This window comes from Parambassis ranga, chromosome 14, assembly GCF_900634625.1.
Source record: "Parambassis ranga chromosome 14, fParRan2.1, whole genome shotgun sequence".
NCBI lineage: Eukaryota > Metazoa > Chordata > Actinopteri > Ambassidae > Parambassis > Parambassis ranga.
Window position 1 is genome coordinate 6967849 of NC_041034.1, and position 72089 is coordinate 7039937.

The following is a 72089-nucleotide window of genomic DNA, read 5'->3' on the forward strand; positions in this document are numbered from 1 at the left end:
TCAATGCATTTATGAATGATATTAATAATAGAAGAGCTGTGTTGCAGTTGTGAAGGAGCATACTGCAGAGCTACTTCCAGCATGCAAAGGAGGCTGCGGCACCCCCTACTGACATGACATAGCTGAGGCCTCAGGAATGAAGACTGTTAGGGCCCTGGTAAAATGTGGTTTAAGTATTATCACTTTACCACTTCTGAAAAGAGACTCTCCAAAGACAAATAACAAAAAAAATACTTCAACAACAGAATTGGTGCCAAATGTGGGCCATCAAAATTGATACAAAAACAAATCCCAACATCTTGCCCATTGACAGCCAAAGAGGCACTGTAGTACAGGACAAAGCCGGTTCATACAGAATGTTATACCAAACATAAAACAATATGCCTACAGTACACATGCAGTGGGCTTTTTGTATTATGTCTTCAGATCCTAAAATCCCTGCTAATGCAAAGAAATTGTGGATCTGTTCACCCACACATTCATTTGTGTTTGGTACAGTTTTTTGTTCTCCAGAAACCCCTCCAAATGAAACCAATCAGAGACACACAGTGCCTAACTTACTGAAACACATTCTGGGTGAGGATTTTATAAATGCATCTGTTGTCTTCAGAAGATTAGGGACGAACAAGAATGTGTGCATGTGTAATGTGTATATTTGTAGATGATCTCATTTAAGCTAAACTTGTTCCTTTTATTTCAAGACGGATACACGAAATATTAATTTAGAACTACAGTTTAGTGAAGACATTCAGCTGTTAAAAGTTACAAAATTATTCTCTTGTCTTACTAACTAATGTCCCTTTTTATTCTGTTAATGTGGTTTAAATGAGAATGCCTGTGCTTTTAACTGGAAGTGGAGCTATTTCGGTCATCTTGAGCCATGTAATTTTGCCCTAATGTGGCTAATGTGCCGTTTTCTTGGCTTTGACAGACAGACTCCAGTCTGTTAGGTTCAGCTTCTTCCTCCACTTGTCTTTCCTTTCCGATCCACACAGGCAAATTAACACGTAATTATACAACATTTGTGCACAGCTAGGGCACCCTGTGGGATCCACCTGGCATGAGCAGCCCCTGGTGTGGGTTTCACAGCACTTCTCTTCCTCCACACATGCTACTTACAGGAAGTGCAGGCCGTGTCAAATGATGACCTCATCCTCTTTGGGCTTTTTTACTGTATACTGTAAACAATAATATCACTGATGTCTATTTTAGAAAGAAAAGCTAGAGGGGGGTTTGGAAGGTAATATGCAATTTTCCATCTGTGCTGTTTAGGTCACTTCTAGATATTTGCCCAGCAGCATTTAGTGAACGCCATCAGTGTCTGTAATAAATGCGCTTTATATGACATATGGGTGTGATACACCACAACCAGACGATGTAAGCACTCATTACTGTCTGTCCTAAATTGCCCTAAAATTTCAGGGCATGAAAAAACAGAAGATACAATCATGATAATCATAACATTGTGTTGACTTTATTTGTGTTGTAGGCACTCTAACCACTCATTTACCTCAAATAGAGATGTATGAACACTCTACACATGGAGTAAAAGTCAATTTGCTGCCATCTTATTTCTGAATAGATCTTGCAACCTCTACGACAAGCTTGACATTCCATTAAAATGACTGTCAAATAATCAAAATCTCATTCCTTCATATCTAGTGGAAAGCAGGTAACTTTAGTTGTTGGTGTAAAGAGTTAACCTAGCACATCATTTCTCAGCAAGTGACAGAGTATCTCCAGTTTTTAGATCTTATACTTCTTTATTGCCTCATATTGCCTGATCGTTCCACAAATGAAGTTACAATGCAGAAAACAATCAAATCTAACTACACAGAGTCTAATCTGTGCTTTCATGCTTAAAAGTCTATAAATTCTAAAACAGAAGCACATGATCACCTACATCACCAGAAGCAGCAGATGGTTTGTTATACAGAACCATCTGGGAGGTCACCCCAGGAAACAGTTTGGAAGGGAAAGGCAGGTAATTGGATGAACCATCTGTCAATCTACCAAGAGCTAACTTCAAACAATCAAATCAACAAATAGATGCCAAATATCGTAAGTAACAAGAAATGTTTTTAAAAACAAACAGTTGCATCTTCTCATCGTCCCCACAGGCCATTGTCCAGGCCAATTCAAAACTAACTACCAATCTTCTTGTCCATTTTTACCACAAAAATATAACAGTAGGTCGATATATTAGTCCTTTACTAGAACATATGTGAGCATCTATATGTTCATGGGGGATGGGAACCCGTCAGGATGGTAGCTACAAATGTCGACTGCAGATGGGAACGGTTTCATAACATTCATTTGATCAGTATACTTCATTAATGAATGTTCAGACAGTAGAAGGTAGTTCTAGCAGATTTTCTCCTTGCTAGAATTATTTTATTATAATCATTAGCTAACACAGTGTTTGTGCTCGTAGTGTACACAGATGGGATTAGGAAAAGAAGGATTTAGATTGCCTGGTCCTTAAAATTCAAGACAGTAGCTCAAACCTGGGGATGATAATTCCCTTTTTCTTCCTCTAATTAGCCCTGCTTGGTTCCTTGACCCTGAAAATGTAGGTTTAGCCTGAGGAATAATTAGTGCAGACCATATAGAACGTGAGACTTGAATTGAATTGAAAGAATTTCCACAAAACTCACTGAACATAACTGATATCTCTGTTTTGCACATCAGGTTGGTAAAATGTTCCTCTCCTGCTTTCTTTGCTTCATCAAGAATGACCTTTTTTTAATGTGAGCAACAATCTCTCTCATGCATGGGCAGCACCACATGTATAAACTAAGCATGCTGCTACTGTATGCTTGTTCTATAAATGTTTAACATCAAAGGGCAAGTGATTAATATGCATGACCAAGGCAGCAAAGGTGGGGCAGTTTTTATGGAAACAGGGGAAAAAGCTGAACTGGAAAGGCCATCATGTGTGTTTATGTGAATGCCAAGTGTGTGTTTTTGCTCTCTAGTTATTATAGGTCTTCATTGACAAATAAGTAGTTGGTCAGTTGTATCCATTCATTAGAGAGTATAATATATAGGTACATGTAGCATGTAAAAAACGGTGTGTTGCCTGGATTTTAATAAGGTTGTGTCGTTATACCAAATTACCCTCATTGAAATTCATATTGGTATTAAGGTCCATAAGAAAGATTTTTTCCCCTATGAGGATTCTTTTGTCATTTGTAAGTGAAAAGTCCTTCTTTCTCAACAAAGAGGATGAGTGACATGACTATGAGCAGAGGATTTCAAATGGCTGTGACAGCCACCTGGTGACAGACAAGGTGGGATTAAACAGAAAGAACCTATTATTGGATAACTTAAAGAACTGGATGTGCGTGTGTACAGACGGTGTATAATGATTAGGGAGTGGACAGTTGCTCCCTTATGGAAAATCTCTCTGGGAGATTATGCTCCGTGTGTAAAATGGGTTTCCTTTTCTGATGGCTTAGGGTTCTGCTAACAAAGGGACATTTCTGCATTTTTTTGACCCCTTTTGTTTTTGAGTCACAGCACAATAGAGATGTGTCAGTGACCATATCACAGTGCAGTGCAGGAGTACTGTTTTTAATCACACTGATTTCAATGCAATAATATTCAATTACTTATCGTTAACACTAACAGCAGGAAGTATTGTCAGCTGCCACTTATTGAGCTCTGCTGCACTCCAAATGATCTAGGATGTAAAAAAAAAATCTAATTTATCAAACCTACTGTTTAAGAAACAAAGAGTCAGGTTGGATTCCTCCCAAAATTGGAAGAAAAAAATATTTAATTTATCTGCTTTTGCCAATATAAACAAAAATCCTTAAACTTACAATAAATGTCATTTTGATTAATGATCTGCATTTCTTTAAAAAAAAAAAAAATCTTATTATGGTGAAAAAAATGAAATAATACCTTCCCAGAAGGCAATGTTTTCATAATTTATGGGAATAAACTTCTTTAATATACTAACAATGATTGTTTGGCTTTTGGCCCACAATATCTCAGGAGTTTCATCAGAGGCTGTGCTCAATCCAGGGCCACGGCAATGCATTAAGCAAATGTGTTTTCTCCTCCCAGGCTAAACAAATTTGAGGTGTTTTGTCTTCCCTCATTGTAATTCTGCACCTCATGAAGACATCAACGATTAAGGTGGATCCACAGTAAATCTTTTGTGTTGTCTTTATTTTCTATTTTTCACCAAAAGATTAAAACGCTCTTGTGACTAATAGCAGCTCCACCAGCCGACAGTGTATTGTTGTACAGTGTCACTGGTCCAGTATTGATTACAAAAATCTGCACTACTGCCAGATGTTCAGCAATGTGCTACTTTTAAGTAGAAAAAACACAAATATAAATGCAAAATTTGTCTTACATGTCACTGGTTATAAAACAGGTGTTAAACTGCTGATTAAAACAAATAGGCCATAAACACACTTATCAAGGCACCACTACACAAGCACACACACACAAAGACGTTCTGTGAAAAATATTCCATAAATACTGACTGTCACACAGCTGTACAAAAACCAGCGCTTTCACACAAGCCATAGGCACACATTTCTTCACAATTACAACTGATGCTAAGGTTACCAACACCTTAGACATTAAGGAGTGGGCCTCATGGATATTTAAAGGTGCTGCTGTAACAATCAGCTATTTCTAATACCTGTGTTAAACACACAAGGAGTTCTCTGTCTTAGTATTTCACTGAACCCTATAAAAAGGACACGCACTAACCAGGAAGTATATGAAAGCATATATTTGAGTGAGCCTCAGAAATTAATAACACAACACACAGCTAAATTCCCTGATCCTTTATAGTCCAAAATTAAATTATTAATAGTCCATACAAAAGTAAACTAAACCAAGTCCGCATCCGGTGGCGAAAAGTCCATGAATTCTGTTCAAAAACTTTATGAGTTGTAACAGGTGGTCGCGTTAAGCGGGCTCCAAACCAAATAGAATATATAACCACAGCAAAGGCAAAAAGGCGCTGGCTTTTTGCTGGCATACCAATAAAAACAAAGTACAAAAAAAGATATTTCTTACTTGAATCTGACGAAGGTTGAGGGTGAGATGTGTAAATCCATACAACACGTCCTCTGGACGGCAACGTACTCCCGGTAGTTTACATATATCCCCAGTTCAGACTGTGCTTTTCCAACAGTTTGTGTGACCCGCTGGTCCATAACCAAACACGAACAAAGGAGTTTTCTTTTGACAATGACAGTTTCAAACTGGCGCCACACTATTCAAAAGTTTAGCGACTACCGTCTCCCTCCTCCTCCTCCTCCTTCCACTTCCCGGGAATCACGTAAACAAACCAGGCTGTGCAGTGGGAGCGACCGTGTCAGCCAGCCGTCCCATTACCTGCCGCGGCACAGTGGACAATTAAAATACGTTTCCGAAATCACACACTCCATACTTACTCCCTTATCCCTGTATGGGGAGTTCAATAGAGAGCACAATATAGTGAAATTATCGAGAAAACACTTCATTTCAACATTCATCCATTTTGGACATTAACGCCACAATTGTCTGTCGCCGAGAATTACGTCATTACTGTCGCATAAATAGCACGTCATGCTCTCTGTCGGCTAAACAAGCTACATCGCTAGCAACAACTTTGTTGCTAGCGATGTAGCTTGTGTTTTGTTAGTTCTAATAAAACGCACTTAACATGTCATGTTGCATTAGTTAAACAATGTGTAATGGATGACTGTACATAATGCAAATATAGTGACCATTGTATTGTGGGATATATTGATTATAAAGGTTCTAAAAAAATTCTCACCACACATTTGGACAGCATTACAAAATGGCAAAGACACTAGGCCTATATAAGGCCCCTATATATTGAGTAAGGAGTGACAGCTATAGATACATAGCTATACATAATATTATGTTATATTGTCATATGCTGTATGTATGAAATATGTGTTGTTGTCTTTGTGAAATGACATGAAACAAGGTGTCAACATTGCTACATGTGAGGGTTTAACATTCTTTTTTAAATACTGCAGCATGCACATATAAGCTTCTAATGCAAACACAGAGACAGCCTCAGCCATTTGATTAAAAAAAAAAAATACATCCTGTCTGACAAACATAAATCTCAGTCAATGAATTCTGTTCACACAGTTACATTTTCCTTCCTGTTTTACTGTCTATTATTCCTTCTCAGTGAAGCTCAGTCCAAACAAATTGGCTTTAAGTAAAGTCAAATTAATCTTATCCTTGCAATTCATCCCTTTAATGCACACATGAACGCTCACATCAGTCATGGTTTGCATACTGTATGAGTGATGATACATCCTGTAGTGTCACTCGTTCCTACATTTTACAAATGCTGTATTCTTTGCTGCATCTTAGCTATGATTGGATAGAGAAGAAAGGGATCTTACACAGGAGAAGAATTTGAGTTTTAAAAGTCTTGGTCATAATCACTGCAGTAAGATGTTGACACTCAACTTGTTTTGAAATGTCACTACTGAATTTGTGTTCAATGATTATGTTTGCAGGATAATTTGACATGCATGTAGCCAGATGCCAAATAAATTGTGTCTGCTCTCTGGGTCTACTGTAATTGGTTTCTCAAGGCAAAAATAGCAGCGCCAAGCTTTACATTCCTGCAAGGGATTATGCCAAGCTTAGCTGCTTCTATATAACACTTGTGTGGTTATAACTCAGAATTTGTTAGCAGCATGGCTTGGTGGGAGAAAGTGTTGTTGTGTTTTACCACCAGGAAGCACTACAACTTAGGCATGGGTTGAAATTTTGTTTAGTCCTCTGATGTTAGGTTGGCACTTTTGACATTCAATCCTGTCAGCTTAAGATGAATTGCAATATAATTTGGTGGACATTTTGCACCCAAAGCAGTGATCAATGTGTTTTAAATGATTGGAAACTGCAAGTCAGCTTTGTCTGGGAGCACATTGTGGTTATGGCTGGCATCCAGTATGTGGATTTTCCAACAATCAAACTATTCACCTGAATTGGCACCATCAGACTGCACTCTTACCAAGGTGACTATTTACTTTGGAGTAAATGAACCCTGTCACTTAATAGAATAAAGCCTTCAAATCTGAATGAGTCTAGAAAGATTCTGAAGCGAGTATACACCTTAAAACAAGCAAAAGTACTACTAGTATCTCAGCTATAGCTATATACCTTTCTGTTTAATTAACCAGTGTTAGCTTGTAACCATCCTCAGACAGTAAACATGCCAAGCCTTATATCAGAATACCTCTGGCATGTTTGCATATAGTCACTGCAAGCATGCATAGCATGTTGAGATTTGTTTTTCTTACCCTTGATTTCAAGGCTGTACTTTGAAAAACAGCTTTAAATTTACATTATGCTGTTGTTCTGTTTAGAAAACAGAGCACAATGTTCAAATTGACACCCTGCATGAGAAAGTGGGAAAAACCCACAGACATATCACAAACAATAAGGAGAAACAGAAACACACACACAAAGAGAGAGAGAGAGAGAGAGAGAGAGACAGGCACACAAGCACACACAGAGAATCACACAAAATAACCCATTATTAAATAGATCACTATGTTCCTGACTTAAATTCAGCCTGTGGTCTTCTGCAAGCCCAAATCAGGAGTTTGGTTACTACCTCCTACTCAACAAATCCAACACCACACTCTCTGCCAGTATAAAGATAATCAAACTTGATGTTGTTATGGTGATAATTCACCATCGGTGCAAAAGAATCAGCTGTATTTTATAACCAGAGAACAAAAAAAACAGATACAGCACATTGTGTAATCTGTTCATCCAGTGCATGTTAGAGCTGGGGTGATTTCCTCGACAAGTGAGCCAGCGGCAAGATGCACAAGCACACACTATCACGCGGGTACACACATCGGGACTGGCTGACAGTATCTTCACTCTAATCAGAATCTTAATTAGTCTGCTAGCAGCGTCCCATTAACATATATTCCTCCTAATTAACTAGGGACACACACATACAGAGGAAGAGAGGCAGAGACAGAGAAATTAAAGATGTTTCTTGAAGTTTCATAAGATGAGAGAATAAATTAGCAAAGCAGAATAACAAAAGTAAAAGCTTTAATCCATCAACCTCGTTCTGCCTTTGCTGACAGAAACAGCTCAGCACTGTTGATTTGGTGGGAAAAGACTTTGCAGGAAGTTTCAGCATTAAAAGCATAATGTTTCTGACCTCATCAGGACAGTCTTGTCTGTGCCTGGATCATTACATCTGTATAAGAGCCACTTTCTTGTGTCATCATTTGATCAGTCTAATGCCCGGTTCACACTGTGTGATTTTGGGCTGTCGCAGACGAAAGACGAGTATCGTAGGAGAATCGTGGAGGTATCTTTGGTCGTGGCTCTAAATCGGTGGTCTTACGTCGCACTGTGAGACAGGTTCCACGGCGGCCGTTGTCAGCGACGACAAGCTAAGATGAAATAGCAGGGTCAGAAAACAGTGTGACAGCTGCTACGACCTGTCACCCCGCATCCACGTCTTCCTCCTCCTCGCATGTTGACGTATGTCATAACCTGTGATCGCCTGCGATTCAGTGAATGGTCATCATACAATCTGCACGCATCAAACTTGACGTCATACCAAAGTTTAATAGATTCACGTTGTGTAGTGTGTCATGCAATGGTCTTATAAGATCGCTAAAAATCGCACAGTGTAGAAAGCCCATAACAGACGACCACTTAGTTCCCTCTTTTGTCTTGTGTCTGCCAGTGTAATGGTGCCACATCATCCACATCCCTGGATGGTGGCCATGTGTGGTAACAGTACAGTGAATCTTTCATACCACCAACTTTCTTCTGAATCATTCAAAGAGATTCCATACAAAAAAACAATCATGACTGATACTCTCTAAAGCTATTGATTCTGCTGTTCTTTTACATAAAATCAATACACTGAAAAATCCCTCCTTTCTCTGTATTGAGTGATACTGATAAAGTTTATTGTGTTACAATATTGGAGACAAAAACACACTGACATAAGGGCATCTGCTGGTGTTGTGAATGCTGAAAGTCTGCAGTTGATGACTGAATAATATAATAAATGGATCGCAGTTAGTTCTAATATATCTGTGGATGCTATCATTCATCCAGGTCATAGTCATTTCCAAGAGTTTAAATCGAGGCAACTGGACTCAAGGATTGTTTTTTGAAGATGTTTCGCCACTCCCCCGGTGGCTTCTTCAGTTCTGCTACTATTCTGGTTGGGAATCTGAGCTTTATGGTTTCTAATCTATCTAGTTAGTTGTAATCTATCTGAGAATACTAGAACAGAGACTGTTGCTCTGTGGCTATAGGGAGCACCTTGTCTCTGACTCTTTATCAGACATTCTGTTAGATTAACCCACTAATTGTGTTACTGTGTTAGGGTCCTCGAAAGCTAGTCATGGCTTAGACCGCATTTGAAGATTTGATCAGTCAGAGGGCTGTTAAGCAGCATTTACACGAGTTGGCAACCATATATACTACATATGGGCGCACTTCCGGTTCTTCATCTTCTTAAAGTGCCTCGGATGCAAATTATAACAAAGTCATGTTTTTATATGACAGACATTCTCCAACAATGAGTCACCCTTGACAATAATGCTGGTATGATATCTTGGCTGAACAAACACTGCTTCCCTTTGTCAGTTTGATCTGACACTGAAGACTGTGGGTGATGACCAGAAAAAGGCTGTAGTGGGTGAAAGATAAAAAGGAACATTTTACGTTAGACTCTAATTTCTTTGTTGCCATGCCAGGCCTGCCTACAGTTCTGTGTCATGACTCATGTCCTCCTATGCAGAGCCACCGGAGCTCTGTATCTAACGCTGCTGTGGCTCCGGTTCAAATCTCAGCACCACACCGGGCTTGCATGAGAAAGGCAATGCAAATTTAAAAAGATCTTTGTTGCCATGGTGTGCAGAGTCTTTTGATTTATGTGCCTTACACAACACACCACCATGTGACAAAAATAAACATATCCTATGGAAATTTTTGGCTTTTTTAAAGCATTTGATCCTTTCTGCAAAGAAGCAAGGATGGTAGGCTTAAACAGCACATTGACACAAATATCACAACACATGCAACATTCTTTTGTGGAGCATCTACCCTTGGTTTTTACAGAAATAACTTCTGGTAGGTGTTTTGAATAATTGTCCAGCATTCTCTGACATCAGCTTGCTGACATAATTGGGTGAATTTCTCACAATTTTGAGATGTTTAAGTGTTTCTTGCATGTACTGTATGTTTCAAATCCACCCACAAGTACCTATCTATGAAGCCAGGTGTCATTGTGTGTCTGTCTTCCTCTCATGTTTGTGGACAAACTTTACTCCAATCAACTTTGCACTCAGCAGGTAGTATATTGTTGGGGACCCAAGTAATTAAAGAGCTGGGGCAGAAGCATTGACTAAATACAAAGATACAAAGACAGCTCCCCAAAAGAGAGGCCAAAATGTCTCAACTGTCCCCTGTAAGTCTATAGTATAGATTAGATATCCCCACAGACCCGAATAAAAACTAAAAGAACTACAAAGTAAAACCCATAAACTATCCTAATGAGGATTTATGGTAAGTAAGCTAGATCTTACCATGCTGTTCGAATGCTTTTTTAGTACACAGTCAGCAGCCAATGGAGGAGCCAAGCTATACAAAAAGTTAAGGGAATGGTGTGGTCAATGAGGATGAGTTGTGTTCAGGTGGAACGCAACACCGATGTGGCTTCGCCTCTTGATCTCTGCTGCACAGACTATGGTTCCAAGATGGCAGGATTTTCCAGCAGGTTTAGTTATTTTGGCTTCACTTTTGTACGATGGTTGGAGGCAGAGCCACGGTGTCCATTTTTATATACAGTTTATGGACAGATTATTTGAAAAAAAAAAGCTGTATTTTGGCTAAAGTGGTTCTCTGTTAAGCTTTCAAAGCAGCAATTTCTGTCTCCAGTGAGATGGGGAGCAGGTGCCATTCACATCAACCTCACAGCAGTCAAGCGAAGCAAACAGACATGCTATTACGAGCACTGTAACTACTCTATTACACAGAACACTGTGTGTTCCTACACAATAGAGACTAAATGTGTCTGTCTGTTCTACACTTGTCTTGACAGGTATGTGTCCAACAGACTTCACACTTGGCGTGTAAATGAACGAAAGAAGGTGCAGTGCCGAGGATTAAGTTGTTCGATTGAGCAGTTGTCACTGACCACAGCTTAGGGTAAGCAATCAATGATGTGTAAACCAACAAAGCAGATAGACAGATTTAGAACTGTATACAATATTTATTGACAATGTATTAATTTCCATTGGTTTTTCATAATAAAGACATACACCGACGTCTACAGGGCTCATCTTTGAGAAGGGTACAGCTCTGGGTTTCTGGGAATGTTCTTGTGAGTGGCACATACAAGGATTTTTTCAAGGTGGAGGGTGTAGAGAGGGTAAGAAGGATTGATGCTGCTTGGACTGAAGTCCAGGTCAGCAGGAGGCTAAGGCTTCTTCTGTGAGTGTGTGCAAACATACACCGTTACCAGGATGTGTCATTTAGGCTTTTAGGATGTCAGTCTGTCCTTACTCTCCAGAGAAGAAGACTCTGCTGTCTGATGAAAACCTTGCTTTTCCAAAAAACCTTCCAGGAATTAACAAAACAATTCTCAAACCTTTTACAACCATGTATTTGTTATTTAAATTGTACACAAGCATACATATCATTAAGTTTTCAGCATCCCTAGAGGACAATGTAATCATTCTGTATAGTATAAATATGAAAATTGCGAAAATTGGATTTACAAGGTGTTGCCAAACAACAGTGTTTGTATATTTGTTGTTTGTTTTTTTTTACACCGTTATATATAAGTATAAAAATATATGAAAGAAAAATGCGCTGTGAAGTACAAACACATACCCAGAGTGTCTGAAGCAAAACTTGTCCAGTTGCCATTGTGCTTTGGAAACACATTACTATCTGGCCAACATACACCCACTCTCACACTCAGTTACACCATGTCATACCACATACTGTTGTATTCCGAAGATTAAGAATAATATATTTTATCTGGGTGGCTTCAGACATGTCTATGGCTGAGGTGGATTTAGCATTTAATGACCTTAAGGTGTTCTGATTCTGAAGTATTGTTAGTACTGGGTAGAGTATTATTAACAACATAGACAATATCCTCAGCTTAAACAAGCTTACTATGCTGCTTTTCCTTAAGTACAATTACTGGGTTTGAAGTTTTGTGGTTGTTGTGTAAAATGTGCTGACCTGAGATGGTTGTATTTTTTGGCCTGATACAAAGGCATCACTAGCCTCTTTATCATTTGATCCATTGTGTGTGTGTGTGTCTGTGTGCATGTGTGTGTGTGTGTGTCTTTGAAAAGTGGTCGTACATTAGGCTGTGTTTAGCTAATCATTGGTACAAGAAATGGTTATACTGTACTTTTGCTGACATTGCAGCAAATACGTGCTGCAACAGAATATCAACTACATTCATGAATACATGTTTACATTTTGGCAAAAAGAAATTAGGACATGTGCTTTTATGATCAAAATAAAACAAACAAAAACTTGAGAAAGTCTATGTACAGGAAAAACATGTTCCAATTGATTATTAATAATACTTTAGATAGATATATACATTTTTAAATAGATAAATTTGGGTTCAGCTCATCTTCATATATAGGTAAATGTACAATGCCAATAATCAGTGTTCAAAGAGATAACATTGCTTTAGAAACATCTAAATCCCTTTAAACAAAATCAGAGAATATTAAAAACAATTAAGAAGAATTTTGTTGACATAATCACCAGAACTCTTAAAATATACAACAATCCACTCACTATGTGCAGTTTTCAATAACTACAAACACACTGTGAAATTTTCATAAATAACAGTGAGGTCGAAGTCCACAGTTCGAACAGAACTGGACTGTATTGTTGGAGTTGGAAGTGTGCTCAATGTTTAACTGGGCAGTGCTTGTGATAATGCGTCATTATGTCACTGTCAAAACAGTCATAACTGTAGAAAAATGTTTTGTCACAATCAAGGTTTGCAAACATCAGACATACTTTTTGTTGTTGTGATTGTAAATCGATATTTACACACACATACTCATTTGTGAGGTGAAGTAAACACAAAGAGCACAATTCTAATGAAACAACTGAGCGAGAAAGGTGATTAAAAACAGAATATCAAGGAGCTACCACGGTACACAGCATGCAGTGAGTTAACTGTATGTGGCTACAATTAAGCGTTACAATATGTCTGAATATTCACTCACACCCAAAATTAATGACTGGAGGTGAAGGCTCCAGTACTACTTCTGTGTTCTTTTTTTTCCTTTTTTTTGTTTTTTGAACTACTTTATTTTAGCTCCTCAAACATAAATACACTTCTTTCTCTGATGACTGTATTGGTACTGTATATAATATGTGCAAGAGGCCATGATTCCACAGTTCATTCATACTGACAGATCTATAGGGAGTGGGAAATGACACTCTGGTGTATTGCAGCCCTAAGTTTACATTTTAAACCTTATTGTAACTGAAACATAAACAGAGATATTAATAGATGTTCCTCTTAAGACAACCCTCATAAGCACCAGGTATTAGAAGAACTATGATACAGCCTCTATGGCTTTTAAGAACTTGTGTGCAAAACCACTTATAAAATTTTACTCTGTGACCGTACAGTCAAAAGCACAGCATCCTTAGCAATATAAGCTGTAATTATCTGGATTTTTGGATCGGATGTTTTTTTTTTTAAAGTGATTATCAACCTATCTTTCAATGTGGAAACATGACAGGAGGTTTTAAACCTATAAGAATTAAACATAGTAGAGTCAAAAGGAAAAAAAAGCTTCTTCACAGACAATACATGATGTCAGTGTCTGATATTTAAGGTGTTTTGTGCTTTCATGCATCTGGCATGTAGAACAGAGGAGTTTCTGCTTCACCATCTTTGTTTCTGTCTTTCTGTAGTCATACAAGTATGAATATCACGGCACCTGTGTGCCATATATGCACATTTTTAGTCAGTTTTTAACCATAAAATGCCCAGAAAAAGTACCACTAACCTGCAGCATGACTTGCTGTGATACTTATAAATGACACCAGGCTGTTTTTTTTCTCTTGAACCATGGAAGAATCATCATAAAGTGCCTTTTTTAGGAATTGTGAACTTTTTCTTAAAAGAGTTATCCAAGAAAGTGACATTAGATAGCTGAAAAGAGAATTCTGTATATCATATTATCGCTATAATAAATGCTATACAGGTGATATTTACATAATTGCTTCAAGACTAAACTACTTTCTTATATAATAGACACAGTTCCCAAAAGCAACCATACCTTGTGTGTTTTGGGGTTAAAATCAAACATTTAGAATAACACATAAATAAAGCCATTTTGGCCAGTGACATATATGATAACCTTTTATATGATAGTTTATTTTGTACATATTTCTCCCATATTTCTTTTTTTTTTAATTATTATTTTTTAAACTCTCTTTCAGCTTTTTATAGTAGACAATAATGACAGTTCAAATTGGTGGTATTCACTTTATGCTTCTTTTTTCTCAATCTTGAAGAGATGTTTTTGGAAAGATCTAATGACTTAATGTCACTATATTAAAATGGCTGGCAAACTGAGGAAACACTTAAAAATAAACTATACAGTGACCCAGTAAAGTAGAAAGACACAGACATTTCTTTCACATTTGTAAATTGTGAATATCAGGCCCTTATATTATGTTTTTTTATATTATCAGCATAAAATAATTATAGTAAGAAGAGATTCAGTTTCTTTGATATAATTAATCTTAGAAAACCCTGTTGACCTGAATTTTGCCTTTAGCACTTTTATGTCAAAGTAAATGGCCATTTAAAAATATGTCAACTTCTAATTTATATATGATATTTTGGCAATGAATCCAACATAATAAAAACATAAAAACAATCAAACCAATGTTAAAAAAGATAGAGATAAAGATATACAGTTCACAGACTACATAAAATGTTCGACAATTACTGAGGAACAGGCACCTTATATGTTTGTAATCTCTCTTTTATAAGGTTTTCATGTGTTAGCCAGCAAATGTGGTGTTCCAAAATATGATGAATCCAGTCCTGAATACAGTAGTTCAGTCTAGTATTTTAAGATCACATAAATATGAAACAAACTAGATACAAAGAAGACATGAGCAACATATGTTGTTTGTTCTTGCCCTCACTAATGTCCTTGTTTTTTGTTTTTTGTGTGTTTTTAATTGACATAATAAAGCCAGTAAATAATGTTGAAGAAGGAAAAAACTGTTGGAAAGATCATCCTCGACCATTTGTCGATAGAGTTTACGTCAGTCAAGTCTGGGATGGTGATTTTTAGCTGTGAAGCGCGCCTCCTTAGTCTGCTCTTCTTTTGAGTCATGTGGCGCTCCAGTGCATTTCTGCCAAAGTTGTGCCTGGCCAGCCCCGCTTTGCGGTACTGTAGGGTTGAGCTGTCGTATGTCAGCATGGTGTTTCGTGGATCATTGAGACCCAGAGCCAGCTCTGAAACGCCCATGTCGTTCTTGATATCCAGGGTGCCAAGCAGAATGTTTTCATGTGGGTCCATCTGCCCAAGGAAAAGAGTCAAGATTGTCTAGTGTATACGATTTGATATATATTTTATCTCTAAAATAAATAATAAATATTCTTCAGAAAACAGCCCACTCTCACCAGGAAAACACCACATCAAGTCAATATTTCAGTCCTTAGTAATGTAACATGTGAACGTATTTCTCCAGCTGCATCTTGACATGTTCGTGGGGCTGAGGAATTGTCCTGATGGCAGCCAAAAATTGCTACCTTGTGAAATGTTTGTGTTAAATTTGTGCTTTAAGATGAGCTTTACCTTACTCCTTATCCTATTTTCAATAACTAATGTTTAAAAAAAAAGTTAACCATAGGCAAAAACAAAACAGCTTGTGGTGTCAGGGGGATGCGAAACCTCAGACTTCTAACTTAAAGTCCGTTGCATTGCATGTGCACTTGTCACCCTATGACCTTACACTTATAGACTTTTGCAGCTGTATTGTTTCCATGCTGAGATGACGCTGGACAATACGATCATATGTTCCATTAGCACAAACAGAAATCTGAAGTATGATCTGGAGTATATATGTATTATCAACCAAATGTGGCTTTCTTTTCCTGTAAACATGATGTGCTATTAGAGCATAAAATGAGTCAAATAAGGATTACTGTTTGGTGTCCCGCAGCATGCAATAAGCTTCTTTGTCATTCGTTTGGCTACCATGGTGACAAGCCATGCAGTTATTCACACATCCACAGGAGGGCGGCATAGCAATGTAAACACTGGGTTGCTGGAATCACCCAAAGATTTTTACAACTACTGCAGTTTTTTTAGTGATCACGGGATATAAATATATATTTTCTACAATTGAGAGAAAGGTATATTTTTACAGTACCTTGTTCTTTTGATCGCCAAGTCCAATTGCTGCATCGTCTACAAAGATTGGTTCCCACATTGAGTCGTGGCCATCAAGATCCCTCTGTTTCATTCTTGCATAAAGAGTATCATCTCTTCCAACGACATTCCCCACCAACCACTGCAAGAAAAAGAGAGCAAAAATGTATCCGAATGTACTTGTGGTAATGAAAGAGTCTAGAGTATTTCATCATGTATTATACGCTCAGTAAAGCATTTTTTAAAAGTTAAGAGTCTGGTTTTATTTCCCTCATCTTCCTTTATTTGATTTGCAAGACATTAATGCATCCATTTGCCTTTAATGCAACTTTTTCTTTGAAATCAAGACAAAGCCATAGCTCAGAGAGCCTCTTTTAGCGTCTGAGGTGGCTACATGTCACATTTGGCTTTCAAACAGGGATACTACAAGCTTATTAGGCTGGCTTTACTGAAAGCCAATGGAAGACAGGAAACATTAGGTCAAACCTCCATTTGAAGTGGTGACATGTCTTTTCTTTGCTAGTAATTATTCTAAGCTCCTTAGACAGCTTTATGAATAATTAAATTAAGATTCCACTGCAAAGTAAAGAAAACTCATGATTCCATAAATCTGGAACAAAGAACACTTCTATAGTTAGACTTTTTCTGCATATGATTCAAAGGCATTTTTGATTCTGGTATTTACATGTCCTGTTACCTTGTTTGGGTCCATCCTCATCTTTTCATTGTTGGCTGTTGTTAGCTTTTCGGCTGCCTTCTTCTGTCTCTGAGGACCACGGCCAAAGAAGATGTAGTTCACCAGTGCGTACTCCAGCAGAGCCAGGAAAACAAAGACGAAGCAGCCCATGAGGTACACATCTATGGCCTTGACGTATGGGATCTTGGGGAGGGTTTCTCGAAGATGGGTGTTAATGGTAGTCATGGTGAGCACGGTGGTAATACCTGGCAAAGAAAGAAATTACAAAAATTTAAGATCAATTTAATCCAAATATTAAATGCACTGCATGTTGTAAATTGATTTTACACCCAAATTTTTTGCTTTTTGAAATAATACCAACCACTGTTTTGTCTGAATGTGTTTAAACCCTCCTGACAATATGACATCTTTGTGATCAACTTGATGCACTTTCAGCACTTGATTAATCCTGTCAGGATCAATGGAACTCAGTGCTTACCCCTGCGATTTTAAAAACGTGCACTGGGAGATGAGACGTGCACCTGAAGTGGTGCAGCAATTTGAAATTCAAATGTCAACCTTGATCTTGTTCATTAGTGGAGAACTCCTACTGAGAGAAGTTGTAGACAGTTTTTTAAAAGCTTCGCCCAGCAAGCAGTGGCAATGGTTACTGTGGGATTGACTGTGCATATCAATGTAGAGACTCTGCTTGTTATGAGTGTTGCAGTAAATTTTGCTGGTAGCCATTTCATTTAACATTTTTGTCTTTTTTTGTCTTTTCTTTCTTCTTTTGCAGTGCACCAACTCTTAGATGTAGTCTGCTTCCAAAAGTGTGTGCATGGTGTGCAAACACCAGGAAGTAAAAGTGATAAATCTGGATTAAATATAATATTAAATATAATCCTATATGTTATTAAATTATTCTGTAAAGAACTCACACAGCCTTCCTCATGCACCTTACATTTTATGGCATTATTTAAGGCCATTTTTTCTCTGTCAACAAACAATTACTAAATTATTAACCAGCTGTTGCACAGCTGTCCAATGACCACTGCTCAATATAGGATTCAGGCAATTTCTGCAAGGAGCTTAACAACAACAACAACAAAGGATTTCTGGAAACAGAGGTCATGTGATTCAGCCATTACAGGTCCATTTTAATGCCTGAAACCAGGTCAGAGTAAAGTGAATCTAGTGTAGAAAGGGAGGTGACCAAGCATTTCCCCAACTCTGTTGACCTGCCTCCATTATTGAGCATTACCTTTTTTTTTTTTTTTTCATTAAATCCCATGCACGCCCAACCCCCTAACACCCGCCACCCTCCTACCCCGATCACTAAATGCAGCTCAGTTGTCAATCAGCGAAATTGCCTTGTCAACTAAAGCGATGGATGGGAAGAAGGGGGCCGAGTGGAATGGAGTTACGTAAAGAAGAAGACAGCGAGCTTCTGATAAACACAGAGGAGCTCAATACAACTCTCACATGCTGCATGGGAGGTTCACATAATTGAGTATGACTGGGGGGGAAATTGTGACTTCCAGAAAAAAGCACAGAGGCTCTGAAATCAAAGTAGAAACGAATCAGCCCAGTCATCCATCATAATATGTCTGTGGTCTGACAACACTTGATGGACATTTGACCCTATTAACCCTCTAATGATTGTGAAAAAAAGACGTGTAGCGGAGAATCAGCACTCCACTGTCTTAAAGGATATCTGTAATTAATAACTAAATTAAATAGCAAAAGCTAAGATAAAAGATTTCTCACAATTAGAAGTGACGCTCGTCAAAGTGCTTTAAAGTGCATCTGTGATCATGAATATTGTAGAACAACCTTTTATCTCTCCACCTTTGATTTGGATACACCGCACATTTTAAGCAAGCACATTACAAACTAATTCTGCCCCCTTTGTTGGTATATTCTTTGTTCCATGCGCCTCACCTAGGGCCACTCTGGCAGCAGAGGCATCATAGTTGATCCAGAAGGACACCCAGGAGAGGATGGTGATGAGGGTAGAAGGCATGTACGTCTGCAGGATGAAGTACCCAATGTTTCTCTTCAGCTTAAAACTCAGGGACAGGCGAGGGTAAGCACCTGCGAAGAGGACAGACAGGTTTCACTTACATTGCATATTTTGTGATGCGTGCAGAATGAGTTCATGGTTTGTAAACTGCAACCTCAGTAAATTTATGGTTTAATTAAAGCAGCAAAAAACTTTGGTTAAACAATGTCCGCCATGGCGCAAGCCAAGAATACAATCATGGCTGATGGCACTTTTCTCACCCATTTATTTTTCCTAAATGTAGCGTTTTTTTGCATAAATTACAATAAATGCTGTTAAACAATCACTGCAGGTGGATGCTGCTTTTATGGCCACCATCAACTGTCTTTGACGGCCTTTATGGATGCACTCAGTGCTATGTTTGACTTTACTATGATCACTTGTTCTGATTGGCTCATTGCTGACATGTTTGTGATGATAGGTCTAGGCTAAAAAGACATTTATTTATGATGGAACACACACTGCCTATTGTGCACAGATGGTAATTTTGCAAGAAAAACACCCAGTTGTTAAGACGTAAATATCAATAGCAAGCCTTTAGTGTGTTTTTTTCCCCTGGATTGTAGCACTACAGTCTTTTATGGTGTTTGGGGAACGTTAAGCACACTCTTTTTAAGGAACTGACCAAATTTTGGTGGAAGCTGTATCCAAATTATTGGGAAGTCATGCAGAAACAGAGGAGAGATGAGGAAGAAGGATTAGTTCTTTTAAAACAAAAGCTCCAAAAAATCCACCTGGCTCCTCCGGGATTTGCCACTTTATATGTGCTTTTTTTCAATTAGCTAATGTTAACACGAGCCACAGAGTCTACTGCTGAATTATTTCTTTGGGAAATGCGAAAGCAGCATTGGAAAAATAAATAAATAAAAAAACAGCAGGATGGAGGTCCTATGGCAAATATGTATTATTCATGAGGGCAACAATGACATTGCTTATCCTTGGAGTGAAATATGACACTTGCTTTGGATAAAAGCCCAGACACTTGTGCTGATGTTTGCATTTCTAAGTGACCCCCAGGTCACTTCCTCCATATTGCAGAAGACAGCGTGATAAAGGGAATCCCCTCCTCTGCCATACCATCTCTGCATACGGTAATAAAATCAGGCACGCTGCAGATACACTTGGGTAAACTCTGTTGCATGTATACAAAAACGCATATCTACACATACATACAATAAGCTCCTGTTATTAATAGGCTTGCATGGAATGTGTGACCCCTGCAAGTTTTTATCAGTGGAGTCTCTCCATTCTTACTGAATTAATGTTATGCTCTCATTCAATACAGTAGCTACCCCAGAAACTATACTCAGAAGAACCACTGTGCCGCTTACAAATGCTTGCTTGCATGATGAATTCATGAATATGAAAATGCCAAGGAGATTAATATTTTATTGTATCAGACAGTGTTCTTTTTGTTTATTGCTGTTAAATTAGTCATGGTGTCTACACTCTCTGGGGACAACGTTTCATCTGACGGTTTGTCATGTGTTTTTATATTTGCATGAGTGGATGCCACTTTTCATATCAATACGTTTAAAGAGATAATGTAAAATAATACTGATTTTAATGGAAAGGAAGAAAAAGTGATAACACTAAAGAGTAAAGTACCTGTGGAGAAGACAACATTCTTGGAGATGAGGTTGTGATCTACAATGGAGAACTGAGGCAGTTCAATCTTGTCCACCCCTGTTACGGCGCTGTGTCCTCCTCGCCAGTAGAATTCAATGTCATCTGTAGTGTAACCATCTGAGAGAGGGCACAGAAAACAGGAATTATTGAGGATTGTCACAGGTCTATAGGTACATTCATAATTATGTCCCATCTGGATCTCCTACAGGCCTGTAAATTTATCACTTAGCATGATTATATTAGCATTTGTCATTATTTTACACGCTGGTGACAGCAGGCACAGCAATTGTTCCACTGGCTAAAAATATGTTGTAATCCATGAGATTGTGTGTATTTACGTACAGTATGTATACATGTCATAAGTGTTGTTGCTTGTGTCCCATATACTTGCAAGCTAAACTGCAACATGTATTTCTGTGCACTGTCAAGTGGAATATGTAACAATTATTCAGTTGTAAGAGGATCATTTTTTAAAAATATTTTTTATTATGCTGTTGTCCATTGATGCTTGTTTGAAGTGCTAGCTTGGATTTGTTAATTGTTTTCTTGTCAAAGTGATTCACTTGTGTACTCTTGACACTACTTGAACTGCACTTTGATTTGTTCACAGTCAGATAACCTCTGAATGATAAATGCCTGGTAGTGATTCGTTAATACGGTCAGAGTTTACAGCAGCTCCACAGAAGCAGAACTCAACATACACATAGATGTTTAAACACATATAGTAACTCTACAGATTCGACACGAGTGCAGCTGTGTTTCGGTGTATGCAGCATATGAATCAACCTTATTATTACGTGTGTTTTGGCCTTGAGCAACTTAATGATTAATAGCAAGAGCAAGCATGATTAAATAACCAGGCCTGGCATCCATTTTCACTAAAACCCAATAAAATCTGCAAAAGACAAGAAGTTCATCCATTAATATTAATTTCAACCAAAACTACCGGTACTCCCTCTTTTGCTCTCATTTCAGCCAAATCAGCAGAGACATGGACAGTAAAGTGGCCAGTGGGCAGCAGCTATAAATGATTGAGTAACTTAGTAGTTGTAGCTGAAGACAAGAAGTCAAAATGAAAATTTTCATTAGACCATGAAACTAGGCTCTTAGAAAAACCGCAGAGTCTGTTCGGGTGCAGTTGTCATGTCGGCTGACTTCAGGGCATAAGAGCATTGAAGATGAAGAGACGAAAGGAGGCAGGAGACAGCTGGGGTAAGTGTAGCTGCTTAAAAGTATCTGCATGGAACATAATTAAAAAACATAAAAAAAAGTTTAAATTATCCAAATGTTGTATTAAAATTGGACTGAGGCCTCCATGCCCCAAAGCAGAAGTCATTATAATAATAAACCCTGGCAATCTAAACACAACAAATACAGGGCACATATGCTTATTTTTTGGTAAATAAAGTACCAGTGCTACATTTCTTTTGCTTATTACAATGGGGTGGAGGTCACAACTTTCAAGTGCACAGAAATATTCCATTCTACTGTAGGTAACAGCAGGAGATGGATTATTTCAATGAGCAGCGATGTTTTTAAGCGTCTCAACATGCAACATAACAATCATTTGGAACGGTTGCAACAGTCGATAGGACTGCATGTTGGCTGCACCAAGGATTTGCATGCATGAATATTCCTGAGTGATTACTGTGTTGTAGATTTGAGTTAACATGAGGATGTGTGGGACCGCAGTGAAGACAGGGCTGGGCTTAGCCACATGAATGCATGTTTGACAAAACAATTTAAAGGAACTCCCACGCTAATTCATTGATTGGTACACAAAGTATATCCTTCTCTGGTGATGCCACTCCCCCTCATTTGTTCTGTTTTTATCTACCACTATACTTTGATTACACTGCTCTCTTCTCCTGTCTGTCTATCTTTTACAACCTTACCTTTTTTTCCCTCCCTCTCCGATCCCCTGCTCTGCTTAATTAATACTTGTGTGACCTATTTACTGTAGTCGCTGTGTATTAATAAGGCAGACTCTTGTCTCAGTGGCTGTGTTCTTCATCTCCTGTTCCTCCTGATGAAAGCGGAGCTGCGTGAAATGCACAACATGTCCATAATCAATAAAATCTCAAATTCCAAAGAGCCAAAGGAAGGGTAGTAAACCAAATTTATGCGTCTTCTTCCATCAGTTCCTGGAGCAGCTCTTTTTTTTTAACCAATAGTAGACGATTAAATGCATTTCAGCTAAGTGCAGAGTATACGGAAATTCTATTAGCCGTGATAGGGTGAAATAAAGACAGGACAAGTCAGGGGCAGGCGGAAATAACTCAATTTTGGATACATTTCTTAAAGTGCTAAAACTGCGGCTGAATAAAATCTTTTACTTAAGTTTCAAAATGTAAATTTCAGTATTCAGTCTTCGGTCTTCTTCTCCAGTTATAACCAGCAGAATTGACAAGAATTAGCAGCAGAAAACACCATAAGCGTGCCTTAAGTGTGGAAACATGGGATGGTAGCATGTTTTCTAAAATGCTTACTATGCACATTTGTGATTCCAATGGCGTGAAACCCTTTGATTGTAATGACTCCATGGCCTTGGCTTCAACACCTCAGGACAAGCTTTACATGCAAACCATGACATGCTGGAGAAAAATCTACATATATTGCTCCAGCCAGTGCTCTTATACTATGGGTAGGGGCAGCAGAATATAAGAAATACACATGACAACACAGACATCTATGTATAATGTATATAATCAAGTGTGAATTATTTAAATTGTAGTCAACTAGCCGTTTTGCAGCTGCCTTTGAAATGTTTCTTCTCATACTGATGTAACTGTGTCACCGTGTTTGGCACAGATAGATTGCCCTAAACTTCCTATGATCATCAATACATCATAGACAAAGGAGAGAACAGAGCGAAAATAAGGCCTTTAGCATGTCATGTGAGCATTCACAAGCAGAAAAACGAACACAGTGTATATGTGACAATGTGTGTTTTACGCTAGCACAAAGGCTTCTATTATGGATTCCAGAGTGTGAGAGCGCTGGCAGTCCAAAAATAAATGAAATTGTTGACGATAACATCAGAGGAGATAGCAATACAATACTAAAGCTATTTAACTGGGACTCTGGCATATCTCCCTGACCAAATCTGACTCGGGGCCTTTTTATCAAGCTTATGAAATAATGTCTCAGTTGATTTGTTTTAATGGGCAAAGGAGGATTTTGGAGGAAGATAAAACACTGGCTTTGATATTGCTCTGGGCAAAACATAATCAGGGATAACAAAGAATATTTTGCTTTTTTTGTCCTTTTAAAAGGTGCCGTGGAACATCGTACACCTATAATAAAACTTTTGAAATACAAATTATTGTCAAGTGACATGCAGTGTGTTTAAAAGTTGCACAAACAAGTAGCAACGATAATGTAAACAGTTCTTTTTATGCCAAAAACATGGTCAAAGAACAAAACAGAAGAAATGCAAAAATACAAATGTTGTGTTTGCTTAAAAGCTACACAGTTCAGCTTGCACTCAACTAAAAGAATTAGTGGCATATGAGTAAACACGTGTCCACAGACACACCTGCATGTACATACTCTGCCTGCTACTCTGCTTTCCCTGTAAACCAATAAGGCTACTCCACTCCTAAATATGTCTCAGATGAATTTTTGATTTCATTGAGATCAAAGCCGCTTTATAATGTTATTCCTGGTGCCGTAATTAAAAAAAAAAAAATGTCAAACTTTTTGCAGTGAGCTACAGCTGACTGCATGCCTGGACAGGAATGGAACATCTGAAGATAAGCTAAATAAATAAGCCATGCAAGCCCAAGTGTAGAAACCACTCACACTCCACAGAGGATGTGTGCAGTTTCTAAAAATGGGCTCTGATGAGAACAGATAGCAGAATGGAGATTGAGAGTGGAAGTGGCTCTGTCCATATGATGTGGATCGCTGGTGCAGAAAATATAACTATTACTTGGCAGAGATGTTGTAATCAAATGATAGTTTCATTGTGAGTGCACAAATATCAGTTGTAATGCACTATGTATAAAGAAATAAACAGACGTGTTTGTCCTCCTTTGATATGTATATGTGAAGTTTAATTCTTATCTCATGAAGCTAGGGTAGCCAAGGAGAGAAAAAACTCTTGTATTGTAGCCAGTGTTTAATGGCTGAGTGGGCCTAATGTTCCTATAATTTATTGAAAGAGGCACAGCACAGTGATGTTACATCTGCTTTCTGTGAATGCAGGGCTACACTACAGCAGCATATACGCTGTACATTGAGCAAACTGCATTACTGTAACACTGACCCAGACCATCAGGGGTTTAACCTTCTTAAATAATGCAGTCAATGGTGTTTCCTTGTTTCCTTGCACCAAGGTAAAATCTTATGCGGCCTGCTGTGCCAGCTGAAGAGCTGGATTATGCATGCCTCATAGACACAAACCAAATGCAGGGTGACACAGTTTGGCTTGTAGGAGAGAAACCCAACCACCCGCTGAGGGAGTGTGGTCAGTTTTATGCTGTCTTTTCCATTGTTTTCCCTTCTACGTGTACAGTACAAGATTCCACAGTTCATTACATCAGGTGTTACTTAATTGCATATAAGGAGATACTGAAGCAATCAAACCAGATTACAAATGGGGGGTGGTGGGGTGGTGGTGGGGGGGTGGGGGGCTGACAGGAGATCAGAACACTGTCATATGTTAAAATAGAAAGAGTATGGATGCACATAAAGACTGACAAAGGGTAAAGAAAGGCCAAGCAAAACTCAGTACGGTCAGTTAAAAAATAAACTGCAAATAAAATCTGCATGAAAATCATCAGTTGACTAACAGCCCAGACCTGCTGAGATCCCCTTTATACTGCTGCTCTTCAGGACCTGTGGCTCAGATGAAACAAAAGATGAATGTGTGAGTGTATTTTGTTTCCCTTTTTTTTGTCGTCACCAGGCAAATAGCATTTTAAGTGCACACCCACATAATTGCATGTGTGCACACAGTGCGAGTCCTTTAAGCTTGGTGGGATGTGTTCTTAAAGCCGTACTGTGAGACACACTCATTTGTAAGCAACCGATGCCCCCCTTCATCTCCTCCTCACTTGCCTACTATCATTTTATGACTTTCAAAGTAGTGGTTTAAGTGGACACTGCACTGCATGGGGTAACAAAACTCTACACGATGGAGCCAGGTTTCCAATTAGGTTTGATTCTGCTCACAGGACCCCTTTGGCAAGAGAAGCTATACTCTATTATAAGTGAGCAGTTTGGGTACTTTCTTACTAATATGTGTGGAACTTATATTTCAAAATATAATACCCAGATATTCAAGTAAATAAATCTTTAATGCAGAAACATGGATTTAAGGGCTTCCACAAAGAATGGCCATTGCCATTAAACTCCAGTGCTCTCTTTCCTGGTCCTGCATGTGACTGTGACCAAGTTCACACATCACCTTGAGTCCACAGTCAAAGATAAAGTCAGAAGTGTAGAGCTGTAGACAGTAAGGAAGATAAGGGACCATGCAGCCTGCACTGCTCTGTTCACTGTTTTTTTTTGTAGCAGATTGTAGATAGCAGAGAGGAGTATTTGTACCAAACCCTAGATGGGAGTCCATAAAATACACTATAAGTCAGCTGAGCAGGTCATCAGGTGCAGTGTCCTTAATTTCAGGTTCAATAGGTTAAAAACAAGTGAGAACCTTTGCTACTCGGAAGTTACTTTAAACACTTTTGCACAACACATCTGTGCTGAGACGTGCCAGTGATGGACAGACTGGGCAGTGATGCTGTATCTTTGATGGAGAATTTCGATTTGATAAGGAGCTATGATGCAAACTGTGCTGTTTTATGACTAAAGGATAAAGGGAGGCCTGGGGTCACCTTATCAAACCTGCTGAAAAACAGGTTTAATTGGTTTGCTCCCTTCTCGTTCCCTTCAAGTGTTTGGCCCACAGCATTTACACTGAAATGTTTCTCGCTGTTTCTGCAATCTTTCACAGCCACGGCATGATGATAGTGTCCTCCTTGCTCGTCATCTTTCACTCTTTCCTTTAGTAGTAAGCTACCCGCCCAATTGTCTATTTTAATGTATTGATTTGGAATGTGATGGAAACTGTAATGCAATTAAAATGTCTTATGTGTCCATCATGCACCAAGCAAAACACATTCTAGTCCATTAGCTGGCAACCATATCAAAGACCTTCATGCATTACAGTAACTGCACTCTAATAGATCCGGTTGTAGTTGACTCTGAGGGCACAATAGTTTGCAAAGTGGCCGTGGAGGCATGTGCACCTTTAACAATGCACACAGCATTTTTTATATTAATAATAAAGTTAAAGACTATTTGCATTAACATTGGCAATGATTTCTACATGCACGTTGCTTGAGGTATGAAGCCCCTGCTACATTTCACTGTTAACATCCTGTATTGTGTGATCGTGACTTTATATATATATATATATATATATATATAAAAACAACCACCTTTATGCTCTAATTCCCTTTGTACAGCAGCACCAGCTGTAGGCCTTCCGGCCCTGCTGCACAATTATGTATGTGTAGCAGCCTTTAGTCATTTCTACATGTTACAGCCTTTCAAATGTATTTACTGTTATCCGGTTCTGACAGATGTGTCTTCAAATTAAACCGTTTTGTTTGCAGTGAGCTGTGCAGGACAGCATGAAGTGTAGCAAAGAAAAGGATAAAAAATTATTACCATTATTTATCAAATAGCAAAACTAAGGCAGAAAACTGTATTCTGCAACAAACAGCTTGCTGATCCAACACCACCTCACCACCTCAGCTCCACTCACATTTTACTTTTTTGCCAGTTCCTGTACTGGCTCGGTGCTCATAGAAACTGAGTGAGCATTTGAAGCCACAGTACACCCCCTGGACAGCCCTTATGATGTGGTTGTTATAAATTGTTGTCATCTGAATCTAGGCTGCACCTGCGAGCTTTAAACAGCATTAGCTGTTATTCATCACGTCAGCACCACAGACAGCGCATGTTAAGCAGAACAGTCCGCAGCTCTACAGAAAGTACTTGAGCTGTGACAAGTAGCTCACTTGATGAGGGCTATCTGCTTTTAATCATGGATCGTCTGCCCTAACCCAGGAGGATATGAACCAAAATACAAATTAGGTTTATTAAATCCAGTTTTTTTTTTAACCGCATGTATGCCACGTCCTGTGTAACTAAATCTTTCTTACATGTTGGTGGAATAACAACATTTACATAGCATTGAATGCCACACAGTCTCTTTGCAAGTGAAAACTCAGCTAAGGGTATATTTAGGAGGGAAAGAAGTCCTTCTTCTCTTTCCAGGGGAAATGCTGTAAATTGGATGGAACGGATTATGTCGAAAATAGTAAAATTCTGCGTAAATCCTTGTACTATGGTAAAGCACAAATGGCTGGGACTCTGTGCAAGCCCAGTTACACTTAGTTTCTGACAGCTGACTGAACAAAGCCAAGGCCCCGTCAGTCTATAAGGGTACTGGCTGAAGAGGATATGTCTAAAAAGCTAGACTAACATAGTTAGAACGTTAGGATGTCAGACTTTAAAGGAAGACACCATTAAACCACAAGAAACTGTGATAAATTAAGAAAGAGATTACTTACAACTCTCTATTTCAAGAGTGCAGTTTTGCTCATCCAATGGATACCTTCTTAGGTCCATCATACAAGCAGCAGTGGTAGTGATCCTGAAAAGACATGACACAGATATGTTTCAATTCACTGCACTGTAGAAAAAACACAGCAAAGATACATTACATACTTATACAGGTAGCACAATGGGACAAGGACAGCATGATGCAGACACATATGTTAATGCAGAAACTGTGTGCTGATATTCAAGTTTTGAATTGTCTCTTCTCTTTTTCCAAGTATTTGAGTCTAAATGATTGATAGGGATAAAAAAAAATAAATAAAAATCTTTCTTTTAGTCCATGTTTAAACAAGTAATCTTATGAAGCTGCTTCATTATGCTCACCATTTTATTTCTCAAGATGACCATTTGCCATCTGATTATGTAATTAAAAAGACTAAAAACATCTTCAGAAACTCTGCAGGTTAATGCTTTTGCAGGGTGGTGCTGGTGGTGGTGGGAACTCCACTGAGGATTAGAGGGCCATAGCTAATCCTTATGTCCCAGTTTTAGCATTGTTTGGATAATCCTGTGGGTCCTCTGTTAGGCCCCACCTGAGATGTGAGTCATGCAGGGATCACACTCTGTGGGACAGCGGTGACAGCAATAGGACAGAGATAACAGCAGTGGCGGTGTTTGTACTCTGACAACGGCATGTCATGTTGGCATGGAATATGTGGGATGAAAAAAAAAACATGTACAAGCTGATGACATTTGACTTGACTTTTCAATTTTAAATTGTTGTTTTGCTGCAGCTTCTACTGTACAATGGGAGCATTCTGTATAAATTAAACTTAGCTTATAGCAACAAATTGGCTACATGCGATCAAAATGTTGCATAGTCCAGGATGCAAAACATATCAGAGCTCAAATAAAGTGAGATGTTTCATTTTTCGTTTGTTTGTTTTGGCAACTCGATATTTTCTTCATTTGGGATTTGTCTTTCTGACATCGCAGAGCTTTATTTAAATGTCAGGCTTTTTTGATTTTTTATTTCATACATCCTTTCCTCCTGTGATTTGACTGAACATTTTTGTTGAATATGAAAAATTGCATCAATAAACAACAAATCCCAAAGATTGTATGAGGTTCTTTTATTGCGGCCTCCACTTATGATCAGAGTATTTTTTTTTAATGTTATATGTTATTTAACCCCTGAGGTGTCACTTGAGCTTGTGGCACTGCTGACACAGCTCCGCAAGCAAATATAGGATGCGAGTTATTGCAAAGTGCTGCTCTTTAAGCTAATGACATTATCTCCCTTCTGCACCTCAGGACACCAGTGAGGTTTAATCACTGCACCATAGAATATATTGTGTGCCATACACATAAACAAACTGTCAGTGTCCCTCTGACCATGGCGTAAATCAATACACTGCAGCTCTACACTGTATCAACACTGTTTATTAACAAAAGTCTCAGACTTATCACTCTAGCTAACTAGTTTCATTTGAGGACATACTTTAACTGATTAATATGGATCATGTTACCACATCACAGGGTGATATGGGCCTTAGCTTCCATTTCTCACACCTGAGGTGCAACACATCAACACAACCTGACTCTATGGAGCCTGCTAAGAAGAAAAAAAAAGATCAATAAGGTGGAAGATTATTATCTTCATTTCAGCTGGGACGGTCTTGAGATTGTGCAGACAGATACAAGAGCTTTGAGACAAAAAGAGACTGTGAAGCATAAAGCTGACCCCGAGGCTTAACTTTCCCTCTAACACAATCCAATTCTGACAGAAAAACACACCTTCTGCTTTACTTCTCCTATCCCATCATATTTCGTGTATATGTGTCAGCATAAAAGCATTTAGCCTTCTAGTCACTATCGAAACAAATAGACAGGGATGGATAATAAAGGATAATAACGGCAGCCAACCATGAGTCAATAGATAAGGTTATGTTGTCCATCAGACTTTGTGAAGTGAACATAAGGACAAGGCAGTGAGTAATAGGCTGCCATTCTTTTCCTGGCTCTGGTCTTGTGTGAGAACTTGATTCCCACTGAGGGAGTTGCCACAGTGCAGCACAGCATGGTGGGTAATCGTCTAGGCACACCTGACAACATAGATAAATTTGTGCCAGAGGAGAGGCTCATCTTGAGTCCAATCCTCTGTGTTACACAGCAGAGATAATCACCCTTATGTGTCTGTGCCTCTCCCTCCCTCTCTCTCTCTCTCTAGTGTCTTTGCTCTCTCTTTCACTGTTACTTAAACACCCACCACAGTGACAGTATTGTTATATTCATAAGATATACCTTTCAATCAAATCCAAACACTGGATACAACTTCTTTTTATGGAGCTCTTACGGTCAGCTGGAGGCATCCTATCATTTGTGTGTGTGTTTCAGCAACAGAGCTAACCACAGGCAGCATATGGTGAACAGGAGGGACCACACCTACCTGTTTAAAAACAGCCCCCATGGTGAGTTTAAGGTCAGACCAAATAAAATAAAAAGTGAGAAGAAAGCAAATAAATCAGGTGTCAATCTAAACCTGTGCTTCACCACAGAGGAATATTTCTGCACGTTCTTTCTTGTTGAGATGCTCTAAGATTCTTTAACTTTATTAACTTGATATTCAGGATCTTCATCTGTATTTTTATGAATATCTCAATGTCTGTGATTGTCTGGGCGTTGGTTGGACAGATGCTGTTTTTACTGCTTCCCTCTGTTGTAAATACTATGCAGTTTGCAATAAAGGCCATCAGGGCTCCTATGAGTGAAACTCATTTTATAAAACATAAGACTTGTAAATCACATTTATGGTTCCATGCAACCAATTCCCTGTCTTCTACAGAAAGCATAACAACGTTCTGCCCTGTCCCCTGCAAACAGTCCTTATAACCCTGTTCCTTTATTTTTTAAACGTTACTTTAGTCTTTTAAAAATCCACACGATGTGCAGGTTGGACTCCACACCTCTGATGAAAAGAAGATGGAGGATGTCAGGTGAGACGGTGAGGGGGGGGCTATCATAACAGTGCCTTTTAATATCAATATAGAAGTTCAAAGAGAAGAGTTCTAGCATTTACATGCTGTTCCATATTACACACCTCAGAGCTTTACACCCCCCGGAGTGTGACGGGAAGGTTGTTTGAGCCTAAGAGGTTTAGATGGATTCTCCTTTTCTTTCTCTCTTGTCCCCCTGTCTTTGTCAGCATTTATTTCTCTCTGATGGATTTGCTGCTGGTGATGGGGTTCTGTGGCTTCCAAGTGTTTAACCAAGGAGTAAATTGCCGGTTACTTTCTGGCAACTTTCTGATCTCTGTGTCAAGATGGAGTCAGTGGTGTAGAAATCTGCCTCTGGCAGTTTTTTTTTGCAAAGACTGTGTGGGAAAGGTAAAGGTTATGCATGTTTGTGTAGAGTAATCAGTGTGCATTCATGTTTGTTATGTTGTTGTCACTCTGTGGATGCGTGTGTGTGTGTGTCTAAGTGCCGATCGTGTCTGCAGCTGTCTGGCTATCCATTTACCCTCACATATTTTCCCACTCATCCCATCCATTAAGTGATGCACAGATGCATTTCTCACCCAGTCTTAGTATAGTCCTTGGTTGCTTGGCGACTGCTGGAAAACGCTGCCAACAGCACCAACTGAGCCCCATATGTTGCATCACCTGCAGTGACCTTTCATATTCACCAGCCTGTGCTCAAAGTCTGGGTTCCGGGATGAATCAAACTTACGAGGTCAAATCAGGGACAAGTAGCCTTAAGGGTTTCCAGCAGTCATTGGAATTCAGGCCAAGTTACTGTGTTGGTCACATACTCAGAGCAGACATGCTAGATGGTGAATAATAAAGTGCAGTATGCTAAATAGAGACTGACATAAATCCAAGATTTATTATCACAACCACACTCATATAACATGAAAAATACAATAATACTTCATGATTAGATATTTTTACCACTGAAATAAGGACTATGTTTCCTCATTATGTGGATGCATAATTCAATCTGGTGTGGTTTTCAGATTAGCCTGACAGCTACTGTAAGCTTTAGCCTTGACAACTGTCAGGTGGAAGAGTCTTCATGTCAGTGTTGCTAGTTTTCATGTCAGTTGGTAAAAATGACATCCTGGTTATGAGAGTGAAATACAAGCTGTTAAGCAGCCAGTCAGGAGTGTCAGTGGTGACGGGGGAAGCTGCTGAGAGAGGACAGTGACTGAGTGAGTGGGTGGGTGGGCAGTGGTGTAACTGACTGGATTTGAAATAATGTTTTGACTGCATTCTTCTGGCTTTCTATAGTAAAATAGAGTGGTACCATGTCACCTTTACTCTAACCTTATATTTGCTTTCCTTTATGTCCCCAGCTATTTTTAATAGATGTGAACACTTCACTTCCATTGAAATGCTTTACAAATTATATCCACAGACACAAATGCACTGTGTGCCAAAGCAATGTTATTTTATGTTTAAGATAATGACAGCATTCAGAGCACCATCATCCTCCATAGTCAGGATGGTGGTGCTCAAAACACAGGGAGTGGCATGCCCACATAAAATCACTGCCATTTATTGTAAGAAGACACAATGTTATTTTCGCTGTTTGCAGTTAATGCTTACTAAATCACTGATTAGTAACATCAGTCTTTTACTGTGTGTGCTTATTTTTCTCCATATAACTGTTTAGAAAAATCAGTTTCTCTGCTCTGTGTCTAATCTTCACTGGTAAACACACACACACACATCAGTTCATCAAAGACTAATTTCTGGTAGCAAATAACCCCTATAAAGAACAAATACAACACCACAAGCCTAGATGTGCTAACACCAAGGAGCTTTTCTTGTTTGTCACCTGCTTTCACACTGTTATTACATCTCCTGAAGTCAATTTCTGCGTTTCGCTGTTGTTTCCGTGCAAAGAATACCCTGGAAATGATGTGTTTAGTTGATCAATGTGGGGGTGCAACATTATTTTGCATGGGAGCAGATGTGTGCCAATAAACAAAAAAAAGGGTAGGAGCCGTTTAGCTTTTCAGCCACCATAAGGGATGCTTGTTATGAATTGGCGAATTCAATGCAAATATTCATCAATTCTTTGTATATTTTCTGTGTATCATCAGCATCTGTGGATGCTGCAGCTGATTACTTTTCCAAGACACAATAAAAAGCGTCTTCTTTTCAACGAAGCTCATTGCTGATAAGCTACAGATCACTAAAAGTGATAGCATCCCAAGAAAAGATATTGCCAAAGTTTTACAATAATTGGAAAGGCTGTTTACACATTGTACAGGAATGCACAACGTAGACTTTATAAATCTGTGTTTTTTAGAGACATTGTTACTTGAACTACTTTTAGTATTTGTATATTTAAAGCTAATCATCTCTTGGCCTTCATAATTTATTCATAAAATCATAAAAATATTAAGCAATTAATACCAACTTTCAATGAGCTGGCACACTGAGTACACTGTGCTGTATGTATTAATGTTGCATATTTTATTATTTACCCTTGATATATCAGAACATTGGACAACTCTATTATAATTCATATTTGATTGTAATCCATGTACGCTGCATATAATTGGCTTCTATAACGGCCTGCCATCACAGGAATCATTAAAGTTTCATGTAGTCTAATCTAATTTATTGGCATAATAAATTACATATCTGCATAATCATTATTAGGCTTTCAGAGGACAGTAGTATGCTTGGTCTGCATTTGCTATGTGAATTTATGAGCACTCAAGTGAGGTCCACGAGATCCCATGACCCAATTTAGGATTTGTAAAAATCTGGACATCCTACTTACATGATATTGAGTGTCAAGGGTGATGGATTTCTTCTCCTAGTTTCAGTCTAATCCCACTTCATCCAGAGCAATATTTGTACTGACTTTGTGTCACAAGTTCTGCATTGCATGGGAAATATTCAAACCCACATATTTCGTGTGATTACAGATTTTTTTCATTTGCATATTGGATTCGGTGGAGGGGTTGATACACAAGGTTATCCGTTTTAACTCAAATGGCCTGACACAAGAATGATTTGTACTATTCCAATTCTATTTCTGTATAATCTGACCCTGACAATCTGGTGCCTCCAGCTTTCTTTCTCTTCACTTATGTCCACTTTTGATGATCCACACAATGAGCATGTGAGTCTCTGAAGGACTTAACAATGAATGATCCGGCGCCTTTCATTGATAATGAATCAAAGCGCTCTGGTTCTATATGTCACACTGAAATCCATGTGACTGACAGTATTCAGGGTACAGCATGTGCTGATAGCACTCGAGACAAAAGTGCCTTACTGAAAGGTTTGAGAAGGTGCTAACATTCTGTTTTTAATTGCCAGGCTGTAAAAGAAATGAACTCTGCACAACAGTTGTGGAAATAAAGTAACTTATAAGAAGAAATTTAATACAAAAAAAGTGTGCTGTTAGTGCTGTTTGATGCTGTGGCTTGTGGTAATTGGACATCATGTTCAAGGGAAGCCCTCTTGCCCTCAGCAAGAATATGATTCTAATTACTGTGCATTTGTTTGCTGAATCAAACGGTTATAAGGTTAAATAGACAGATTCAGAAAAATACCAGTTTTACTGGAATCTTATTTTTATCATCTCTCCTGAGATACATTTAAGGTTTTTATGCTTGTTGATTGAAATTTTAGTGCATGAGAGGGATAAGAAACTTCCCCTTTTTCCCCGGCAATTATTTCCCGTTGCTATTACTTCCTTCTTTATCTCTTCCTTTTGTCAAAAAAAGAATTTGATTGCTCTTTCTTTTCCATCCCTCCACCATATCCACCAATTATCCACTATTATAATGTGAATAACAGAAGTGGAATAAACCTGAAAAAATTCTAACTGCTGAACACTGGAGAAGTAAAGTTAGGTTAAGAAAAAAGAACATCGATGAAGGTGACCAAGAGTTCTTTCTAATTCTTTTTTCAACACCTCCCTTCTCATTCTTTGTCTTGTTTTTTTTTCTCAGTCTATTTAATTCCACTCTCCCCTGGCTGTGCCAATTCACTGCCATGATGGTCATTAAGATGTTATGATTTTCAATAACTTTTTATAGAGTTTGGACTTCGGAGGCCTATTTGCAAAATGAACTGATGAGACATCAGTGAGGTGCGAAAAGTGCGCTGTCATCACGTTAACTTTGAGAGGTTGAAAGTGGAATGGCTCAATCAAGTTATTGAGTACAACGGGAGTTTTGTTTCTGGCATCTGGAAACAGCTGGGTGTATCATATTAACATATCAAATATGCATAAAACTCTCAGCTTGGTGAGACATTTGGAATATCAAATGAAGCTGCCTCCCTGGAGAACATTTACAAAGGAAAGACCTGATGTTTTCATCAGGCTACAGTCCTGCAGAGATGTCAACAAACATGCGCAATGCCTGTGTTACTAAAACTCATCAATCACACTGTACAATGATCACCATTTTTGGGTTCATTAGCAGGGAGCATAGATAAGAAAGTCCAACTGAAATAAGAGTCACTTAAGTTTTCAACCGGCATTATAATCCAGCAGATATACCACATGGCTGTGTTTATGCCAATTGACCATATGGACATATTGCCTGACAAATAACATTGTGTTATGTTGATACTCACTGAACATAGGATTGTATTATAAAAGTCCATGTTAGGAGGTAGGTTGTGGACCACACCAGACTTTGAGACTTCCACTCACCCAACCCTATTCAAACTAACGATCGTGACAACAGTTATCATACGGGCCAATCTGATTCAGATTTTGACTGCTTCAAGCAGGTGTAAGCATTCGACATGGAGGTGACAAGCTGAGCTGAGCAAGCAACCAAATACACCAACCAAGCACAGTGTTCTGTTAACTGTCACAGTAATGTTTTCAGTTGTTTAATATGCTGCTGGCTAATTAGACTGCAAACCAGTGTTAACTGTGAACAAAGAAAGATTAAAAAAATAGAAAGAAGTAATTTTATGTTTTTAGCACCTTTATGTTTTTTTGTCACTGTTGATGGTAAATTAATTATGTAGACACTATAAAAGAGCTAAATTCAGAGTTATAGAAGTCCTGATGATGAGGTCACAAGTAGGTCACTACATCAAGATTATAATTTTGGCTCGGGGGCAAAATTGCATCAGTAGTTTCCTTCATCTGGCTCTAATGAGCCATTAGCTGACTTGGTCCGATGCAGCAATCATTGACTCATTGTTACATTGAAGCTGTGAGAGATGTGTTGTTTTTCCCTCCCAGGTTGTTTTTGTGATTTTAAAAATAGAAACAACACTGACAAAGCATTAACTAGTTTGATGACATGAAGTGGAAATTAGTGCATCGTAGTCTCTCAGTACCTTACTTGTGTGTCCGTTGTGTAAGTCAAAAGTGTTGTCTCAGTAGATTAAAATCTCACCTTAGACCATACAATACGGTGCCATCCGGGTGCAGTCGGATCATTCTGTTTTTCACCGTGACACCGTGGACAAACGATTTCTTGTCGTTGAGAAAGTAGGTGTCAGGGACCCAGAGCTGGTCAGCTACCCGGTTATCTAAGGTTAGGTTGAGGGGGATCTCAGAGTAGGACAGCCGCTTGTCTCGCCAGGCCTGCTGGAAGTACATTGTCAATGTGTAGTCCTGTAAGTGCACAGACAGGGCCAAAGAAGGACAGAGTGGGGAAGAGTGCAAGAGAAAGAAGAGGAGAGGAGAGATGGAGAGAAAAGAGACAGTTACTCCAGAAAAAAGCAGCCAGTCTGTAATACTTTTGCACTCCAACCGCTCAGATTAAACCAGACTAGGCTTTAATATTGGATGAACTTCACTTTAAAGCAAATGGAACAGTAGCAGCACAGGCCGAAAAAACAAAGCAATAGGGAATTTCTTCTGTTCATAGAAACATGAGGTTAAAACAGACAGTGTGAAAGAGTGTGTATGTGTCAGAGAGTAAAAGAGATAACACAGGGACACAGATGGTTAATGTCTGACGTGTGTTTGACGATGAAGGGTTACAGCATACATGTGTGTGTCTGTGTGTTTTTAGTGTGCATAATCCACACATATATACCCAGAGAAGAGGAGTAGGGAAAGACAGAATATGTCTGTGGATTGGGCTCACTATGCATAACATATTCACCCATTTTCTTATGTTTGTTCAGAGCTACAATGGTTAACCATCCAATCACATCACATCAACAGACAGTGCAGTGCTTTGCATAGCTACATTCTAAAATTACTGGGACCAAGTCAAATCATCTCAAATCAATCTGGGAACAATGGGTCATACAAAAGGCAAAATATACTGCAAAGCATGGTCATGTACTCTATGAAGATTTCATATTGATGCTATCAAAAGGGCGGCAGTTTGCAACCACTTAGTCGGGAGGACAACCGCTACTCAAAATCATTCATCCCCTCGGCTATTAAATTGCTCAATGCTGAGTAGTAATTTTTCTATAGTCAGTTTTTCAGTGCCAATATATTCTAAGTACTCATTTATTTTATTTAGTATGATGCTCAGATCTCACTATACTCTGGCTCTTTACACTTGGCGGTTGCATATGCATGCTTCGTATTTATTTTATCTGATTTTTGATCTTTGGTGTCTGCTGCTGAACAGACTGTATGTGGGCTGAATGAAGTTGACTGACTGACTGACTAGTCAGCGCCAAATAAGAGGTGATTTCTGGGTAATTCTTATTGCAAGCATACAAAACATAACATTTGATTTTATAAGGAAATTTGTATTCCGAGCATACAAAGCATAGAATGCCTGTGATTAATTTCACAGATGGACGAGAACACATTTTCTTTACTGTCAGATGCGTGCACACACACACACACACACACAGACACATAAAAACCTGAAACACATACAGCAGGTTAATAATTTATAAAGAAATAGGAGTTTGATAAATTGCAGTGAGATTTCCTGACAGTAAATCTAGGACACGTTAAAAACAGTCAAGCCAGCAGTCAGATGCTCATGTGGCTCACTGTAAGTAGGAAGCCTACCAATCATCCATGAAAAACTAAGTTAAATAAACTTGCTGTCTCAGGGAACTTTTTGTCAAGACTGGCACATCCACTTCCTGGCAAAGAGGCTGAACATGCATTTTTGAATATGCCCGTTGGCTACAGATCTGACATCCCACAGCACCTTGGGAACTGGAGGCTTGGATATTGACTGGATGGAGTCAGGGAAATGGGAGCAGCTTCCCTCAGTAAAGTCCTTGTTTGACTTAAATAGGTTTAGTCATGTTGTTTGTGCTGTGTTGTATATGGCTTGGAGTGCTGACAGGCGTAGGTTTCTGCCTTAAAAAAAAGATAAACTGTATTGTGGCAATTGTAGCGGACTTGGAATGGGAACAGAATGATTTGAGTAAATTCAGGGTCAAACACTGGAAGGAATTATTGAAATGACAGCCTGTTTTCCACATATGAAAGACACACTGGGATATCTTATTTAGGACAGCTAGAAGACAAACATTTCAAGGGCTACGGAGAGACACTGCTGAAAACACACACGGGTGTGGAATTCTAGATAAAAGGACATGAAAATAAACTCATAGTTTGCCTTTTTCATTTTACAGCTAATAACTGCAGTGGTCTGATATTTGAGTTGAGATCCTTGACTTGCATGTGCTGCCTTCCAAACACTTCCATCCCTCGCTGGTGGTTATGTAACAGCTCACACTCTGCTCTTTCTGGCATGCTGTGTACTCCAGCACGTGTGGCTGGAAAGAGATGCTTGTTGCCATGCCTCCTCCTTAACTATCTCCTCTGTGCTCATCAATACGTAGCATCAAACAGGAAGGCTTTAACCGTGATGTATGAAACATCAGCAGCATCACATGGATCCCTTCCACTGTGGACACTGACATCTGCATCCTGTCTGGTAACATCATCTTTTTTAACAATGACACGTGTAGCACACATCATAACGAGGTGTCTATCCACTCTGTCAATTGTCATAGGATCCTTTGCAATATGTAGCAGAAAGGATTAGATAACAACCACTGTGATCGTGTGCATTACATCACATGCAGCTCTGACATGCATAACAGGCTTTACTGATAAATTCCATCAGCTATTCTGGCATATTGACAATTTAAACGTACTCTTAAGTAGCTGAGAAAAGTTAGAAAGAAAAGGTGGTGAAGGAAAAATGGTGTTAAGTGACAAGGTGAGCATTTCTATAGTCATCCCTAAGAGCCCATTACTGTAGGGCTATCTAGTTGAGGAAGTCATGGCTTTACCTTGTGGGATGCTGAAAACTGTGGCTAGTTTACTGTGAACATAAAGCTCTCCTCAAAGACAGCTATAAGTCTGTCTCTCTCTCTCTCTCTCTCTCCCTGGAAGATGGAGGTTGTAAATCACCAGAATAACTGCAGCGCGTGTGTGAATGTATGTGCAAGGGAGGCTGTCATAACAACAGTCATAATGAGCATCAGTACATAAACTATGCGGGAGAGAGACAGAGAGTGGGATAGGACTGGAAAAGAGACAGAGAATGATGCGGGAGGAGCGATGTTGAATTTATGAGTTCAGAATATGCTGTGCTCTCAAACTGCCAACGAGAGGACAATACATAGTGATCATTAAGTTCTCACACTCAAAACTACAAGATCCATTAAAACTAATAACTGATATCTAGCTCCTTAGCTCGTTTCATGGTATCATCCTTGCTAAACACACACAAGTTAGTGATAGTCAGCTTATTTGTTTTGTTTTAGTCAACACATACATTAAGACGAATGTATGCCACACTTTAACATTTTACCCAACTGCATCATATACGATTAATATGTCTGCTCAGCAGGGTGACACATGGGCACATCATCATCAATAGCTTGCACAGGTGCACTCCACCGCCTGGAGGAGAATCTGGAGCTCTAAGATCATTTCTATACATTGTGCTGACGCTGTTCACCTGGACTGCCGTCGGCACACACTGCTGTTATTGAGAGCAGTACTGTCATCACCACACTGCAGCAGCTTGTAGCTATCTCAGCAGCAGAGCTGTAAATGGGATCTAAAGTAACTCCTCTGACCTGCTCGTCATGTCGATTCATCTGAACATTCATCACATTCCTCACATTCATGACATTATATACATGTTTTTTTTGCCTGCATAGACTGAATACATGATCTCTGACAGAAACCCATAGTGAAGTATAGAGCCATCTACATAAAGTTTCCAAAAGTACATCTCCAAGTCTGTGCTTCTTCACTGAAAGGGCACATTTTACAGCCAGAGTCAGTGTGTGGGCAGATTTCTCAGACAGAGGCAAAGAACCCAGACATTGATACTTCTATATAGCATATGCTGGGCCCGTCAGGCCTTCAGGCAGGCAAAATTTCATATTGGCATTTCATGTCACGGTTATTAGAGATTGAGCCTAATATAATTTGATCCTTATTGAGTTATTATGTTGGTAAGCAACCATCTCTCATTGCTTAAATAAATAACATGTCACATGCTTTGCTTGTCAGGACTTGTCTGTGCCATTAAAACCCTCTCAGCATGTATAATCCATAGCTATCTCAGCTTCCTGAAATCTGTCTCCCAGGTAGATTAGCAATGAATCAGTACTTGTGGAGAACAAGAAACAATAGGAAATCAAAACAAACCAAAAAAAAAGATGCTCCAGCTGTCCACTCTGACCTCATCAACCCCACTCATCCTCCAAGCCGTCCTGTCCGCTAACCCTTTACATCTCATCTCCACCCCCGCGCCACATGGCTTCACTTGGAGTCAGGAAAACATTAAAAACTGATTCTGTTCTGTGCTGTGAACCATTAAACCATCTCACTTGTCCTATTAGTCCTCTTTGATTTAATAACATCCCACATCGTGATAAGTTGGAGGATCAGGTGGTAAATAAGTAAATGAAAGGCTGAGAAAAGCAGGAAAAAAGAAAAAGTTGAGGTTAATTTGTGTGATGAGGTTTGATTGTAGGAGTACAAGGTTAGGCAAGGAGAATGGCTTAAGTCTATGGGGAGGGGAGAAAAATAAGGAAAGAATCAGAATGAGGATGACTAAAAGGTGAGTCCTGGTTATATGTCTATGTCTCTGGTTATATATTTCTTCCCACTACCCTTGAAGCCTGTTTTTCAATTGAGAGATGTGGAATGGTGCGGCGAGTTTGCTGGAAGGGATGAGGTGGTGTGGGAGGGTTTTATAAGGGGGGGGTGGGTAAATGAAAGGCATTGGAAAGCTCAGTGGAGCAGTGATGCAAATTGCTTTGATTCTCACAGCTCTTCACTTGCAGTCTCTGATTTCAGCACCAGCAATGTTCTCCCTCTGCTATGTTTTCTCCCCTCCTCTTTTATCCTTCTTCTCATCTGCTCCATCCATTCAGTTTTTTTCCCCTTTCATGTTATTTTTTTCCCCCCATTTGATCCTCCCTCTCCATTTTTTTACACCAATCGTTTTCCTTCTACTTCTCCCTATAGCATCTCCCCTCTTCTTTATTCCCTCTCTGGGTATAGATCTTCTCAGATGGGGCTCCTGTTGCATCTAAATAGATGCATGTGGTTTAAAAATACAGGAGGTGGGAATACACTTGAGGTGAGTGTGAATAGCTTAGATCATTACCACTAAAACGGACATACCTGAGGGAGCTGTCTAGAATACATGACAGGTGGTGGATCGGACTCGAAGGTTTCTGAATGACGCCATTAAGGGTTCAGATTTGAATTTTTTCCCCTCACTTCATCACTTCCATCACATCCAAATTCTTTGCAAAAATAATAGACTTTTATCAATACTTTGACATGCTCTTGATGGTTTTGTTGAGGTATATGATGCTTGAAGAGATTTCTATAGTACCCTGACCATGAAGCATGAGGCTGAATCCTACAGCAGCCTGAATCTTCACTGAGCCTCACTCTTTCAAATCCTCCTAAAGGAGGAAACGTGATCCCTCCACCACTCAACCATATGTCTATACCACAGTGTATCATCCACCTACTTCAGTTCTCCCAAAAAAAAGCCCTCCAACAACAAGTGTTTTTTTCAATTTCCTGTCTCACATGGTCCTTGTGCCATCAGCGACAGTGTTATGAGGAACCTGGCATAGGGCACAGCATTTCCAAAGAGGCCTAATAATAAACATGCCCATCCCCGCAGAGCTGAGTGACATATATTCCCCCAGACTGTGGAAATCTGTGCACTGAGTCCTTAGGATTCAGCTCTGTATCTGGAACAGCTTGTGCACTGCATGTAGTAAATCGGTGACAGAAAAGCACACAGGGTCTGCTGCAGGGGTTTTATTTGGCCTGTTTGCTTCAGAATAAATAGTGTTGGTATTATTTTAACAGTCAAACTGACAGATGATGCAAAGAAAATAAAAATATCTGAGAGCATCTATCATACTCTTTAAAGTAATTAATGTACATTAATCAAAATTATGATCCATTAACAATTACACTTAGCTGTTCAAGCTTAGCTTACTTGCTAATGTTTTAAATAGAATAATTAGTACCTGTGTCAATATGACGTTGATCATCATAAGACTTATGCATTGTGTAAGAAATAACAAATGGCCTAATGAATATAAGCAGTATGTTAAAATCTCTACATATTATAATTTAATTAGTAAAAAAAACAGAATTAGATGGTCATCCAGCCTCTAGCTGTCTCTCTGGTTCATATACAGTTTATTGTAATCACACTAAAGATCAGGTGTGCATAGGGTGTTGTAACTGAAGAACTGCAGTAAACCATGTCCATATTGATGTGGATTTTTTAAATTTTGAAGCATTTAAAATTATATAAGTGGCTCATGTTTATTTACAGCAAAAATATGCTTTTGATGTGCTGTTTGGTCCTAAAGATTGAATTTCCATAAGGGCATTACTCTGACTCTTGGTCTCAGTACATTTGTTTTTTTTGTTGTATTTTTCTTCCCACAAAGCCATTTCCGTAGTTTATGGCATGTCGGAAACCATATGACGGATTTCAATAAAGGCCAGACTCTTGTTTGTTTACTTGTACTTTGTGTAACCTCCATTTCCAGCACACGGCTCATGTGTCTCTTACCTCCCTCTCTCTGTGTCTCTCCATCTCCCTTTCCCTCCATACTCTTTCATCATTTACTTTGGCCTGGACATAGCTTTCAAGAGAGCTCGCTGAAGGTGAATCAAATTTAGAGGAACGTTTTTTTTTTTCCCGCCCCTGAGTTCTCCAAAGCAGAGGTTCACAGCTTTGCCAGTTGGCAATCGTGCAGCTTAACTGAATACATACAATTTATTAGAGTCGATTGGAACATCTGCAGGCCCTTTCGCGTCCCTGGAGACGAGTAGAGTGGAGTGGCAATTCAGAGAGGGTGCGGCAGTGGGGAAGGGAGGAAAGGGCAGAGCAGGACGCAGATTATTAGGGTGCTTTTGAATCCCAATGGAAGACCAAGGGGGAAGTTGATGGCGTTTTCAATCTTAGCTGTCATTCACATGAGATGGAAGGTTAGCTGGCCAAAGAGACCACGGAAAGGAATGAGCCTGTCTCAGTGCACGTCATTTGTCCTACTTACTGCTTCCACAGAGTCATGTGTGTATGGATGTGAAGGGCGTGTATGTGTATGTGTGTCACATCACTCTGTGTGTGTATTGTATGTCCTGTGTGTCTGTTTGACAACAAACTTGCTGGTGTGATTATGGGTGTATTCATGAGCTGTCCTTTGACTACCCTACATTCACAATGCACATACAAAAAAAACACAAGTTTCCACTGGCAAAGTCCCACCACTCATGCATAATGGAAGTCTGAGGCGAACTGAGGAAAAGCTGCTTGTTATTCAAACCACCAACTACCAAAAAGCACACAGCACATGTACACATAGTCAACAAAGAGATAATGAAATATATAGACACATGTGGATCGATAGCACATATAGAGCTTCAACCAAAACAAAAAAAAAGGGCGATAAACATACAGTATATCTAAACCACAAATCCAGTTTATGATTGTGTCTCCGAACCTTTTTTCTGTCTGTGTGTATAGAGTTGTGTGACTCCTGATTTGATGGCCTGTATACAGTATCTCCTTGAGCAAGGACACCCTTGAAGAAGCAATATCTCCTCACAGTTGGACTGACCTACAAGAGACGCGGGGCTTCTGTAGGGGTGTCAGCTACAGGGTGTGTGTGCATGAGTGTGTGTCAATGACATCCAAGTAACACTAGAAACATATTATTGTGGAAGGTAATTCACAACAGAACCTACTGATATGAGCAAATAATGTTTTTTTCTCTTTTTTACAGTAGGGACCATGAAGTTTAAGGACTATTTATTAAAATTGGCTTCACTGAAAATGATTGGAATTGCTGTGTGATGCTGTTGTAACTGGCCCAGTCTTTTGGAGGAAAGTGCAGGAATATTTGCAAATAAAGTCCTACACTGAAAGTTCAGTTGGTCATGGTGGACTGTGAGAGATCCAGATCACCTTTCACTTCTCTAAACATCAAGTGCAATTACAATCACCCACACAAGTTAATAATCCTACAAGTGCATCTTTTTTTCCAAAGTACTCCTCATTTGACTTCTTTAACCGACTGAGAAAGTCTTTGCCAGATTATCTTTGCCTTTATTTTTATTGTCTGACAGCCACTCTGACATTAAATTAACAACACATTTCCCTCTTGATAACAAGCTGTGCAGACCCAGAGACAGACATGATAAACAATAAGAGAACAAAAACCTTTACATAACTATGCATGTCAAATAACAGATCTTAAAGCTTATCATATTTAAAAGTGTAGTTTCTTTGCCTTGGACCCACCTGAGCTCCACACTTTTTATTTTGTTGATGTTTTGTTTTAAATTTCAATGTTTTTTTTGTTCATAACTTAAAGATAGACCCCTTATAGATAAAACAACTACTAAAAAATACAGCTGATTAAAATCTTCTGCAACATTTAAAGGTAGGGTAAGAGATTTCATTCTGATGCACTTTTTGTTAAATTAGTGTAACTTCTCTTTACAATCCGATAGCAACCAATTAGTTTGGCAGTTTCTCTTTAAAACGAAGAATATCAATCATCTGTGGAAGCTATAAAACTCTAAAAACATCAACCAATCCTGTGAGACGACCCTGCGTGGAGTATTGGCTGGTTGTCACTCTCTTCCTGCTCTGCACGCACCAGAGAGGTACATGCATGATGGCCGAAGTCACAGACCACAGCTCGTCTTCTGGTAATGCGCGTCCATGTTATTGGGAGGCGTGGCTTCGGGGTGAGCTCTCTTTCAAAATCTGGCTGACTCTCACTGAGTTTTTAAAATCTCCTACCATACCTTTAACAACTAGAAATGGTGAGTGGAAAAAAACAAACACTAACAGACCAGGCCAAACTTAAATCTAGCTATTGTTTTTTCTTTGTCTTTTATTTGTATTACTTTATCACATTTGACAATATAAAGCTAAATAAGATGGAAATGATTTTAAGGTTTATTATTTAGCATAAGTGCTGTTGTAAGACTTTAATAGCACAGCAGACAACTGCACTGATTGATCTCAGCAATATTTTCCTGAACAAACAATTCCAAGAATCAAAAGAGAGGAGGAAGAACAAAGGACGTTCTTACCTAAGAGTCTGTGATGTGACAATGAAATGTTATTTTTTCTGATTCTGCACAGAACAAAACAGGCATTTCAACTTGAATATGCTCAAAAAGATGATGCTTTTTTATTTTTCAATGTGAAAGAAGTGACAGCAGAAGTAAGCCATGAGCATCGCTGTCCGTCTCAACACTATCCTATTATCGGCTCTCAGCGTCATGTTCGGTTGCTGCGAAAACCAATCCACACCCGGCATCTCTCCTGTTTGGCCATTATCAACTTCTTGTATTTTGACAAGCTGTGATAAAACAGAATCTACTGCCATCCTGTGATCCACTGACAGCTGGCAGTATGAGTTTCCACGCACTGTGAAATCTGTGTGTTAGTGCCAGACATGAGCCGGATCACACTGACCTACAGGACCCATGATAAGGGCTGTGATGACGAGAGAGTGCACGAGAACTGTGGGAATAAATCTATTCAGCTTGCAATCAATATATATTGCCTAAAAATAAGCATTTATCCCAGACAGACACAAAATGCTACATTTGTCTTCTTGTTTTGTCCACATTGTCAATATTAAAACACATCAAAAAAAAAATACTTTCAAACAACACAGACGTTTGTTTCCAGGAAGTGTTTATGCTGTTGTATACAAAACGAGCAATTCTTTCGATCATTCATGCATCCAGCAGATTATTATTGGTCAATGCAAACAGGTATAATTGATCAAAACACAATCCGACAAAGGAAACCTGTGAGTCTGTTTGTTGCTTTTTCTATTGTCCGAGTAAAATCTTAGAATCAAAATAAAGCTAAGTCGGGACATATTATCTGGAAGTTTATGGGACCATTTCCTGTTTGACAACAGACACTACAGCTGAATGTACACTCGCACAAACACGTCATTTTGGTCTCTGTTAGGTCAGTGCGAAATGAAGCAATCTCACTCTACTCACACTTTATGGGGTATCATGCTGAGTGTGTCAGTCTGAACATGTTACCTTGATTAACAATCTAAAAATAGGTCCCACACAGTGATGAGTGTTATCCCCTGTACACACTGAGAGGAGGTGCTTACTCGCTCAGGTATGAAGGAAATAAAGACGCTCCTCTATCAGTCACATCCTTTTTATTAGACACATTTATGAGTGGCTTCGTCTTTGTGAAGTGACTTTATCAACTCTGGCTTCTTCGTGTGACACACACTTTCAATGACACCTACTGTGCAATTCTCATCCTTAGAAATATTTGTGGACAGTAAACGGTTAATGTCAGAAATAATGGAGCACTTTTAATTCATAAATAAGCTCCGGGCCTGGAGCCATGTCAGCATATGGCTGAAAAGTGCTCCACACTTGTCAAAGGCAAATAGCTGTCAGTGAACATTTAACACTGATTAACATTTGAAATTAGGGCGATTACACACGCACTGAGCCTTTGGTTTAAGGCTTTTAGTAAATTTTAAGCATCAACTTCTGACATTCCTTACTCAGTTTCCCAGCTTGTTCTGACACGACTTTACTTGGAAATAAAAGCTACACACTGTGTTTGTTGTGAGAGACAATCAGCACTGAGGTGGTGCACAGATTAGACGTTTTAAAGGATTGCTTCCCAGTTGTTAAAGTCTGATACATCACGACTGGCCTTTTAGATTTTTGTTTGCACGTATGTTTTTTTTGTTCTTTCTGCCTCTAAATGAGAGATTGCATCTCTTGTTTCTCGACCGCCTCCCACTGTCAAATCAAATCAAAGAACTTCATCTGTCCCCTGGGGGCAATTTAAGGCACATGAGCAGTTTATGCAGTTAAAACAATAATAACACCGTAAACTGAATGGAGAATGTATTGTAGATACCTGCTGTGTGTCTATCAGCCTAGTTACCAGATGTGCATGAAACACAATCAGCATGATTTCAACCTGTCACTCACCTCAAAAGCTGATTTTCAGGCCAGCACAGGGACTGACCCCCCACATGCTGTCTTTACTGGGTGATATCAAACTATGATTGCTTTTGTCTCCCACTATAAAGTCATTTTCAATCATCAGCAAGGGGGGCTCCAGTGCTAACAGCTACTGATTCAGTTCAGACAGTGGTTCCATATAGTCTTCTATAGTCAAACAAATGCCACAGAAACTTTGTTCATGGGGTAGAAATAACCTGTCATCCTGATAACTGTTGATTGTTTGACTGTCAGTGGGGGTGTGTCTGAGTCAAAATTCACCTTCCCTGTGTTATTTTATGACACTGGCATACATTTTTCATCTACTGTAAGTTGCACCAATTTCCATCAGTGCAGATGTGTGCTTCACTCTCAGCCTGCATCCCAAATTTGAGCCTAATTATATCTTGACATGAACAGCTAAACAGCTAAACCAAAACTTTTAACAGGTTTTAGGAAGCAAACACACACAGAAATAATACAGAGGGGCAAGCAAGCTGAGAGATGCCTCCTGAAAATGTAAACTAGCTGATTAACCCACAACTCTGTCTAATCCGCCCTGCAGCAGGGCCTTGTGTCATCATCGGACAAGCAGAGGAAACAGGAAAATAAGAGAAACAGACCATGGAGAGAGAGGAAAAGAAAGGGGGGGTAACATTTAACAGAGATGTAGTCAGGTGCAGAAATGATTAGCCTGCAATAAGCGAATGGCACAATTGCAATATGCTGCTAAATCTCCATGCTCTGCCCACTGACAAGAAAACAAGATGCTGTTAGACCTACAGCTGCAGGGAATGGGCCGCTGTCTGAACATCCACCTCATCATTCACTGTCACAGGCTGCAGTGAATCAGATGCCTAACTAGTGAGCTTGTTTAACCTGGGGGAATTGATTACACGCCTTCCTTCCCCTGACATTTAGAGCTGTGGTACTAATTGTACAATAAGCAGTGTCTGTAACATTAATAACGATCTAAGCAGTACATCTCGGCTGTGTGGAGTATGATGGGTGCTTTTTCTCCATTTATCAGTGTTTGATTAAGTTTGAAAAGAAAATCAGATTTTAGTTGTATAGCAACACATTGATCGCAGTAGTGGTCAGATACTTGAAGTTTTTCCTTCCACACCAAAGTGTAGCTGCAGGGATCTTGTATGGCCTATTGAAGTCAACTTTTAGAGGGCTTGTGTTTTATGTCATATCCAGTGTGAATGTATCTCCATGGTTTGTTTGTTTCCTGTTTTATTCTGTAAGTCCCATTCTCCTTGTGTATCCCTGTCAGTTTTACTTCCCAGTGTTGTCTGTGTCTGGGTGTCTTCCCTTCCCTTTTGCATTTAAGGTGTTTGTCTTCCCTCACTCTTTGCCAGATTGTTTTGTGTTTCTGTTTAGCCGTGCATGCCAGCCTTTTTGGAGTTCCCTGTGGATGACCTTACCTGTTTTATGGATTGCTCTGCCTTGGTTTGGTTTGTTTTTGTTGGTTTGGGACTCTTTGCTTATTCCTTGTATTTTTGTGTTTCTGCTCTTTTTTTAAGACTTATTAAAGCTCACTTTTTGTCCCTTGAGTTTGTCTGTGTTTGGGCCAAACTTTAACTGAACTTTTTCCTGATGATTTCATCATTGAAACAATATTCTAGCAGCCTTTTGTTCAGTAGGTTAACAAGATAACATTTGCTAATTAGCAGTGATCTACAGCTACAACAATAGCCTTAAAATGCTAATATTTCACATTGGTTTTGCTTTTATTATACCATTATGTCTGGTGCTTAGGGATCATTGTAGCTGCTTCAAATGATTTTGAGACTGGCCAGTCTGAACAGTAGAAATTGTGCTGCTTCTACTACTGTTAAGGAAAAAAATGAAAGGACCATCAAACAGTGAGAGAAAATATCAAAAGCAAAACAAATAATTATCCAGAGAAATAAAAAGAATGAGCGTGTGACAGGGCTGCAAACTATGCTGGAACATTTCACAGAGCAAAGCTGTGAGACCAAAGAAACCAATTGTGTAGAGGCTACTGATGTGATACCTGCAGTGAGAACAGAAATAATGGCATTCTAAAGCTTCACTCACCATGTACCCAGACATCTTTGTACACACGGCCTATGAGACCCTGACTACACAGAAACATCCTCCCTCCTCTGCCCTCTCAGCTTCATCTTACTGTTGTCCAAGCTCCACAGACCTCTTGCAGGTGTGCATTCCCTTACCTGCCCACCAGCCACTGCTCTTGAGTTTTATATGTATCTCAGTTACCTGCCATACTCCCTTTATCTGCAGAAACTCCATTAAATGCAAAGTACATCTACCAAACTGCAATGTTGTTTTTCCCCTTAACTTCATTCTGTTCTTTGTGTCTGTTCTTGTTTATCTGACCATCTGTGCGCTTGCCTTTTTATTCACTTCCTGTTTGTGTCTGCCTGTGTGTTTGCCACAACTGATTGACATGCTGTTAGCCCACCTGTTGACCATATTAACTGAGTATTAACACTAATATATCAATTCAGTTTCCCTTTGCAGTTCTTATTTGATTTTGGTTATTTAAAGAGAGAGAGTGTTTTTTTTAGCAATGAATGTGGCGCTCAGTGGATATTTAGTGAATTAGCACAGTGTATAGGGGATTGACTGAAAGCTGCAGTGCACATACTCATAAGGCTGTCATTAGAAATGGCTCATTCAGGTTACTTTTTGAAGAACATTGGATTAGATGTGTTTAGAGAAAGCCTCCTATGTTTGCAGAATGTAATCCACATAAGTATGCTGCAGACAGGCAGGATCCAGACCTGCTTCCATCATAACTCTATCTCACCTCTTGCAGCATTATTTTACATCATCATCCTAAAATAAAAGACTGTGAAGTGAACACAACTAAATGTCAAGCTTTGTGACTGTGCCCACGCTAAGTGCAACGAGTTTTATTATCAGAGCTTATTAACGTTTCAGTCCTCACACTGATCTAATGTAGGGTATGTCACATTGTTATCATTTTTATATACTTTTTTCTCATTTCCCCCATTTGTATTAGGTCATCCAGCTCACCACCATCATCATCATCATTTACATTAAGTTAATTGGTATTGCCAAATAAGCAAACACCTACCCATATGTTATGTGTTGTCAAGGGTGACATGAACGTCCTCCTGTCTGTTTACAAACAACCCACTTCATGTCTGTCCTTTTACAGGATTCGGGTGACCCCTGACTGTAAATAGATGACTAAATCTCTATAGCGCAGAACACATATGTGAAGTTAATAGTGTAAATAATGCAGGTTGGAGAGTGGGATGTTTCAACATTCTGTTCAGACAACTCATCTGCCTCTCATCACCCCCTCCAATTTCCCCTGTGTGTTTCCTCTGAACATGGCTGCTCTGTATTCGTATGTAGCTTCTGTCTGGCTTTCATGTTTTTTTTTTTGGTCTGTAGATTATGTTGTTAAAGGTAGGGTAGGAGATTTCATTCTGATGCACTTTTTGTTAAATTAGTGTAACTTCTCTTTACAGTCCGATTAGTTCAGCAGTTTCGCATTAAAGTGAAGAATATTAATCATCTGTGGAAGCTATAAAACACTAAAAACATCAGCCAATCCTCCAGGTGGACCTTGGGCGGAGTATTGGCTGGTTGTCACTCTCTTCCTGCTCTGCGCGCACCAGAGAGGTACGTGCATGATGGCCGAAGTCACAGACCGCAGCTAGTCTTCAGGTAATGCGTGTCCATGTGGTTAGGAGGCGTGGCTTCAGGGTGAGCTCCGAGAGAAAGGGGCGTGTGTTTACTTTCAAAATCTGGCTGACTCTCACTGAGTTTTCAAAATCTCCTACCCTACCTGTGTAGCAGGGGGTTGCCAGGTACTTTGGTTTGAAAACTTAGTGAAAAGAATTATGAAACACACAAAAATACAGGGTATAGGGTAAGTGCAGTGAGAATATTTTGTCACCATCGAGTCACCATGTGTCAAAGCCTAATGATGGAAGGCTAAGATGGATGGTTGAAATAAATGCTCCCTATAATGTGTGAATAAAGAGAATCTTCTGTCATCTATATAATTGATGTCAGGGCTCTTAAATGAGACATCACAGAGATAGAAAATACATAAAGGTAGCAATTTACACTTCTACAATAATCTACAAAAATAATCACTTTGCCAGACAGTGATGTACAAAGCTCCAGTCTCTAACTGCATCTTACGTGCCACATTAAGATGCACTTTCCTTCTTAGGGGGCTTTTTAGTGTCCTTTAGCTCACTGTTTTGGTTTGACGCTTCAGCAAATTCACAGTTTCTTTTTTGGGTACACTTTCTCTCCTTGTTATCATTAAAAAAGCTTTTAAAAACCACTGTAAGAAACCTTTGGTCAAGCTTGTCCGTTCCTTCTGTTACATAATTCAAACAGCTTCTTTCCTGGAGGCTCTGTTAACATACCAGTTTATGAAGAAACATGACTGGAGACTGGTGGGGGAATTAGGATTTCTGAATATATGTGTGTTCTAGAGACAGAGACACGCAGAGAGAGCGTACATCCTCACCAGAGACATCCTAAGTGTACAAGGATGTCCATGTCTGCCCTATATGCTGGTAGGCCTAATATAGACTGGGGATAAGAGAGGGTCACTGTCACTACAAGAGGCACTCTAGAGGACTCTCAGCAACCAAAAAAAAAATATTTTAAAGTAGGACGCTATCACAACAAATCCTATATACATTCAAAGTGATAATAGCTATTGCATGTTTTCAAACTAAGCACCATTCTGGTGGCCATTTGTATTCATAGCTTTCCCCATAATATCCAAACCAACAAAAGAGGCTTTATTAATATCTTAAAATGTACTTGTCTAATAAATATTTAATCACCCACGATAACATCTGGGAACTGAGGTCATTCCACATTTGCTCATTAGCTTGTTATGAGTTTTAAATATAGAGCTGATATTATTTTAATAGTTTGATGGGTTATTTAACAGCAGGACAAAAAAAAAGGTGAAATGTCTTCACGTTTTAATGAGTTTAGCACATTTCTTTTATTTATTTCCTTCTGAAAAATGGAAGGTGCTTCAGACTGTGATTCTTCACACATTGCCTCTCACACTCTCATTAGTTACTGTGCAACCATCATGGAGCAGCAATATAGAGATAATATGACCAAGACTGCAGTGTGTGCCCAGGCAGAAAAACAGAAAATAGATTTGCTGTATTCTGTTATGAACTTAGCTTAAGTTGTGGTCTTTACATTAAAAATGATTTCTAGCATCTATTTGATTATTACTTTAATGTTTTTTTCACCAATGGTAGAAGAGTTTCTGTTGAACATGCAATTGAGATCCATCTAAATTAATACTGACTTGATCAACTTATTGGCTGATGTCAACTCGTCAGTTAACTTTGTGACTACATCAGCAATAGAGTGTTTAAGGTGGCTGCAAAAGAGATCTAGGCACAATAACAAATGCAGACATAATATCATTTTAAGCTCTTTAGCTCTTAGCTTCTGGATGAGATATGCAATACTGTATAAGTGCTTCCACAATCTTTCTTCCCTTTTGTTATCATACGCCGAGCAATAATCTCTCACCTTTCAGCCAGCATCCATTACGATGTGTCAGATTTGTATAATGTATATAGGTCTAGTTTTCAGTTCGGTCTTTATGCATTTACAGAGCAGACATGCCAAGTAGTGGAAATAACTGGGTACTAAAATGGGGGTTTCTGAATTTCACAGTCCTTCTTCGGGAATCAATAAGCTCCTCTTGACCTTTATGTGCATCAATAATGGTATTTCTGCCTTTTGGAAGAGGGTGAGAACTCTAGTTCATCCTCAGACTGGAGTATTTCTCCCCTGTGAAAACTGCTGGCTTAGGATTCAAGTGTTCAGAAGCTCAACCAAAAGCAAATATGGAGACTTAAATGGCAACGAGGCAAAGTGCATAAAAAAGAACTGCTGTGAGTAATGAAATCTACAAATGCCTCTACATGCCTATATTTTCCATTCTTTTTAGACCAGTGCCTGATTTAAGGCTTCCAAAGCCACTTGCCTTGGGTTAAATGTCTGACATGACATTGGTATTCAGTGTGTGCGTCCCTCCCTGTATGTCCACCTCTGAGTCACGCTGAATGAACTCTCGGTAGCACAAGGTACATGACCTTCATTCCAACACCAGCAATGCTGCTGGCTCTCCACATGGTAACTTGTTAATGTCAGAACTCTCTCGCTCCTATCTATCTCTGTCTCTTTCTGTCACATACTCAGAGGTGAAAAATGTGACCCTTAGGTTTTACACAATCATATCCTATCCCTTTCCACCCTTTCAGGCTTGGGACTTTGGCTCTGACACCCATGAACAAGTGACCTTTAATGTGTATGTAATGAACACCAGCCATTTCCTCCTCAATCCATGTCTGGCTCCAGGCCTAAATGACATGTGGTGCAGTACCATACGTGCTATATGACTAAGAAAAGCTATCGATGCACCATTTTATCAGCCAATCAGTCATCCCTTGCTACCTTTTATAGAGGCTTAAGACCTTAATAAAAGTTAAGGAAGCTCTTACCCTGCAACATGCTCAAATCTAGACTCTGCATTTGGACATCATAACTGCTTATGTGACAAATACCGGAGAGGACTACATGTCCTCTGGGCCACTCACGCTTGAAGGCTTGCATACTTAGTTTGGTGACTCATCCAAAGTGAGCCAGAGGCCTATGTTGTTTCTAAATGGGTTTCTGCTCTCTGACATTGCTAACAAAGTGCTAAAACAGATGGTTTAAGAAAAATCTCTTTGCAGGTCTTCATTTTAACGGGCGAAGTCAAATGTATACAAGATGTCACCTGCTTGTGTCTCTGCTTCTAATGTGGGTCCTCCAACAGAGAGTAATGGCAAGTAATATATATTCTTAACACATACCAAAACATGGATGTCCTGATCTGACAAATAAGGCGCTGTTGGATACATCCCCTCTGTGACATCTCTCCATTATCCTCAACCCCTGTGCCTTATCTGTTCACTAAAGAAAGTACACAGTGCGGTTCTCTCCCTGCACCAAAATAAGTGGCAGACAAAGAGCCAGATGGGGTAGAGGAAATGGAAGAAAGGAAAGTGCTTCTACGCCAGCTGCTATCCTGAAAAGTGGTTACATTTATAGGAAGGAGAGCAGATCAAAGATGGCTGAAGACCATTACACACACACATGCGCCCCCCGTCTTTCACGGGGTTCCAATGGGTCAGGTGGTAATGACTCCCCTTTCACATTAGAGGGTGTTTAGCAGGCCAAACCTAACAAAGAGAATGGGATGATCAAAGAGGCTGTGTGGCTCTGGCTTTGTGTGTTTGGAAGGGATTTTGTTTTTGTTTGGCCATCTGTGTGGGTGTGTGTGAATATACACCCAAGTGTTGACGGTAGAGTAATGATGCTAGGATATACTCATTTTTTTGTTATAGGAAATGCAAGTAGAACTGGAGAAAACAGTAAAAAAGAACACTCTGGGGGGGGGGGGGGGGGGGGGGTGTTCTGTGGCCATTTCACATAAAAATGTTCTTGCTTTTGTTGAGGAAAGCTGTGTATAAATTGGATTATAGTTCTTATTCTTCAGGTGATTTGGCTGTAGATAGAAATAACATCTTACATAAGACTTGTATATGATTCCTGGAAACACACACACACATGTGAACAAACACAATACAAGCCAGCATTCAAGCTGCTGCTTTGGGTACAATGTGCCTTTAATTCAGAATTCAAGGCCACTGTGAAAGCCTCTGTAAGGCTTGCATGATGTGTATGAATGTGGCAGTGCTGGTCTTCTGAGCATACATATACATGCAAATAGACATAGCATCATCCCATTTAATCTCTGCGCATCCACATAGCAGCACAAAGATAACAACATGAGCAACAGCCTTTGGGTGCTGCTGCCAAAAATATTCCACTCCGTAATCATTCCCTGACATCAAAACATGACTCACATCACAGCTCAAAAAAATGCCAAAACAACGGCAGTGGCTGCACACATCTGTACAAATTATGCATTACTTGCAAACGAAAATGTGTCAACTTCCCACAATGGAGGTCAGCCACCGGACGTGACAGCATTAAAATACAAATGACAATGGAACCGATCAAAAGCTCATTCACATGACTATAAATGTAAATTCATGCTCACCTTGTCAACTGTAACACAAGTGTCAGGAGTGACCTTCCATGCTGATAATATGCACCCTTGTTGTTTCTGAGATGCAGTTCTACCATCTCATCGCTAGGAGGTGCACTTGTATGAAACTTAATCTCCATTTCTCATATCCACAGCTCTCACATTCTCCCACTGTCACTATTTCTGGGCAAGTGCTCATTAAACCAGCTATGACAAACAATCTATTACAGTCCCCATGAAGAAATAAGAGCAAGATGAAAGAACGCATGAGATTACTCTGGTTGGGATTATAACTTCCCTCTATGAAGCGTGGATGAGATGAGCAAATTAAAAATTCTATCCGCCAAAAAAATCATTGATTTTGTCAAGTTAGTGATGCTTGGCTGTGCAGCCTCTCTGCTCAGCAAATGAAGCAGCTTATGAGACCAAAAACAAATCGTCCATCTATCTATGTCAGTCAATTTCAAAGCTCCCCAGAGAGTTTATTCCATCACCCCTGACATACAACGATCACTGCCTTCTCAAACCCACAAGTCGATGCCCGTGTTCGAAGAAAAGCCACATACACACAGCCCTGCGTAAAGAGGGGTTTCCCCGGTGGTTTTGGTAGGTATTTCCCTTGGTAAGTTTACGCACAAGAGGGGTCATCGAAAGAGAATAGCCGTCCCATTGAGAAAAAAAGAGGTGATAACGGCCTACTTACCATATTGACTTCTGAAACCATGTCTATGCTGGCTATGTCTATATTCATCCCTACTCCAACTGGCGGACCTGGGACAGATGAGCAAAAAGAAACATGAGGTGCAGCCCGAGTAACACTTTACTAGAAACGGTTAATAATCAGTACGTGACGGGAACACAGATTATCACTTTAGCTGTTGTCAGCCGTATAACAGTTTATAGTGTTCATTTCGGGTGGGATTAGACAGACTGACCTGCGGTGAAAGTGCTGGTGTCCCCCTCCCCTAAAAGTTGTTGACATAAAAATCCCCCCCTGTCGCACTGCATGGATATAATGAAGAATCTAGACTTCTACTGCTCTAAAATTCCAACAGATATGCTGTGGGTTAAGCACCTTTTTAACTCTACTGATTTTTCCTTTTAATAAACGAGCTGGTGTCATTTACCGCATTCACCACTCATATGTTCTCCCATTCCATCGGTGTGTTTTGATACGTTCTGTATCATATAAACTGTCACACCTGCACAAGCCGATAAGAAACGTGTCTTACTTCCCAGGATTTGCATACACACTTGCGATATCGGCGATTTTAGTGTTAATTTTAAACACTATCCTATTATACTGGCTGACAATGCGTAAACTCGACCAGAGTTTGTGATAATTTACCTCCGAAATCTGGCCTCAATCGTATATCATAACCTTTCAACAGTCTATCCACCGTTTCTTTCACCAAAGACATATTGCTAGGGTCACTGGCACCGACACTACAGAGGGGAAAAAAGAGAGAGAAAAGGAGCACAGCACGTGTAAATACGAGACGTTCATGGAGGATAAGTGTCCAAATATTTTTCATGCCGTCTGTAACACAGTCACACTTAGTAATATGAGTGGAGCATCCTCCCGACCCCTTTCACTTACCTTTGGGCGCACACCACAGCCACAAAGATGGGGAACAACCACGCACAGAAGCCCCTCATTCCTCTTATTCTGAACACTACCATCATTCAATTATGAGTTTTTCCTATTTACTGAAGACAGACGAGGTCCAACTTATTCTTGCCAGTGCAGTAATTCCAATGCCGGGCGCATGCGTATTCCGGACCACAACATCAAGAAGCAGCGCCGCCGCCGCTGCTGCTGCTGATGGTAGTGGCAGATCCAGACACGGAGAAAAATTTAAAGGAGAATCAAGACTTCGAGTTACTCTGGTGCACACGGGGGGTTCCCCCTGTTTGTGTTTATACACCCAGTGTGACTGAAAGGGGGGTGAATTGTGAAGGAAGGGTCGGTGGTTCGAAACCAAACGAGGCAAAGAAGTGGAAGATGTGGGTGCGGTTGTCCGTTTCCATTGGCTCTTAAGAAAGAACTCGCCTATAGCTGTCCCTGAGCAAGGCACTTAGCGTCAGTGAGCTAATCGGGGAGTCCCAGCTGAAGTCTGGACCAGGCAGGCTGTGTGGATGTGTCTAAAATAGAACTTTTTTTTTTGCGCAAAGCAGAGCTGCCACGAACTTCACTTTAGTTTTACGGGTCATGATCAGCAACACAAACTTTCACTCTATTAAACGGGGACTAATCAAGATCTGTGTATCATATTTGCAGGGAATTGGATATGCGTTTTATTAAAATATAAATAACAAATTCGCACATAAGGCAGAAAGGGGGCACTTCTCCAGCGCAGCCACGGGACTGGAGGAAGAAGCTGGTTCACAATTTGGCAGCAAAAACACAGAGTTCTCTGTCCGTGGTGCTGAAATCTGTAAATCCAGCCCCCTCCTCTCTCCATCCCTCTCTCTCTCTCTCTTTAACACTATCTATTGTGCTCTCTTCCTGTTTCTCTGCTGCACAAAAGTGTGGGGCATTCATGCCATACATAAATGCATCTCAACCCCGCTCACGCATCGATCTCAAAGCATTCGGGCCTCTTACGAAAACGTGTAGAAGCGTGGCTTGATACTCTGAGAGGCTCGGTGCCAATGTACTGCCTCGGGGTTGGAAGCGAGTTGCATGGAGAAGAGCAGTATGCGCTGAAGCCTACACTCAGCACATCTCTCACAGCCATGCACGCCTGTAGCTCCACGCACTGCTAAGCATGATGTGCGCCGCTGTGTAAACTCGGACACGAATGGTCATGGATATGGTGGGATCAGAGGCGGATGTTGTAGCAGTGAGCCCCGTGCAGAGGTCCTACAGTGACTCCTCTGACTGAGAGAGGAGGGGGGTGGGCAGAGTGATTCTACCAGGAAGCTGCTGAGTGTTCTTCACTGTAAAAGGCACACTTAAAAAAATCATATTGATACTATTGATTTGGCCTTCCATTAAATTATTAAAACAGCAACACGTGTTCTGCGTGAAATGTGACCTGATGGGGGCGCTGTACATAAAATGTGGAATGTGAATGAATTGATAAGCTGCAGTTGTTAAACAGCTGAGACAAAGTTTGTCATGATCATTTTTTAAAAACATATTTCATGAGATACCACAAGCATCTAATGATACTTATATATGGTCTTTACAGTAATTTATCTTTCATCCTGTAAATAATTTTGTTGAATTTTGGTGGACACAATCAGGCAGAATTGGCAAGGTTGGCTGACCAGCCGACAGCTGCTATTACAGTATTTGTTGCTAACATTGTAACTATCAATACTGGGGCTTCATGTACTTTTAATTGACAGGATTTTCCTCCAGTAAAAAGGTTTAATAAAGTATTGACACATTTTTTAAAACAAGTTCTGGCCTCTCAAGTAGAAAATATATATATATATATATTTTTTTTTTTTTTTTAGATACTGTATTAATCCCAGAGGGAAATTCTTTACAGCTGCTGGTGTGTTCCCAAGCAGGGCATGCCTGTGTCTGCTCTGGGGCATCCAGTGGGATCAGGACCATGGATAGCACTCATGACATTGGTTATATCTTTTTCTAATGCGCCTGCCACCATGTTTTTATATCAATTATGTAATCAAACAAACAGGGGCTGTTCTTCAAATTGTTCTTCAGAACCAGAAATACTTCATTAATCCCAGGGGGAAATTGCTTGTTGCTTCTTTTTCATGCAGTGGTAGATTTCAGTCATAAATTACAAAAAAACACTATATCATTAGAAGTTATCGTTTGGCTATAAGGCACATGTAAACAGTATTAATCAGGGGGTTACCCACAGTAGCATCTTTGACCATGCATTTCATATCTCACCAATATTCATTAGAGGATGAACAGATGGTAGAACAATGCTTATGATGCTTTGCCAATCATAATAATGTGACCAAGTTGCATCGTCAGTGTGTGGATGTTGCCATCCCTCTGAATCTGACAATGAGGCAAGCAAATAAATATTTTGACCTGCTATGCTGTTCTTAATGCCTGATTTACTCAATTGTTTAACGTTCCCAAAAGGGTTTTGCTGTTCTATTTTCCCCTCTCCATCTATGTCTTTCTGCATCTTTGCACTAAGAGGAATATAATGACTGCTTTTCTGAGCCCCTCAGTAAACCACCACCACCACGCAAATTCTGCCAGTGTATAATATTCAGGTTGTCTTGTGCTGATGAGCAAAAAAGATAAAAAATAAAAGGATGTCCGCAGTGTCTTTGTGTTGTGTCATGTCAGTAAACAAGGGTTTGTTTGCTGGCATCTTGGCAAGATGATGAAAAACATGCATATGTAGGGATGTGCTGTGTGGTCTCCCTCTGTGTGTGTGTGACAGAGAGAGAGAGAGAGGACTCTATGTACTGTGTCCTGAGTACACAGATAACACATCTCAGTTAATCATCTGCTGTGACATTGACTTTTTGCAACAAGACAAAAACTCAAATAGTGGCTGTCACACATAAACGTGTTTAAATAGGCAAAGTATTCAAAAAGCGCAAATTGGTTTTCAATTAGCTTTTTTTTTTTACCCAAAAAAAGGTGCCAAACTGAAACTATCGAAAGATTCTTGCCCTCACATTAGACAGTGAGAGGACACAAAAAAATATTACACAACTCTAAAATCCTCCAAGTCAAAATGAATGCTTACATTGATAAGGCACCGAATTGAAAAGCCTTTTATTCATGTGGGATTTTCTTCATTAGATATGTCTAAAGCAAGTAATTTCATTATAAATACAGGTTCATATTCATTATGATGGGAAGTTTATCCATGTTAAGCAGTGTGCCAATAAATCTATCTCTACCCGCCACATGTCTCATTTATGAACATTTCCACAATTAAATCATTCTAAAGCTATTATAAAAAAAAAACTCACCAAATACTGGCAAACTAATACAGCCGGTGCAATCAGCTTTAATTTATTTACAAATTTTCTGGCATGTGCAGAGGGAACGTGGTGAAGGAAGGGGGTGGATTACTACGCAGTGTCTAATAAACCTCTACAGCTTGTGGTCTTACTGTGGAGTTTGCACCTGGTCTGTGTTCAGCAGGTAACACCTCCCATGGATCTGCTGTCTGACATCCATCCAGGCCTACAGTGATGAAGTGGCATTATGCCAAAACACATGACCAAAATAAAATGGCCATAATTTTAACACACTTTCTGTCTATCCATCTACTGCATGTCATAAAGGTGCATTGGCTGTCAGAGCAAAAAAAATTACCAAGCAATATAAGCCTCAACAGTTAACATACATTACATTTATAGTATAATCAAACACAATTTGTCAACCAGAGATTGAAATTGCACTCTGCCTTTCCCTGTAATTAAAACACCTCTCTGTATTTCTCTTTTATGTGTACTGCAATTACAGCATTGACACTGCTGATTAGAGCTCCTTATCTTGGCAGGAGAGCTCTATTAGAGGCTTGGGGAAGGCACATATAAATGATGGCTCTCTAATTGTTGACAAGGTAAGTATATGGGTCAGTGTGGTGCAAAAAAAGGAGGAGTTTAGAAAAATGTAATATTAGAAAAATAAATGATCTGCAAAGTTTAGTCACTAGAGGAACATAACCAAACACTTCTAAAAGTGCAGATGAAAGAGTTAAAAGCTTTTTGTCAAAAGTAATATATTTGCGTGTAAAAGTATTAGGAAGTTGAATCTGGTGGTGCGGTTGCAAAATTGAATTAAGGAAAGATCCCTCCTTCAGCGATGGTGCAGCAAAAGCAAAAAAAAAAAGCAAAGCAAAAGCAAAGCAGGCTTTGTGGAAAAGTATACTCCTCCTGGATAGGAAGGGTTCATTTTAAACTGACACAACAATTAACAGTTTCAAATGATGCTGTTTCAGTATTAAACTGGCCAATTTCATCTAATGTAGCCACAGTATAGTGAATTTCAGGGCCTCCAAAAATTATGTCCATTAACATCTCATAGATCATTGTGCCATCATGGTTGTACTCCATCTAAAAACTGCTCATCAACACTGCTGTGAAATCCCCCCCTGGACACGTCCTGGACTACAGAGTTTAAATGTGAGCTCTGGCACCACCACAGGGCCACTGACTGACCAGGAACTCCACCTGTCCCAGGCAAAATGTCACGCCGGTGGTTTCGACCTCTGAAGTGTAGATAAGCAGGACAAACAAAAGTCCATCAGCCAACCTTTACGCCTCATTACATTCCCTCTACCAGAGGAGGCGCCAACTGCTACCTCGTCAAGGTTGCAGTGCCCTTCCCCACCTACCCATCACCAAAACAGCAGATCGGTGTGCCTACCTCCACATTGTTTTTCTCTTACTCGTACCCCTGACAGACGTTGGTCATCGTTGCCAGAACTGCTGACGGGAGTCCAGGGTTAGTGTCAGCTTTAGCCACAGTTGGATGGGTGGAAAGATGGAGGGGAGTGATGGAAGAAGGGAAGGATAGGAGGATTATTTGAAGGCATTCTGCCAAAAGCCCCTTTTTTGGTGTCTTGGCATCGGAAGTGGTGATCTAGACGATGAGACAGGATGACAGTATTGCCGTTCCACCTGCAGATTACAAAGATCAAAGGATACTGTAACATGGTGGTACTTGATGATGCGATTCAAAGTTGCTCTAACATGGAGCATCAGCTACTGTGAGCAAATGAGGTAGATCTACTGGCATTGTAAAAAAAATATATTTCTTCAGTATACATGAAACATACAGTCCAATGGAACAAAATCAAGTGATGTGTTGAGTATCCTTGACAGAATACCTGCAGTTTTGACCACAACCAGTGTAATTACGAACAGTTTGGAGACAGTTGTGCAGAGTTAGCCAAGTATCACCTCTGCAGGCTCACTGACTTTAACTTGACATTGAATTTTTAGATTAGAAAGTACCAACTTTCTACTAAAGTAAAAAAAATCCAATGTTTTAAATATTAGAAAAAAATAGAGCTCATCTAAGCTCTTAGCTCTTCTAATGCAACAATGGGGCAATGCATAAAAATACTTAGTTCCCTGTGCATCATCATAGTTTGCATGTTTACACAGAGCTCTAAAGTGATCTAAAGTTGACTTTTTAAGTGAACACAGTGTTTTATATTCACAAGTTCCCAAGTGAGAAGACTCTCTACTCTTCATCCACCACTAAAACAAAATGTTACAGCCTGTAAATGAGTTTTGTGTTGTTTTACTACTTTTATTTGCAGTCCTGTATAAAGCAGGCAGTTGGCAGGTATCCAGGCACAGCTCATTGTGAAGATCTTGGCTGCAGTCAGTCGAGGGGTCATTCGAGGCAGTGAGGACAACTGTTTTCTTAAAAAAATCAACATTTTATCTTACTATGATATGGTTTGGTCTCCATGGAAACTGCAGAAGAAATTTCTTCCCTAATGTCGAAGCCACTGGAGGTGGTGCAGCACATCATGTCTAAGGAGTGGAGGTTTTTAAAGAAACTACAGTTTGTGTACGCTTGCTGTGGATGCGTGATTACGGGGACTAAGAGTGAGAGATAAAGGACTTGAGTACCAAAGTTATCAAGCAACCGAGTAACTAATGCAACTAATCTTGTAGAATGGTTTTACAGATGGCAGACACATCACAAGCGTCCATACAGTTGTGTTTACATTTAACAAATCCCTTCTCATAGACAGCTGGCTGTAATTCCAAACACATTAACTGAAAAAATAACACTAAGCTCACTGTTATTTTTAGAAGCAGTCACCAGAAATTCCTCATCATATCTACATTTAGTTAATACAGTAGTGTCCAAACACACACACAAATTCACATTCCACCACACATGCTGAGTTTCTTCTACTGTAAGTGGTTACCATAGATACCACATGGTGAGGCTCATGAAGTACAGTGCGTCCATCTCACGTGGGAGAAATCATGTATTTATAGAAACACTGTGGTGTGGCTTGAAATGAGTTTAAGACAATACACTTTTTTTTTTTAAATGACAAGCACTGAAGTACGAAAGCGGGACTGAGAGGAACAACCATGTCAGCAGTGACTTTGGAGCTGTCTGTGGTGCTGAACAATAGAGAAGCAAACAGAATATCGCAGCGTCTATTTTTCTGTGTTTTCTTTACATACATACTGACATGCAGCTTCAAAACCCCACTCTTGTCCTTCTCCTCCCTTTAAAAAGGTCAGTGAGTTCTGGAAAGTTTCTTACAATAATCTGCTAGCGCCGCATCTACGCAGTTCATTCAGGCTTATATACATGTGGAATCAAATACAGAGAACATATCATGACATGTTTAATTAAATCCTATTTTGTTGAATAATGAACTAATTAACAAACTCCAACCAAAGGCTTTCCGCCCCCCCCTTCCTCTTCATCAAAACACATTGGATTTTCGAAGTATGTCTCCTTATCTTCCCAAAGTAATTGTACTTTCTCAATTGACATAATTGAATTGCTACCCACCCTGGCATAGGAGGTGCATTGTTCTCATGGAATGAAGCATACCCAATTGCAATCCATCATTATCACTGTGCCTTTTTCATCTCAATTCAGAACTTCCAAGTCTAATAAGTGGTTCAGTGATTATATTTTGTAGAAATATTGTCTATTAGACATAATGACCGCCCATTACTCGAAACTGTTCACTTGACATGGGCTTTAAAACCTAATGACCAGTCACAAAGAAGGTATGAACTGGACCAGATGGAATTGAGAATTAAATGTCAGAACATGTTCATTATGGCTGGATAATCAATAAGAATCCACCAGAGCCACTGTCACAGCTGACTATTATCTTTATTGACTTTAATATTGCAGGATTAATAACTCTGCACACACATAGCTCCAAATGAAGCCACTGCAATTGTCTCCTAACACCACTGATTGTGACAGATATCCAGACAGGCAGTAGAAGACAGACACTGCATGTTAATGGGTGTCTATTAGTGTGTTAGTCCTCTAGCAATATAACCAACTACTCTAACTAGTCACTGTCAAGCAGTGAATCAGACAGCCATGGCAATCATGTTTAATACAGACAACACTCTGTAGCTGTAGGTGTTAATTCTGTGTGAATACTAAATACATTCCTTAAAAAGCAGATTAATAGCATTTGTGTGTCTGCTGCCACGTACAGCTACCAGCTATAGATTTATGTGCATGTGTTTGTGCACACCATTCATATGTGCCTCAGTTTTGCCCCCTCATATGAAAAGCCATTTTTTTTAGCACAGTCACACCAATGAGGAGTAGAATAAGTTCGTCCTGGCTCATCTACAACCTCAGCTAATGCCAGCAAAGTGAATCAGGTCAAAAAGCCTTTCATGGTCAGCGCACTGTGGTTGGTCGGTTGAGTTGACCTCATAGTTGATAAGATCAAGTTGATCACGGCATTAGGGTCAGATAACATTTTCCACCAGATAGCAAGCAGAGATGCAGTAATTTCCATGGCAACTGCTTACTTATACTGTGTATTACTACCACTGCTGCTCCTGTTTTTTTTTTTATTTTGGGTCTACATTTCCTCCACTTCCCTACACTGTTATTATAAAAATTAATGTTACATCTGCCACATCCACTCCTACAACTGCTACTATTGCTATTTTCTTTATATATAATTCTTTATGTGTATAATTCTTGGATGGCAAGTTAGAAACAGAGAGAAACACATTAAAAAATGTTAATTCCCAGTATGCACAGCAAAGTTGAAGGTATGTTTTATGTCCACAACAGCCAACCCTTTTTTCTACTTTTGCACCACATGAGGCTTCCTCACATAGAAGAAATGCTTATGCTCTGTTTTTGTAGAAATCATTAGCGCATGTAAACTGAAACTCTTTCTGAAATCCACTATTTTTACTTTGTCTGCAGAGCCACATCAACCAAAACCAACAAAACTAATCCTCCCATTCACCAGATACATTACTGTAATATATCTAATCTTCTTTGAAAGGGCTGAATGTGATCCGTTATTGTTTGCATATGATTTGAATCATATTTTGAGATCATTATATAACTTGTGTTTTGAGTACAAAGAGACCAGAGTTGAAGGATTATGTTGCATAATCAGTGTTCACATTTGAATGCCGTCAGAAGAATATCCTATATTTTTTTTTCCTTCCTCCCTCATGTGAATTATTGATAATGTGACTATGATACCACTTATAATGAAAAAGTAATGCTGCACTGAAAGAAAGTTATCCGAGCTCATTGATCATTGAAGACAAAGCAATAACACTTGCTGGCACTGGTGGTAGAACAATGAATGTTATTTTCTGGTGCAAGAATTAATTGTTTTTTAAGGTTATCGTGTTTAGCAGAAGAGTTATAATTAGCATTCTTCCTCAGTAGTGGAAGTACAGTAACCATCCCTCCCACACACTTATTGCTCTAAGTCTTATTTGTTCACTAACATTTAGATCGAGTGATCAGCACATTGAACAGTAAAAAAAACAAAAAACAAAATGTGACAAATTTACACTTTTCTTTGGCGTGACTTGGTGGCTGTGTGCACACAGTACTAGATGTACCACTAAAATGCTCAACTTTACTGCTTTACTGAGCACCAGTGAATATGATGCAATTTGTTGTCGTGTCTTTGTGGAACAGATGTAAACTGGTGTCAGCTCTGCAGGTATACCTGACTTTGACAGTGTGGTATTTCCCCTCTTGTTCTTGGTCTGTGGAGTTTGAAGGTGCACTAAATGTACCTACCACCCACTCCACTCAACCATCCAACCACCACATGAATCATGCTTTATCTCTAGTAGCAATTCTCTGTTTTTGCATGACCAAACCCTGTGGAGGTAACAAAGGCTGGGTGGGCATAACAAAATATTATTTAATAAAAAAATTCTACAGCATCCAAAAGCTCTTTGTATTTACTGGTCATTGAGATCACAGGACTGTATTTGTGAAGGCTCTCTCTTCATCTACTTCTCCCTCCTCTCTCTCTCTCTCTCTCTCTCTCTCTCTCTCCAACGCTCCTTTCTCATGTTACTCTAAACGGCACAGTAACAGTCATTTCTATCCAAATAGTAACAGTCTCTAAATATCTAAGTTGCACTTGGAACCAGTGTATTCCTTGTAGAAAATGTTTTGTTGGGTTTATGTTAAAGCCCTCCTCGTCCCTCCTCTTCACTCTCTTAAAAACTCTTTAGGTTTTTCCAGCTGAGCGATTCAGGCTGAGGCGGGCGCAACCGCACTAGAGAGGAAGTCAAGTCGTGCTGGACTGGCGCGATATCCTCGCACGGTTTACAATTAAAAAGGAAGACCTGGACCGCGTCTGTTCACCATGGTTTTAAATGATGGAATATGCTGATTTTAAAAGTTGACCTGGGATTTCTAGTTGTCGGGTGTTTGCGAGGCATGGCTTTCCTTTTAACTTGCTTATTCCTGTCTTGGTGAGTATGGCAACTCTTTTCTCTGCATGTCCTCGGACTTTTTACGCACGGGCTTTGGATGGATGTGCATTTGATAAACTCGGCATTTTCAACTGTTTTCTTATCTGTTCAAACGAGCTTTTATTGTTGACTGTGTATTTTAGTTACAGTGCGAGCAGTGTTTGGGGAAATCAGCACAGTGAGACCAGTATCTATTTGGATAACATCACGCGTATATTGGATAGATTACTGGATGGCTATGACAACAGGCTACGACCTGGATTTGGAGGTATGCTAATGACCGAGTCATGATGGATTTTTTACCACCTCATAATTATTAGATCAATAATGCTTCTCTAAAAGTTTTACTGCAGTAATTATGTGTTCCTGTGGTGTAATAGTTATTTTTTTCTTTTAAAATCAAAGTGAGTTAAGCAATCAAATTTGAATGAAGCTTAATAAATGTATTTATAAATTTGATTTTTCAGTGGCAATTTACTGTGAAGCTTGTTATATTTTTCCATAGTATCATTAGTCTGATTCAAAGTTTTTGTCTGCATCAAAACAATGACTTATGCCCCTGCTGTAGGTCCTGTTACAGAGGTCAAAACTGACATCTTTGTCACCAGCTTTGGACCTGTTTCAGATGTTGAAATGGTACGTTCAAAACACACTGACTGCTGATACAATTCAGTGGCGATGCATGTGGTTCAAATGCTGTCAACAAAGTGAATGTCGTAGTATGCAAACATGAAAAAAACATGTAGTTTTCATGTCTGTCATATAGTAAAGTCTGTGCATATAGTCTCAACTCATGGCTCTCTCAGCCTTCATTATTCAAGCATTTGGGCAGGATGTCATTAGTGCAGCTTAGGATTTTAATCTGGCTGACAATCCCCCAACCCAGAGAGGGAGAGAGCGATGTGGCTGATGTTGGGATGGGATAGGCTGGCTACTCCTGCAATGGGATAGGCTGAGTGATGTACTGTATGTCTGTTGTACTCCACACTGTTTAGGCTTTAGGCTTTAGATACTGATTCACAGCCTCTAAAGCCTACTTGAATTGCCATGTGATATGCTGGTAGCGGTTCTACTGAGAGGCATATAAAGAACTCTTTAGGAAGCAAGGTCACCCTGTTGATCCCAGGAAGTGTGGAGATGTTATATTCGTTGTTAACAACAAGTAAAATAGTTTGTTTACTTTTAATCAATCTGGGATTTTGCCTCATTTTTTGTAGAATCTGACAGTCAATAAAAAAGTTCTAACATGGAATCAAATATTTATTATATGTTTGAGCTATTTATAGGTAACTTAACTGTTAAGTTTTAATGTAACTGGCAGAAAAATAGAATTGTTAAGAATTGTTCAGAAAGAAGAAAGCAAACAAAAGCTCATCACATTGCCAATAGTCTATCCAGCCGGTTCCTTCGAAACCATAGCTCACAAACCCATCTGCCATTCTCTCCGGGGGTAGTAGATAATAACAACAGGAGCTGGTAGATGCTGGAGCAGAAGCAGCACCAGCAGTAGGACTGGTAGTGGTAGTAAACAAATCCTAAACCCACACTCTTACCACATCCAGGAATACACCATGGACGTGTTCTTTCGTCAGACATGGATTGATGAACGGCTAAAATTTGAGGGCCCCATCGAGATCCTGCGGCTCAACAACCTGATGGTCAGCAAGATCTGGACGCCGGACACATTTTTCCGGAATGGCAAGAGGTCGATCTCTCACAACATGACCACCCCCAACAAGCTGTTCCGCATCATGCAGAACGGAACTATCCTCTACACCATGAGGTAACAGAGCTGGACAGTGAGATCTGAACCCAGCCAAGACCGGAATAGAGCAGAGACCTGGAAAGCAAATGAAATAAACAAGCATCCAAGAATATGCACAGACATGAAAAGATATGAAGAGTGCCATTCCAAAAACTAGATATGTGCCATCTGATATTGAAAACAGAACTGGAAAGCAATTCAAACAAACATGACTCCAGCTTTGTTCCAAAAGGAAAGAAAAAAATGCCCCTAGAGTCATTGATGGCATAAAAACAGAACAAAGTAAGTAGATTTTCTAAGTGGAGCAACTTTACTTTTATTTACCAGTATTATTATACTGTAGAGAAAACGGTGAACATCAACCACGAAGGGCAAATGACCTCCAGTAAGGATGGTGTTCCTGAGGCATCAGTAACTCCAGTAGGACAGCAGTAGGACAATAAATCAAATGTAGTCAACTAACCAGGGTGATTTAGTTAAGCCGGTGTCATATTGAAGTTTTAGCTTTTAACAAAAATTAGCCGGCAAACATCCTGCACCTAGTTTTTTTTTGTTTCACAAGGTTGCTTAACTTACAGTGAAAACATGTTTGACATGAGTGTCAGCTCATTTGGGATCCCTCCATCTGTGTGCCAGGGAAATTTCCTCAAAGTTCTGACCTACTTAGTAGCAGTGAATGCCTGCGTTCTCTTTGAGTCTGATGAACAAAAATGTATTGGAAGTGAGTACATTACAAGCAGAACAGAGTAATACATCCATCAAAGGACACAAGAATATTTAACAGTATTTCTAAAACAGTTACAGATGACTGTGAGTAGATGAGTGGAAAGAAATCAGATCTATCTTCTGCCCATGGCTCCGTGGTTGTGCTGTACTATATTGTGTATTGTGTACCACCTGTCTTTGCATTGCACAATGTCTCAGCACACTGATCAGAGCAGCAGCAATGTCTTGTTCTATCATTTATGAAGCAATTCTACTCTTCTACAGATTAACTATAAATGCAGAGTGCCCCATGCGTCTGATGAACTTCCCGATGGATGGCCATGCCTGCCCACTCAAGTTTGGGAGTTGTGAGTTGTTTTTTTTAAGCCTCACTGTTCTGACAGATGGTGTCACCCTCAAATGATCACTCTGTCACTGAGTGACTGACTGTCTGACAAGATATCTTTAACGATTTCAGTTTGAGATGTCACACACTGCACGTTCGGCAACTCTAAAAAATAGACGTCAGGGGATTCACTGTCGATGTGTTTGCTTGTTTATTTAGTTTGTAAAATTTTATAGATGCAGAATATTATACATTTAAAATGCCGAAAATGAAGAAGCAAATAATAAAATGTCCATTCTGTAATTATCTCAATGTGTTGATTTTTCTTTCTGCATTTTGTTTTTTACACCATTTTTAACAGAGCTTTTGCGTTTTTTGTTTAGATGCATACCCTATCAGTGAAATCGTGTACACATGGAAGAAAGGTCCTTTGTCTTCTGTCGAGGTGCCACAGGAATCCTCCAGTTTGCTGCAGTATGATCTTATTGGTCAGACAGTATCAAGCGAAAGGCTAAAGTCCAATACAGGTGAGCAGAGGCACAGTTTCACTGCTCTGAGGTCTCTCTTGTACAGTAAATCGCAGCTTTAATAGTAAACTAAGGTATCATTGTAACAACTTCTTGATAGTAGAACTGTTTATAACAAATTTTAAACAAATGAGTGTTTTAAATTGAAAATAAGGGATGTTTTTCTTGTCCTACATTGCTCGTCATTGTGTGTTTTTGCTGTTCATGATGACTGACAGGTGAATATGTCATCATGACCGTGTACTTCCACCTCCAAAGGAAAATGGGCTTCTTCTTGATTCAGACATACATTCCCTGTATTATGACCGTCATCCTGGCACAAGTGTCTTTTTGGATTAATAAGGAATCAGTTCCTGCTCGGACTGTGTTTGGTGAGTTCTCTATAAATTACCTTTTCTGCTACACAGTAAACATGCCTGGTTGTGAAGTGAAAAAAATTCAATATATTTGGGTTCGAATACAACTAATGGGGAAATTCAAGACCCTTTTGCCAAACATTGATACCTTTCTCTGATTAAAATTGCTTTTTCAGAGATGATTTTGCAGGATTGCACTTTTAATGGTGTTACATCAGTGTACTGAAACAATAGCAGGTCTGATTCTTATTTAATATGTCAGAGATTTTCAAAACTTTGTGTTCAAAACTTTATTTCTTCAAGTATTACAACCCATATATAAAAATTGTCTGGATTTACTGACTTGCCACCCACTGTTTGACCCCAGTGTGAGTCTCAAACTTTACAAACTCTAAGCAAGAATGCACTTATTGTACTCTAGATAAATCTGCACAGTACAGTTTTTAAAACACAACCTCCTGCATGAGAACAAAGACGGACACAGTCATCACCGTCTGTTTTAACCGTCCTTTATTATCTCCATTCCTCCTCCACTGTGACAAAGCTGAATTAATTGGGAATAAATGTCCTTTTTGAAATTGGTCATGCAAGGGTTGAGAGGGGGAGGATGTTTACTTGGCCCTCTTCCGAGCACTCACAGGTTCCGCTTGCTCACATTACATTACGCTACACTTGCCACCAAGCTCTAGCCTCAGGAACAGAGAGGACGAGAGACACTGAACAAAGACGGAGAGAGATAGACGACGGGGAATGACAGAAACAAAACCACGGAGACAAAGCAGAGAAGAAGAAAAAAAGGGGGGAAAGTGTGTGAAAGTGTGACTATCATTTTATTTTTAAATTTAATTTCCCTTCTGTTAAAATTCAACAAGGTGCAGCTGAGTGGAGTAGCACTGCTGGCCACTTTAGATTATGGTTCTATGGTCTGTGCTTCTTTGGGTGTGAGCCAATGCTCCCAACAAGCCCACACTCTTCTTCAGAGAATAG

General features: G+C 39.5%; 2 protein-coding genes across 2 annotated transcripts in view; one reads left to right on the forward strand and one right to left on the reverse strand.

Moving 5' to 3' along the window:
• Positions 1 to 15219: 15219 nt before the first annotated feature.
• Positions 15220 to 57436, reverse strand: gabrb2b (gamma-aminobutyric acid type A receptor subunit beta2b). The gene is made up of 8 exons (XM_028421199.1): positions 57349 to 57436; positions 56704 to 56771; positions 36789 to 37009; positions 28408 to 28490; positions 20801 to 20938; positions 19072 to 19224; positions 17152 to 17396; positions 15220 to 15599 (listed from the first exon to the last, which is right to left on the reverse strand). The coding sequence occupies exons 1-8, from the start codon at positions 57419 to 57421 to the stop codon at positions 15252 to 15254; spliced, it is 1329 nt and encodes a 442-aa protein (XP_028277000.1). The 5' UTR covers positions 57422 to 57436; the 3' UTR covers positions 15220 to 15251.
• Positions 57437 to 67350: 9914 nt separating this feature from the next.
• The window catches only part of gabra6b (gamma-aminobutyric acid type A receptor subunit alpha6b), a 20404-nt gene continuing 15665 nt past the window's right edge, over positions 67351 to 72089 (forward strand). The window contains exons 1-7 of the mRNA XM_028420960.1: positions 67351 to 67403; positions 67553 to 67671; positions 67972 to 68039; positions 68966 to 69186; positions 70159 to 70241; positions 70603 to 70746; positions 70965 to 71117. Of these exons, the coding sequence (XP_028276761.1) occupies positions 67369 to 67403; positions 67553 to 67671; positions 67972 to 68039; positions 68966 to 69186; positions 70159 to 70241; positions 70603 to 70746; positions 70965 to 71117 (823 nt within the window). The 5' untranslated portion in view covers positions 67351 to 67368. The remainder of the gene's footprint in view (positions 67404 to 67552; positions 67672 to 67971; positions 68040 to 68965; positions 69187 to 70158; positions 70242 to 70602; positions 70747 to 70964; positions 71118 to 72089) is intronic.

Coding starts and splice junctions, on each gene's coding strand:
- gabrb2b (XM_028421199.1), bottom strand. CDS start 57,421: ATGTCTTTGGTGAAAGAAACGGTGGATAGACTGTTGAAAGGTTATGAT. Junction 19,225..20,800: donor GAATGTTGTCTTCTCCACAG/GTACTTTACTCT, acceptor TCCTCTTCGCAG/GTGCTTACCCTCGCCTGTCC. Junction 15,600..17,151: donor TGAGGATGGACCCAAACAAG/GTAACAGGACAT, acceptor TTCCTTGGGCAG/ATGGACCCACATGAAAACAT.